This window comes from Symphodus melops, assembly GCF_947650265.1.
Source record: "Symphodus melops genome assembly, chromosome: 3".
NCBI classification, from domain to species: Eukaryota; Metazoa; Chordata; class Actinopteri; order Labriformes; family Labridae; genus Symphodus; species Symphodus melops.
Genome location: NC_136693.1, coordinates 11,197,041 through 11,265,204, shown reverse-complemented (window position 1 = coordinate 11,265,204; position 68,164 = coordinate 11,197,041). Strand labels below are relative to the sequence as shown.

Here is a 68,164-nt window from a genome sequence, read left to right as displayed (position 1 = left end):
ATGGGTATTCTTGTTGGTTCCAATAACTACATACAAATATGTTCATGAAAGCTGCATGGAGTTAAATCTGACTGGGGTTCATTTTTGTCTTTTTGTAGTTCTACAGCACAAATGAGTGTCACTGTGATGAAGAGAAATGACTAAAAGCAGAAGAAATGTTTGTTGTTTCCCACCTTCTCTATTTAGAACACTGGGACTACCACACTCACCCGCACGTCCACCCAGTTGAGTTCGAAAACCTGCAAGAGAGCAACTTCACAGAGCTGCAGAGTGTGCAGACTCTCCACCCGCCCGGCCTTATCCGACACGAGGCCATTCGATACGACACTGAAAGCCTGCTCGATCCAAACCTTGGGGCACATTCACATGTGTTACAACAACCAGTAAGTGTATATCAGAATAGTATAAAAACACTTATTCACTCAAATCAAATAAAGCTACGTATAGAAGGACACACATGGGTGCATGTACCTGCATTAACAAAAAAACGTTTTCAGACAGAGTTATAACTTAAAGGACAGAAGATTGAAAAGTTATACTGTAAATGAAATGTTACCGTTATCAGCTGTCGGTCAGGGGCGTCAATGTGATGCCTGGGGTCAAAGTAAGGATTCCTTGTTTAAGGTGTGGTACTAATCTGACTACATTATTACTGTGAGACATCAAGCTCTCCATATTGTTAGTGCTGAGGAGGTAAAAGACAACTGTTGGTGTATACCACAATACATACAATAACTCAAAATCCTTAAACAAAGAATATCCTTCATGGTCACTGCAAAGGTAACTTGATTCAAAGATACATTTCAAATGAGAAAGGGCATTCAGGAACACAGTCTTTTTGTAATCCTTTGGAATAAAAGAAATAGGAAGTGAATCTTTGAGTTGCAATAAAAAGCTAGACATTTCAGTTTAAATTGGATGTTTTCTTTAAACCGTGTTTGAAGGCTTGACTGTGACTGCACGTTTCATTCTTCAAAGGTTTTTAACCTACAAACAGAAATGTTTGGTGCTGTAGTGTTGTAAAGTTGGTTTGGCTAGTATTTAGGAGTGAGTGAGGAAAAGATACTGCTTCTTTCCAAGACTATTTTTCTCCTTTCTTCTTTTTATTTTTTTTACAAAGCTTCCAAACGTATTAAACTAAGAGTAAAAATATGTATCACCATAAATAATGAGAATATTGAAGCTTCAGAGCCTGGCATACCTAACTTGATTTTTTTTACAATACACATTCACCTTGAACTCCATACTGTACAAAACCATATTCAAATGTTTGATTAGTTTGCAGCCAGGTGTCACTTCAGTGCTTGAACAAGAACAAATCCAAATGACTGAAGTTTTTTTTAAGTGAAAAAAAAAAAGTCTCGTAATTGAAAAGAGATAAAGAGACAAAAAAGCATGTAATGACATGTGTCACATGTGGGAATTAACATTCAGGTTTCTACCGCTGTGTGCTTTTTCTGTTAAGGGTGTTACAAAGACGTTGACTTGTGTTACCCAGCCAGGCATACAGCTGCAGAACAGCAGTGTCCACACATCACAGCTCAAGCAGAGAGATGTGGCCACACTCTTTCACAGTCAGATAATTGTAAATAGTTAATGTAGTGGAGTAGTCATATGAAGAAGCTCTCCAATAAAACATTGTGCTTCCAGTACAGTACTGTTCTTTTATTTCATCCTGAATGTTGAATGTCATTGCATCTAAAGCTCAAGTAAAAAATTGTATTAGCCATATTTGGAGATAAATTTAAATCATGACAAATGCATGTATTAAAGTTAAGAACAGGTTTGCTGTATTTTTCTCGGCAGATACCAGAATTTAGAAACATGTCAAGTCAGAAACTGTCTTTTAATTTCTCTCTTTTTTTTCCTTTTTCTGTTTGTGTATTTTGGCGATGCAATGGGTAACACCACTGACAAGCTCCAGGTTTAAATATTACAAATATATTTGATCCAGGACTTAATCGAGGTTTAACGTGTCTGTTGTAGGTCACATTCTTCCCTCGGACTGTGTATCCTCCTCATGTGTCCCAGCGCAGTACTGATGACGAGGAGCATGGAGGACGAAGTCCCCCGCTGGAGGTTTCTGATGAAGAATGTCTGAGAGATCGAGCCACTTATATCACAGCAGGAGATCTAGGTATGAAAAACAGATCTATATTATTTGATACTGTACTTGGTGTGTAGTGGGGGAGGGGGAGGGGGGGGGAGCTCTTGAGCTCTTAACGTGGATACCTTAAGACTCAACAGTTGTTCTGGCCATGTGCAGATTCTCAGACATCCAGGTCATGGTATATGTAGACGTGATAAGTCACTGGACTGCATGTAAAGTCTTAAATTAAAACAATCTCCAGTAAATCCAGTAGCTGTCAGTATGTGGTTATACAGCCTAACAAGAGGTCATGTGCCGCCTCTGATGTGAGCATTTGAGTTTTATGTTAAGTTGTAGGCTATAGCGTGCTAGGTGGCATTCATAGTTTCCACTCAACCTGTAATAATGAGAGCTGCTGTAATCCTTTCTGGTTCATGGCCACTCCAGTGTTTTTTCACTCACAATATGATGTATAGTTTAGATTGAGGCATGTCAGCTTTGTGTCCTGCTGACAGTTTAAAATTCACTTTTAGGATGAGCTCCTAGTTGCACAATTGCTTCTAAATTGCATACCAAGCATCTACAAAGGAAGTGGTTGTTTCTTTTTGGTCCAAACTTCAATTTCCAAGATACGATTACGAATTAATCCTGTAGGTTCAGGATAATCACTATGCCTAGTAATCATCTGATGGTCCCTCAGATGAGGTTTCCGTTCTTGTCAGATTTTGATCTTTTAGTACGTCCTGTCCACTTTACCCAACTTGGATTCACAGCACCACCAGAGTCACAAGTCTTTGTGCCGCAGGACTTTTAGGTAGTTGTGGTTTGCTGATAAAAATTCCCACTGGTGTTTTATCCCTGAATATAGTGTGTAGATGCAGATATGAATATAAAACAGCCATAATGTACGAGTTTATAAGTTTTACTGTACAGTATGTGAGGTACTTTCTTATTGGTCTTGAAGGGTATTTACAGGACCATTCATAATAATCTTGTCTTGAATAGTATGTACAGTGATGTGAAAAAACATTACTATCGAACTTTAAAACAATCCAATATTTCATCTTGTGTGTTTATCAAAAAGCACAATGACAACATGGAAAACACAATGAGATGACTCATGGTGGAAGTTATCTTCACTTATTTCTGAGAATTTTACAATTTTCTGAGACATGGTTGACCTTCTTCTGTCTTATTGAGTTTTTTCTTTAATTTGAGGTAGTAAAAAAGGTACAGATGTAGCTGTTTTTAAGTCTGAACTGAAAATGTTTATTCCTTGTTTTCATTTACAAGATCTCTGTTACATTAATGATATGGTTAGAGCAGGGGTCTCCAACAGCTACAGTTATTCAGTAGCTCGCCTATAGGTTGACAGACTGTTAAAGAAAAAAAATCTGACGAAAGTAAATGCACCTCTTCCCACTATTCCTATATTTGGCCCATAAAAACAAGCTTGAAGTAGTAATGTTTTTCTGGACATTGATGTGAATTTTCAGTAATATAGCTTACTATGTGACACAATAAGTAGAGTAAAATGTTCATGTTTTTTTCTTGAATCTCGATGAAAATGTAAGATTATTGATAAGCATTGGTTTATTGCAATTTCACACTTGTACAAACAGTAGCTTGATTCAATAAATGCAAGTAATGGGACACAAGTAGCTCTTGGCCACTTTCATTTTGTCAAAGAGCTCTCAGATGAAGAAATATTGGAGACCCCTGGATTAGAGTGTCACTATTCTACTATTTATATTTTATATATATATATATATATATATATATATATATATATATATATATATATATTATCAAAGTAATATTTAATTTGTACAAAATGAGGAGACTCATGGTGCACATACCTTAAATGAGTTGGCAACTCTCTAATGTTTTTAAAGGTAATAAAAAGAAGATTCGTCTGTACCAGTTCCTGTTGGACCTTTTAAGGAACGGCGATATGAAGGACAGCATCTGGTGGGTGGACAGGGACAAAGGGACATTCCAGTTTTCCTCCAAACACAAAGAGGCCCTCGCACACCGCTGGGGAATTCAGAAGGGAAACCGCAAGAAAATGACCTATCAGAAGATGGCACGTGCCTTGCGCAACTACGGTAAAACAGGAGAGGTGAAGAAGATAAAGAAGAAGCTGACGTACCAGTTCAGTGATGAGGTCCTGGGCAAGAGTCATCTGGAGAGAAAACAATTTGTGTAGGTCAGAGCAGGTGCTGAAATGTTGAGATGATTCTGTTGTTTAATGCTTAATGAGCCTGTTCAATCAGGTATCTATGTGAATAGTTCAATTGTTGTTGTGCAGTTAGGTCAGTCCTCTAATGGTACAACAGAATGCAGCATTAATGTATGAAATAAGTGACAGAGTCCTCATGCCCTATCAAGGGTTTTACAGATATATGCAAGTGGCTACTCTGGGCTTTGTGAATTTTGTTCCATTTTGGCTCCCTTAGTTTCTGCTGAGATAAGGTTAACTCTGCTCTGCATCAGATGGGAACCACTGGCTGCCCTATAGCGCAGCAACTTCAGAGTGGCCAAAGTTGGAACTGCAAGTCAACTTCAAAGTTGAGGTTCAGATATACAAAACATACATAATAATAATTCTGAATTGAGTTGTGAAACGTCCTTGCTAGGGTTTAATATCTGAACAAATATTTAACTTTGGTCATTTTCCAGGTCTGGTTGTAACATCTATTTTATCCTATGCCAATTTTCAAATGCTTCCATTTTTTTCTTAGGCCTTTTTGAATTTAACCTTAAAATAAACTTATTTTCAATTTGGAGGTACTTTAACTGGCTTTGCCAACATATTTAAATGAGTTTCCTTCTTGTGTATTTACAGTAAATCTTAAATTATGGCCAGCAGTGGTTTAATTTAGCTTAGCATCAAGACCGGAAAGATAGAGAAACGGCTTGCCCTGCTCTCCCTTTAACTTGTTAAATCAGTCTTCCAGCAACTCTTGAGCTTGCTGAGAAACAGTTTCATGTCTTTTCATTAATCTGTATGAAAAACTTAAATGTAAAAACAACAATTTGCAGTTTTCAGGGGAACTCTATGCTGAGCTACATCTGGTCTTGGAGCAGTGACCTCCTGGAGTTCGTCCCCACTGTGAGGTTTGCAGGACAGCAGCGATGACTTTTCTAACTTTACATTAGGCTTCTACAATAAAAAGTGTTATGAATCATGTCATCAAACCCTTAGCAAACCAATAACCATTTTAGTCATGTGTAGATCCTGGATCATTATGATTAAGTGCACAAGTTAACATGAAGTCTTGTGACTTGCACCATTGTGGTTTTTTGAGACTATATGGTTTGAACTTCACTTCTGTCCCACTATGTCTGATGCTCTTGTGCCAGACAGCCTTAAGTTGTCTTTAATTGTGGGTAATAGTATTAGTGCTTACTGTATGTACATATGTTGCGATTGACTATTTATAACAGGGTGGAGACACAGGGAGGCCTTTAGGAGATCGTTGGGATTATTTACATGCCATGAAAAACTCTGTACATAAATGAAACTCTATGTAGTGATTCATAATTGCTTGTAAATAAATAAATTGTTCATAAATGTACTTTTTTTTTTTTTTTTTTACTTTGTAACTGTAATTTTAGTTATAGTTAGTTTAGTTATATTAAATTTTACAAGACTGAATCAGAACCTATCCGCTGAGCATTTTTCATCTACAGAGATTTATACTGAAAAGGATTTGGACATTAGATGTTTGACAAACAAAGTGGCTAAACTGAAATTATCAAATGTAATAAATTAATCATGTAGGTTGTAAATAATCGTAACTTTGACATCAGAGTGTAAAAACAAGAAGAAGAAGAGGTTAAGTTTGTGGAAACATAAGTATAGTGTTTGGCTAACAGATAAGGGTTGTCACTCTTCATTAGAGGGAACTATGAGGTTAATAGAACGTAGAAGGGGTGAAGTGCGCTGTCACCTACTGCTTACATGTATCTGCTTGTGTATCCTGACACCCTGCAGGCACCAACTCTCTACTTTAGCAAACTACAAACTCACACAGCTAATATCTCTCAGTATGTATGCAATGCAGTTGTGTGTCCAGTTGTTGTTTTTATACTGACACTCTCTTTTTGCATGGTTTGATAATTGAATTGAAAAGTAGCCTGTATTTTTTCATCCTGCTTAACAGAAATATTAAGAGTAAGAGACTGTACTTACTACATTTATTTGACACATTTACTCATACAGCTATGTTCAATAATAAGAGCTATTACACAAAGAAACCTAACAAACTAAATCATGATGAGAAACAGACATATTTAAACCCGGTCAGATGGAGGAGTCTTAACTTGCATGAGACATGAGACATGTTAGAGGTTGATGTCCAAAGAGCCAACAGCTCCCCTCAATGGTCAAGTTGTAATAGAAGTTCTTTTACAGGTGAGAAGTTAAAAACAATTTTAATTAATGGAATCACAAACAATGCAATAAAAAAAAATAACTCTCAAGCAGCTACAACATTCAAGCTCTTCTTCCATTTTTGGCTTCAGTTTATAAAGGTTTATGAATATATAAACACACTGTATTTTTTTTTTTTAAGTTAAGGCAATTTTAACCTTCATTGGATAGGACAGCTGAAGAGAGACAGGAAGTGTTGGGAAGAGAGAGTGGGGCATAATGTCCGTCCCCTTAAAGTACGTTTTTAAATGAATCCCTTTTTTTAGAGGGATGAATAGCTTAAGTGCTGTGGTGTCCATCAGTTTTACACAGATCATGTTTCGACTTAAGTTATTTTCTTTTGTGTTTATCATGAAGAGACAAACTGGCGTGACATCTGTTTAAATGAAGATGTTGGACACTTGCAAATACTCCAATTTCTTATTAGTGTTTGTGCAATACAAATGTCTAACTGAAAAAAAAAGATATCACCTTATTGAATTTTCCAGGCATATACTTTGAGACAGCTTTCCATGTAAAAGGCACAACAATGAGTTGGGATAGTTAATCCAGAAGGGTTTGAGAAGAAAAACAATCTGCAGGTGAAAACCAAAAAAACAATACGTTTAGTGACAGAATGGCTGACATGATCTTGGCTAGAAGACAGCCATTAGCCTACTACCCACTGATCAATGAAAGTGAACAACCTGACCTTTGCTTAATATAGTTTAAATGGATGAGTTACATTTAACTGAATCCCCAATTTATCATGAGTAAAGAAATGAGCTATAGAGACCAGAAGTGTTTTTGTACCAAGAGATAGTTGAAAAGATATTTTTCGTTTTCGGCTTTAAAGAAATAGAATTTCAATATGGGCTCTAATGTGTGTTCATTAACATACTCTAGACTCACTGGATTCAACCTTAACTTCAGCTTGCTAATATTAAATTCGTAACGTTGACTGTCCTTTCATATTCATTCTTGCACTTTCAAAGGGTGACCGGGTGCAGCACAGATGTGTGGAGAGCAAAGAGACTTTTTTTAGGATTCAGGTTTCTAAATTTAATCCCTGCCTTACATCCTTTCCCCTCCCTCTCAAGGCCTATCAGTCAACAGAGGTGTTGGAGGAAAGGATGGGTGAAATATAGCTTGGTGTTTGACGTGACAGGAGGTGGGTGGGCTGGGGGACATGTTGCGGCTGGGATAGGATAAGCTTTTTGTGAGAGGGGGGGGGGTAACAGGAGGGCTGTTGTTTTTTTCTTTTTTGACATTGTGTCGGGCCTTGAAATATAATGGCATGAGGAATGGGATGGTACATGATAGCGAGTGCTGTGTGGGTGGGGGTCCACTATTAAAGGCAGGCGTCTGAGATAGACAGCACACTGACTGCAGTTTAGGATCAGAGAGTCGCACTGAGGAGGAAAGGGGATCATACAGGATGCCTGAGCCAGTCAAAAAAGCAGGTAAGTCTGCGCATTAAACTACTTTATTACAACTCTTGAAAATATCAATTGTTTCTTAAACTGGAAAACATTAAATATTAGCATAATCAAGGTCAGCAAAGAAGCCCAATGAAAAAGCTACACACATAAGACCATTTTTAGTTGTATACTGTTCCTTCTTTTGACATCAACTTCCAATAAGAAACTAGGAAATTAAGGCCTCATTTTCGAGAAAATATCTGACGATGTTTGGTCACATTCCTTTTAAGTTACTTCAAGCCAAAACGACCCGCTCTCTTCAGATATGTACATTGTCTACATATATCTTTTCGTAATCATGATTTCAATCCCCCCCCCCCCCCCCCCCCCCCCCCCCGAGACAAACATCGTTTTTTTTTTATTGAATTCATCAGAATAATACTGTCACTAAATTTGAGAAGATTTTGATTAGAATTTTTCATTAATCACTTGGAAGTATCATTGTTTAAGTCACAATTGTCCCTTTGTCGCCGTTATAAAAGTTGATTCCAGCAAGCCTGATAACACAGCACATATTGTTTGCTGAACTCCAGCTAAATTGTGCATTTACATCAGTGTCTATGTTAATAAATGTGCATTCTCCCTTTATTAATGAAGGATATTCTGAAAAACTAAATATTGGTCAAATTTGTCTAAAACTGGTTAAATCGTTATAATTGATGTGAATGAGGTATGTTAGAAGAATTGAATTGTCTCCGGTGGTGAGATTGTTACTGTGAACTCGCTCAGCCTCGTGAGGAACCGAGTCATCGTCACATGATCTATGTGGAAACGTTGTCTGATGTGAAACACACACGGTCACATTTCTAGCAGCACTGCATTCACAAAATACACCACTGATCCTGACATGCCAGAGAGGATTCCAACTTGACAGATTACTTTCCATCGTTTTTTTTTCCTTCTCTTTGGCCTGAATGGATTTTTGTGTGTGGAGTGTAAAGCTCAACATATCAAATGTCCACTGACACAAAACAGCGTGTGTGGGCAACACTTTTAGTGTCAAGGATTGTTTCAGGACTATGAGCCTGTAGCATAATTATCAATTATAACTAACACCCTGCGATCAACAGGATGTTTATCAGGGTTTAAAAGCATTTGAACAACTGCTGATAATTGCTTTTAAAATGTAAAAGCTCTGACCCAAATTAGTAGAAGACTCTGATGACATCACAGAGAGTTATCACCTAAATCATAAGAGCTCTTTAAGTTTACAGCTACAGGTCATTTTATAGATGCCCTATACATGTTTTCATATGCATTCACCTTTGAAATAACTAAGACTTTATAGGTTTTGTGAGAGAACTTTACACATACTATCTGCACTACCTGCTTAGCACCAATGACCTGGTTCACCTCTTCCTCATACACTGAAGTGAAGCCACGACACTTTTCATGTTGTACATCTTTTTAGGCTTTCTATGATCTATGCATAGACCCAAATAACAACCAGTTGGAGAATATATAGGAGTCATCAGCATCTGAAGATGAGCAAATGAAAAGTGGCTGTATTGAAAAAAAAGAAGCTGTATGGTCGTCTTTACAAGCAGCCTATAGAGATCCTTATACACTAAAAATGTATTTAAATTTATTAACAAAATCTGTTTTTGTATATTGAGGTTACAATAAAACAAACAATTGATAGATCCTATACCCACTGACATGATGGGACCTTATGAACAAAAGCGTCAGCTAAAGTTAAAGCAGCATGAATGATTGACAACCAGAAATGTGTTAACAGTCTGGCTGGCTGCAGACAGACTGCGGGGACGCCATTCTTCCTGTGCCTCCAGAGTCATAAAAATAGAGTTGAGTTAATCCCTAAACTATGATACCTGGGTCACTGTTACAGCTAAAACCTGCCACACTCAGTTATTAGTTCAGAACATACGCATACTATATTTAAATCGATAAGGTCACCTGAAACACAGTGAGTTTTTGTGCTCTGTGTGGTTTTGTGTTGAACTGTTTAGAACTCAGACCTGGCAGGAAAATACATGAGAAATATCTTTCATGACTTCAGACACCTGCTGTTACTGTGAAACGCATATCTGCTTTCATCGGCAGTGGTTTCCCTCACTATTTTAGGCATATTTTTTATATAGGGGTGACAAGTGTTGGAGAATTACACTGCAGTGTACATTTTATAACTTCAATAGAAAACAGCAGGAGAGGCAACAGCTGCTGTTTTACTCAATGATGGTAAAAGTGTCAATGTAGAAAGTCTTCAGAATGACCGTAGATGTTTTGTAATGGTTTTGTTCCCCCAGTTCATCATTATCCTTTAGCCTGTTTGATTGTAACTTTTAATTCAACGTGTTTTTTTAAGCCGTTTACATTAAAATTAGACATCTGCACTTTCTCATGGAACTGTAACCTATATAAATGACTTCCTTGTTTTCACATTTGCACCACATAGATCAGATCTTAAAACTGAAAGACACAGTGCAGTATGTAAACTTAATCAATGGCTGTCTAGGAAAGTGGATAACCATTTAACACAGTTAGTATTTGAATGGACTCCAAAGCCCAAATTATGCACACAAGGACGCCGTTGTTGATCTTCATATGGACACTTTAAAAAGTGTCCTAAACTCTGATGAACGCATGTTGTTGATTGTTGTTAAATACAAATCTGTATAGACAGTAGTCCATAACATTCCAAAAAGAATACACAGATATTGAACTGTATTGAACTGTATTGTAATGTATCCAACAAAAAATTATAAAACAATATAAAATATTATAAAACAATATAAAACTTGTATTATTTTTGTAACGTCTTTGAAACAATTTGTGTACTTTTATTTTACCCCTAATGGGATCTAATAACATCCTAAAAGCAAACAAATATGAAAAAGGCGTATTGTTCTTTTTTAACCAAGCTTCCCTATTCAGTTTCAGCATTCACAAAGAAACCAAAGACTCAGAAAGCAGAGGAGGGGTCCTCTGTGGTCTTTGAAGCAGAGACTGAGAAGCCTGATGCTAAAGTAAAATGGCAATGCAATTGTAAGGACATCACCAGCAGCGACAAATGTGTGATCATAGCGGATGGAAACAAGCACTCACTCACTATAACAAGCCTTACCAAAGAAGATACCAATGCCTATGCAGTGATTGCTGGGGGGTCAAAGGTCAAGTTCGAGCTGAAGGTCATACCAAAGCCAGGTGGGAGTCTTTGATGCTGCAGCTGTGTGTGTGAGGTCTCTGCTTACACACCGGCTGTAGTGGTGGGCACAGAACTAAAAAAAACAGAGTACTCACCGAGAAAGTCACTGAGGCTGTAAAGTCTTAATGCACTGCATGTATTTGATGTTTCTACACCTGAACTCACCTTCTGCACTGTCTGACAGCTGTTTATCTACAGCACATTTCTGACACCCTATTCCATGGTCTACCTTAACAAGTATTTTTTCCCAAAAAGGAATAACCTTATGGAAAATACAATGACTAGCTATTGTCAAGTCTGAAGCTAGCAGATCATCAATGAACAATAAAGAAAGAGAATTGATTAGACTGGGTCTGGCTCTGGACAAAGGACGCACAATCCATCGAGCAGCACTTCCTACAATTTTCGATTCAAAGGCACACATAGCAGTAAATGAACGACAGTACAGCTATACTAAAGATTCAACCACAGATAAAGTGTCAACAAAATAATAAAGGGTCAAGATGCAAGTACCAAGTTAAAATAGAAAATTACAATGTTAGATACAAAAGAAGGTATAGGTGGACCGTGATCGGACTAAAGATGTAAACAGACATATGCAGTAGTGAACAGATAGTAAACAGTAAAGTGCAGTAACTAAAGGAAAATTAGAGGTAAATAGGAAATAAATAAATATTGCTATATGAAAGCAATATCTAGTGCTAAAGAATAAAGTGACTGTAGTGCTATGATGGATAAGATATGAGAACTGATATCAAACAGAATAAAGTGGAGTTTTGCATGAAGACCAATGTGTATAAAACAGAATAAACAGCATTAGGGGGTTAAGGTGCAGGCTTAAAGACAAAAAAACAAACAAAAAGGAGGTAGATACAACATCTCTACAACATCTCAACGTCGTAACTCTGTATCCAAATCCTTGTGCACAGATTCAGATGAGTCTTTGAATGCTCTGTACACAAACTTGGAGGAAACCTGTAAGCGTTCAAACTATGTACCTTATGTGTTTGTTGGATAGAACCTTTCATCGAAAGCAATGACTGCCATGAATATGTCCTGTATACTATACTTAACATTATTTCTTTGACTTAAATCAATATAAAACATTAACTTGGCCTGGATGTACTTAGTAAAGAAGATGTATATTTTCTGTATGAGAGCAGTTTGCATCTTCTTATCTTACTTTCAGCAAAAAATAACACAAAATGAGATGAACATAGGTAATCACTTGTTGGAAGGACACTGTACATGTATAGTGTGTTCTGCTTAGTCTGAGTGCGAAGTGTGTCACAGAACAACATTCTTTGTTTGACATTCTGAGGTCATTTGCTTGGATTTGATGAAGTGGAAATAAATCTGAAAGCAAGGAAGCATACTAAAGGGCCCAGTGCGCTAAACAAGACTGTCTGTGGCTCATATCATGGCAGCCCTTACTCTGTCTGCCCGTCGACCTTGACCCCCACTTGTTCAGCACATAATTTCCTCATGAGTAACCACCACTTGACGGGCTCTTAGGAAAGGCATTACAGCTAGCTGATAACAAATGGAAAACAAGTAAGCCATCCAAAATGATAAGGCATAAGAAATGTTTGTCCGATAAAAGTGTTAAATAGCTGAGTTTTACAGAACATCATTAAGATTAAGTGGTAACTCATTGTATTTACTACAAAAGAAACTTCATGATAGGGGGTTTGCCTAGTCGTTCGCTCAGGCCTCCCATGTACGGATGCTGTTGTCCTCTGAGGAGGTGGTCCAGGTCCGACTTTGACCTCCTCACCTGCATGTCATCACCTCTCTTCCTTTTGTCTTTTCATAAAAGCCCATAAATATGTAAAATGCATTTTTAATCTCTTTCTTTGTGACTTATTATCTCTGTTGTGATGGTGAAACAGACGCTCCAGTTGAGGCCCTCGATAATGGACCAGCGGAGCCCAGTGTAAAACCAGAACAGACACCTTCTGAGCTGCCTAAAGAAGCCCCCACAGGGGACCATGTTGCCACCCCAGCACCTGATGCTCCACCCGCTGAGGGTGAGCTAGTCAGTCCATGTATTTGTTCATTCCCTTTATCCTGTCATATTTCTTTGAGTTAAGTTTGGACATGTCAAACGCATTATAGCTCATAAATACAAAGCTCAGGTGTCAATATGCAGATATATCCCATATTCAATCAGTTCAGCTGTATCCTAATTTTTAAACATCTTTTTACTCTTAACTTTACATTCTAAATTAAAGACAACAGATGTGTTTCCTTTAATTACTTTATTGAAGTTTCATACGTCTTTTTTTTAACCTTGAAAATGCTTTATTGATGGGAGAATGTTTCAATTGAATTTGAACTCCAGCATTCATTTTTCAACACTATCAAGTAAAGACAGATTTAAGATAATTAAATCACAGCCAGTATCTAATGCTAATGTAGCTGGAGTCCACTGACTTTATAAACTGATTCCTTATAATTATATAACATGTTATCCATGTCAATCATTCTAAACAAACATTTCAAAAATGCATGTTTTACCATGTTCAAAAGTTGAAAAGAAGATTGTTTGTATTCTTATTTGTAACTGTCCTTTGTTTTATAAAAATGCACTGCTGAAAATTACATTTTCAGAGGCCCAACTTCCTGACACCAGACAGGACCTGACTGGACTCTTTACAGAGAAACCTCAGAGTGGAGACGTCACTGTAGGTGAGTGGGTGTCAATTCAAACGCAATACATCAACTGAATGATTTGTTGCTGCAACATTTGTGCAATGATTGGTTCAAACCTCTTGGCACAACATTAGTGTGACATAAGTAACACATTAAGAACCATAAAAAGCCACATAAGAGATGGCTATAATGTTCTATTCTGATGTGCAGGTGAAAACATCACTTTTGTCGCTAAAGTGAATGCAGAATCACTACTTAAAAAGCCCACCATCAAATGGATAAAAGGGAAGTGGATGGACCTTGCCAGCAAGTCTGGAAAACACCTGCAGCTGAAGGAAACATATGACCGCAACACCAAGGTAGACCTATTTACTAACAAGGGGAATAGATATAAGCAAAAAAATATAATCATATTATAATGTCTTGAAATATTATGTTTGTGATTGTATCCAATAAATCAATGAGAGAATAAAAACATCCATCACTGATATCTATTTTTTATTACACATTGTAAAAAATTGCAAAATATATGATTTTACTTTGAGGCAACAACAGGCTTTTTCAAACTTCGCCATTCTCGCTGTCAGTTTTGCAAACTCTTGCTCAACCCACTTTGATGAGTCATTATTACCTCCAAGGTAATGTTGAATGGAGGCATATTTACCGCAGTGAAATTGTGAAAGAAGCTCTTACAAAGCAAATAATCAGGGAAAAGCACTGCCACACTCAGTTAAGCTCCCAAATCTGACAATAGAAAATCCCACATATGAAACACATATATCAAAGATGTCAGCCTCACTGTGCACCTCTGCTAACATGTCCCCTCATGTGGTGCAGGTGTATACATTTGAGATGCAAGTTATTGCAGCCAAGCCTAACTTTGCTGGAGCCTACAGGTGTGAGGTCACGTCCAGGGACAAGTTTGACAGCTGTAACTTTGACTTGGCTGTCCATGGTGAGTGGGCTGTTTGTGTTTACTTGTTTTAATATTGGTTTATGTATTTCTGACATTATAGTTTTAGTTAGTGGTATAAATATTGTGTTCTAAAATGGCTTTGGACACTGCTCTGCTTTTCAGAGGCTTGTGCTGCTGAAGGTCTGGACATAAGAGCAGCTTTCAGGCGCACGTAAGTTGGTGATGCATTTCCGTAAAAAAAATACTTTAAGTTGCATTCAAATGAATGATATGCTCAAATAGTTTACTTCTCTTGATACTATTCTCTGATTAGTTGGTTAAGTGCTGGTCATCAGTAGTGTCTCACAGATTTATTTTAAAACCATGATAGTGTTCTTTTTTAATCACTCACAAGTTTTATCATCCTGGCTGCCTGGTGAATTAATTACTGAAAACTGTTTGGTAATGTCAAAAAAGTCGTCAAAGTGGGTGGTCCAGGTTTAAATCCCACCTATGAATCCTTTCCCTCATGTCATTTTCTACTCTCTCGCTCCCCGATTTCTGACTCTATCCGCTGTCCTATCTCTAAATAAATGCATAACAAGCGGCAAAAAATAAATAAATCTGAAATTGAAACAGTAATGCACATGCAAGTCAAACAGTCACCCTATAAATGGTAATTCCTTATTAATGTAAAGTAACACAAACACTAAACTCTGTTTGGCATTAGTTTGTGTACATTTTTAATATCAATTTGATGAGGAGAAAAAAAGTAGCATAATTTTTGTTAGATTTGTTATTTCATTTTAATGTTATGTTAACCGTTATCTTTTGCTTGTCATGATTTAAGATATAAAAACAAGGGGGAAAGTATCGACACATTTGAACAAGGTCTGAGTTTAGTAACTTTCAATAACTGTGGAAATGCTAACCTATCAGGAATGAAGCCAGTAAGAAGAAAGGTGGACAACAATCAAGGTAGTAAAGGGGTTTGTTGCAACAATGGAGGCTCAGATTCAAACTCTGAGGACTTCTGGTTGTTATTGAACAGAGAAAGCAGGGTGGCCTGTTTCTTCTCTGTCTTCATATCAAACAGAACCAGTGTTGTGGATGTGAAGCCTCCAATCTGCTGAATTTTGAGAGAATGACTCAGGAACAAAGACCAGAAGAGAGTGGATCAACCCAGAGTCACAATCCTGGATGTACTGTAGTCTCTTACTCCAGTAGTATTCATTATGTTAACCTTTGACTCAGGCAAATCTTGAGTTGTTGAGATGTATTAAACTGTTAAGTGTGATGTTCTGGCTGCAGGCTTCAGCTCTCTCTGATCTCCTCCTGGGTCTCAATCAAAACAGCAAAGCCAGCTGCACAAACAGCTCTCCGGCAGAGTGAGCTTTGACGGTGGTTTGATCATACTGAAAGTGCAGGATGTGCTAAGACACACAGGCTTTTCAGTTGTCGAGTTCTTCCACAGGGTTGCTACAGAGAGGAAGCACAGCTTTGGTGTGTTGTAACTTCACCACATAAACCAAAGACTGAGCTTCTAATCCTGTTTTTGGATCAGAGACAGGAGACAAGCACACAGTCAAACCTATGCCCTTGTCTTTTTCTTTCATCCCACTGATTAGAGTCAAGCAGACCCTTTGGTTACTGTTTTTTTTTTCTTTAACCTTGAGTGTTTTGTGTTCTTGCTCTGGTGACTGCTGCTGCTCATGGCTCAAAGGAATAGTTTGCTATTTTTAGGAATAATTTGTATTTGCTTTATTTTCATTGCTCAAATGATGAGATTGAGGTCACTTTTAGCTTAGCAAAACAGGACTAGCGCCTTACCTGGCTCTCTTTGAACTTAGAATAACAGGTGGCTCACACCTTAATGGCTCAGGTGAAAATCAACCCCTCCTCCGACTTTCCATCATACCTAAAGCATTTGAAATTGATATCATGAAAAAAATAGCAAGTTTGGTTTTAAACAAAGTAATGCATTTTCAGTCAGGCTGACTAAAGTAGTTAGCTGTTGTTAGACTACATATACACCTAGCCTACATCCTGCATGACAACAAGTTATCTTTTGTATCCTTTTATGTCAGTTTGTATTCAAAATACACACAGTATATAATTAAGAGTTCCTGGATGGCAATTTATTTATGTATTACTTTGAGAGAGCCAGTCTTATTCAGTTTGCCTGTGTTATGCTAAACTTACTGACCCCAGCTTTGGTTCCATATAGCAAATAAAATTAAGGCAGTATTGATAAGTATATTTCTTATATGTAACTGTTCCTTTGAGCATGGCAACACCTGTCTCTCCAGTACAACATCTGTCTGATGATTCACAACTTTTATCATGAGTTAACTATTTCCCCTCAATCTTTAAAAGTTGTTGTTATTCTATCACTACTACCTCTGTTTAATCCAAGCCTGTATTTTCTTCCTGAATATTTGTGTTGCACACGTAGCGACGCTGTTATGTGGTTTTATTGTGAACAAGCATTTTGGAGCAAGAGTTTACGTCTTCCTCATCGTCTTGAAATATTGACTTTTATTTTATTCTAAACAAGCAACTCCTGTATTTTTCACTACTCTTTTTTTATTGGAAAGTCAGCCATCCCACTGTGATGTGTCTCATGTTTTGCTGCCGATTGATGATATTTTTGCAGTAGTACAGATGGAAAAGAAGATTCTGGAGAGCTGGATTTCAGTACCTTATTAAAAAAGAGGTGAGCAATCATGGAAGATTTGGAATGATTTATAGGCTTTCATGAAATATTAACTTCCTGTAGTTATGCCAACTCTGTCTCACTCTTTTTTTTCCTGAACTGTCCTGCGTCTTCAGAGAGTAAGTTACCTTTTCAAAACGAAACACTGGAATGATCAGTTTTTACCCAAAGGCTTGCAGCAGACTAATTCACTCATAACACACAATGTTAAGCCAGCACAACATGATTGGTCTATTCTATCGAATGTCTTTAAATCTTCTTCAAACTTCAAAAAATGTCATTTTTACACCAATAAAAATACAGTGTGCTTTTAACTAAGCAGTTTTGATTACAAATAAATCAGTTGATTATAACATTAAAATTTACAAAATTTTATTTTACTAAAATTCCTTTCCCCTTATCTAATTGTACTTAACTATCAAAATAATTTCATGTAGATGCTCCTCTAATCACTGGGGGCAAACACACTTCAAAATCAATTATGTGCATGTACTTGAGATGTAACAAATGAATGATGTCAGCATGGTTTTCATTGACCTGTTAATAAAGGCTTAAGAAGTCAAGACTTGCCAGTCTGCTGTTTAACCACTTGAAGTTGAAGGATATTGAAATGCTTGTTTCTAATATGCTGTTTGCTTTGCTGTTAAATTGTGGTGTTGTAACTTGTCTGGTTTGTTGTGCCTCGTGGGTTCTTCCTCTGATTGAGCAGCAGTTTCTTAAAATCCTCAAATCGGTAAGAAACTGCTGACATGCTCTCGAAGTATTGCAGTGAACACATCTTTGCATGTCCCCTTGTTAAATTTATAAATAGGATACAGCACTTTCTACATAATATATGCTGCACAATAAGTTTGAATGAATAGCGAAATTAGTTAATTTCATTCAGTTCAGTTTCAAACAGTCCTTTTTGTAATGAAGTAAGAAAATATGCAGCTAGCTATGATGGACTTTTATCTCGAGAATTAATTCATTAATTATTTACAATTTAAATACAAATATCAGATAATGTATTTCACATTGGTTCAGATTTATATTTCACATTATTTGGGTGTTTTGAGACTTTTCTGCTTTCACTTGAATTCAATAGGTGTTCTCAGATTCAAAGGCAGCAAGTCACAAAATTAGCTACACATGAACAACAGATATCACTTACACACAATGTACTTTTGAACTCATGATTGAGCTGAGATAGCTGTCAGGTGATTGGCTGGGATAAAAGAGTTACTGAGGGCACCTAGAGGACAGGTGTGGTAAGACACAGACCAATGAGAGTGTGACAGAAGATGGAGACAGCCATAGTGACTAAATTCAAGCAATAATATTAGGCCACACAAAATGATGGCACTTATTAAACACCTTTAGTATGAATGGATTAGAAAATCAATAGTAAAATGAGTAAACAATATGTCAACTTCTATAACCTACCATCTTTAACCCATAATGTAAAGTGCACTGTGTGCACTGTGACTGGTCTTAACTATAGACTGTATGGTTGAAACATCTCGTAGAGCCGTGCAGGTGAGCTCAGAGCCCGACGTGGACGTGTGGGACATTCTCAGCCGAGCTCCTTCATCAGAATTTGAGAAGATTGCTTTTCAGCATGGCATTACTGACCTGCGAGGCATGCTGAAGAGACTGAAGAAGATGAAGAAAGAAGAGAAGAAAAGTGAAGGTTGGAGCAACTTTCACAAGTGACTGCACTTGATCTAATGCTGACAACATTTTAATTATGGGTCTGATATGATTGATTATTCTGAATCTTCTTTGTAACTTAGCTTTCCTCAAAAAGTTGGATCCTGCTTACCAAGTGTCAAAGGGAAATAAAATTAAACTGGCCATTGAAGTAGCAAATCCCGACGTAGAGGTAAAATGGCTGAAGAACGGACAAGAAATTCAACCAACAGGAAGGTCAGAACAAACATGCTGGTCATTACACCATGAAGAATTCAGCATATAGTACCACTTCTTTAAGTATTGATGTTTTTCTCTCTTGTGCCTCTCTTATTTCATCAATATATGGATTAACTACCTCGTCATTTCACAACATTGTTAGCAAGTAAGTGTTCAACAGCAACGATAGATTGTTGATTCCTCTCATCTTTTACTAAATTACATGAGTAATTGAATTTTCTTTTGTCATTTAAAGTCTTAGTATATGAGAAGCTTGCCTTGGTCTCTTTTAAAGGTATATCTTCGAAAGTGTTGGAAACATGCGTTATCTGACCATCAACCACTGCTCCTTGGCTGATGATGCAGCTTATTGCTGTGTGGTGGGAGAGGAGAAATGCACCACTGAGCTCTTTGTCAAAGGTATGCAAGGTTTCCAGGACAACATAGTGTAGAACATTAATTGGTAGGGTTATGAGATGCAGTTCAACCACTCACTGTTATTGTTATTATTGTTTGTTTTGTTTAGAGCCTCCTGTCCAGATTGTGAAGAATCTGGAGGATCAGATGGTGATGAAAGGGGAGCGGGTGGAGCTAGAGTGTGAAGTATCAGAGGAAGGGGCCAATGTGAAATGGTTAGATATTCCTTTTTATTAAACAATGATCTGTTTGGATATACATATATAATATATGCACTCTAATCATATCCTAAAAGTAAAAAAAGGTTATTAGGCACTGTTCCAAACTTACTAATACATCAAAACAAAGGTCAAGTTTTGTATGATGTCACAGTATGAAAAGAAGCTCAGTGATAGCTTCAATAAACCATGGCTGGCTTTACAAAAGTGAAATGTGACTACATCAAATCAAGACATGAACAATTCAAGTGCCCTTCAGTCAGAGATTTCTAATATCTTTTTTTTTTCAATTTGAGAAAAAAAAAAATCATTCTGTTGGATTCTGTTGATAATCCAATTTATTCGATGCAACTTGGCAATCAAATACTGTAGCCATTCACGCAAACAGCCACTCCAACATAAATTGCGGTGGCGAGTTTTTACAACACTCAGGTGAATTTCTTGCCTGTTTTGGCTTCCTGCAATCCCGGTGTGATGTAATCTTCTCTATTAGAAGCCAGAGTCCTGCTCTGACCTACTGTAAATAACTGAACAAGTAAACAATCTGCCTGTCCTGAAAGTCATAACTCACTGATCGCTCAAGCAGAGGATAAAGAGACATCAAGGAGAAAATCAGTAAAACTATTTTTTACTTTTCACACAATGTTTTATGTAATCAAGTCTATATACTGTTATCGGTGAGGCCCATCCCCCAAATATTCCTATCAGCTTTACACTATTAAATTTATGTATGACCTCAAAATGATGGCTTGATCATGTATGACACTCCGCTTTAAAGTTTAATATAGCTATAGAAACAGTTTAAACTTTTATTAACGTGAAGCATTAGATTAAATTAGATGTTGATTAATTTCCCCCCCATCACTTTCAGGTGATGTGTGATTGGTGTAAAAAAGTATATAAAACTCAAAGTGGGACTTTAAGTCTTTTGTATTTTAAGCTTACTTGACGTCACTCTTACACAGTGTTCATTACTCACACACCCAGCAGATGGCATTTGAGTTTGTCATGTCCACACACCAAGCACTGTCTCTGTGACAGACAGAAGCTGTAAATTATCACCTCAAAGAAAAGGTCAAATCAGCATTTCACCAAGTCCCGTTTGACCTTTTATCTAAAGGGGAAGATTGCTGCAAAAGCTCATGCACAAAACAATTTTCTTGAAACTGAGGTGTTTAATTTCCATGCAGGGAGAAGGATGGTGTTGAATTAACTAGAGATGAATCGTTCAAGTATCGCTTCAAAAAAGATGGCTGCAAACACATTCTGATCATCAACGAGGCCACGAAGGAGGACTGTGGTCACTACAAGGTCAAAACGAACGGCGGTGAATCAATGGCTGAGCTCCTGGTGCAGGGTGAGTGTCATTTGGGCATGTGCTTAATACAGTATGAAACATTTTTATCATTGATATACACTCCAAGCACACATTCTCATGCCAAACCAGCCGCCATGTGGCCTTGTCTCTCTTGGCATGCTATCTATCTTTGGGATCTCTTGCCCACATCATTCTGCCAAGGTTGCCTTTGCTACACAAGTCGACATGCCAGCTAAAGTTAGAAGATGTGGACCATATTTCACCTGAAGGGCACGAGTGTCCCTGTTTCTGTCTGTGGTGTTTGTTTCTGTCTTTGTTTTCTTTGTTGATGTTTTGTTGTGATGATTGAATGCTTATTTGTCAAGGTTTTGAATTTGATGCTTGCTATTGCATCACCTGTAATCAAAAGGAGAACAAGTTTTGTTAGCGTGAGATAAGTTCGATGTGTTCACACCATATTTACTTTTAAGATTTTGAACATATCACGACGGTTACTACCATTTTTCTAAAGTTCAGTTTTTGTTTCAAATCCTGTACGACTTATGTACCATAATATATAGTTATTTTCTCTTTCTTCAAAATGTCCCTTTGCTGTCCCTGTAGCACATATGTACATGTAAGTACAGAATGTGGTTTCTGATTTAAACAGTGAAATAGATAGCACTGTAGGAGACTATAAGAACCCTCTCTATATTGACCTTTGAACTATATTTGCCTGAAACTCGTAACACAACTTCCCTCACATATTATTATATAATATTTCCATTATCCCAAAGGTTAAAAGAATGATCTTCTGTCTAAATGAGAGATCTTCTACCTAAAGATGTGACATATGCCCCTCAGTATTTTGGTGTCAGTAAATTTAACATGTGGCATGTTTTGCAGGTGAAAGTTAAGAACTCTTGTAATTTCGATTCACAGGTGTTCTAGAAATGATGGACGGGGACGATTCAAACTCTTTGGCACATGGACGTAGGCAAAAACAAATAGATCAATAAAAAACCCAACTAGTTCTATCCCCCTTCTTTCATTCCCCTTTTTTTTATGCCACCCAGTAACCATTTCATCATATCAGCTCACAGAGCAGAAGTATTCATGATGAACATAAACAAACTTCATCAACGTGTGTTTCTAATGAAACCTTTTCTGTGTTCTGTTGTGTAAACAATAATTTAGTTGTCTTGTTATTGTTTGTGAAATTTAATCACATTTATGTAAATATACATATGTCCTCACTTTTACATGTTATCTTCAACTGTGTATCGTATGTGTGTGTGTGTGTGTGTGTGTGTGTGTGTGTGTGTGTGTGTCTCAGGGTCGGTTGTGTAAATTTAAACCTCGTCTTGGCTCTTTCTCTCCGTCCAGTGTAGTTTATCAGGCTGTTAATCGAACCCACAGCCTGCCAAGAAAACCAGCTGTCGCGTGCAGCAGAGATCAACACCTCACTCCACAGCAGAACCCCCATTATAATACCATTCCCACCTTACTGGCCCACCCAATGAGCTGAGATAAAAATCTCCTGTAACCTTTACAGGGAGTGTGGTCTGAGTTATCTTCTCTGGATTACAGGGTTTTTTTTTTTAGATAACTTTAACAACGCCCCCTGTACATTATGTCTGGTTATTTACATGTACAGTTCCAGCTTGAAGCTCCTGCATCTTTTTTTCATATCCTCGCATTTTATTTCCTACTATACATATAACTCAATTAGTTAATCATCTTGCACCTGTGGCTAAAATACAAAACACAAAGGCCGCCCAAATATAATAATCATCTCATGCCCCAACATATCAGTACCATATTATCCTTGTATACAAAAGCTGCATCTCATTTTTTTAAATCATATTATTCTCCCGATCATCATCATCATCTTATTCCCTCCCCTTTAATTGAAGTCTGAAGACCTTTGGTTTTCCTCATCTGCTCTCTGACTCTTTGTTTTTCTCACCGCTAGAGAAAGAGCTGGAGGTGTTCCAGAGCATCGCAGACCTCACTGTAAAGGCAAAGGATCAGGCCGTCTTTAAGTGTGAGGTGTCAGATGAGAACGTGAGGGGGACATGGTACAAGAATGGTGTGGAAGTAAAGCCAGACGCCAGAGTTAATATCACACATATTGGCAGGTGAGGGCAACGTTCATGCTTGTTCGACACGTGCATGTATTCAATTACAGCATGAAGTCAACTTTTAAAAAATGTCCTCCTCTGCAGAATCCACAAACTGACCATCGATGAGGTCAAACCAGAGGACGAGGGAGACTACACTTTTGTGCCTGATGGCCACGCGTTCAACCTTTCGGCTAAACTCAATTTCTTGGGTATCTTTTCATGTTTTTACACTTTACACATAAAAATGAAAAATCATTCAATTCTCAGCTACTGAAGAAACCTGTCATTTTTTCCTAGAGGTGAAGATTGATTACGTCCCGCGCCAAGGTACCAACAACCAAACTCTCCTGTAGCACACAGAATGAACCATTGAAACCATTGCTCAGTTTAACCATGTCTGTCACTGTCTAAGATCCACCAAAAATCCACCTGGACTGTATGGGTCGCACTGCTGAGTCAACCATCGTGGTGGTGGCTGGCAACAAACTGCGCTTGGACGTCCCGATTACTGGAGACCCAGCTCCCACAGTGGTCTGGACCAAAGCAGAGAAGGTAAAACAGATCAATACCCTTCTGTTGTCAATCAGGCTTCACATCCATCTTCTGATCATTGACAACCATCCAGAGTACAGTCGGTAAGGTCTGACATCTAAGGCTGATTCACTATTTAAAAAAAGATTGAAAGCTTTACTAATGCAGTAAAATTCTAGAAAATGTGTGTAGCTTAATCATACAAGCTGAGAAGATTTTGCCCTTCTCAACTAGCATTTGAAAATGAAAAGCATCTTTCAGTGGCATAGGTGTGGCTTGGATACTTCGATGTTTTAACCACATCTTGCAGGTACAATAGGTACACTATTATCTAATTTCTTGCGTCTTATAGGTGTGCTGATATTGAAGTTGAGAAGACAGAGAGGTCAAATGTTGGCCTCTCTTTTCTCTTCGGCTTTTACCGCTTTGCTCTGCTCAAATGTAGGCTAGTTCTGTAAAACCTGACGGAGAGGAGAGAGGAGGGTCGACTTCCTCTTGGACCCTGAACGATGGGGACGTAAGTGTGCATGCCTCATGCAAAATGCTGTATGGCAGTGGCATCATGCTTTTTAACTTCTCTCCGTTTAGCAATCCATCACCTCTTTGCACTTGACATCAACAAAAGCAAAAGAATCACCTGAAGAGTAGACTGGAGAGGCCAGTGGAGAAGCTGTCATCTTCACACATTTACCCCTTTCATATAAATTGGATTACTGCACAAATGATCAGAAGACAATTCTCACAAGCCATTGAAAAACAAAATAACCGATTTTGCCACTCAAGACTGCACAGGTTGAGCTTCTGTATTGCTTTACAGCCCTTCAAGAAAAACAGGTTGCAGCAGTTACAATTACAAACACATGCAAACGAATAAATGCAAAGCAGCTTCACCAGCGGTTATCCCTGTATGTTTGTTTTGCTGTCACCATATGTTAGAACCTCTAAGAGCTAGTTAGGAACTGCATGTGTTGTTTGTCAGCATTGGGCAGTATCAACAAGGTAAGAGCATGTTCTGAATCCTCTTGTACACAGAAGCAGCTCAGACAAAACTGGGAGGTAAGTATATCTTTGGATGGTAACTCATGATGTAATGGGTGATATTATCCTTGGAAACAATCAACAGGCATGTTTGGTTTGGGTACAGGTAGGTGTCTTCCCTTAGGTCCAGCCACTGTAAATGTTTAAATACATTTTTCTTGCTGACTGTTTTGCTTGAGGTTGTTCGAGTCATATATATCTAGTCATACAATTTAAACAAAAATGTTTACATGCATAATCATCTGATGAAATGTACATACAGAAAACTGCATTTGTAAGCAACTCCTGAAAACTTCATTTCAGTCTCCAGCACTAACCCTCCTTTTTGCATGATGACATCTGAAGTTGAGTGTTCAAATATTGTTGGCTTGAACAGCAGAACTTGCATAGTTTTCTCCCTATCAACTCTCAGTATGCCGACAAATTGCTATAGTTGCAATTTTTGTAAAATGCTGTTGCTCTGGAATCATGGATGAATTATTTTTTGTCTTGAGATCAAGAAAAACACATTTTCCTGTTGCAGTTGTTCAATCTTGAGTGTCATTGGAAAACATTTGTTTTCTTGAAAATCTTAAAAACAGATTTCCATTTTATTTAGCACGTTGAATACCATCCTTCATGATCACCATCAATCATCAGTCTAATGCGTCTATTCGGGTATTCCTTGATCTCGTATTTTCACCTTCAATCATTTGCTTAAGTTTTTTAAGACACTATCTGCATGCTGGCATGACACTCCTAATCTCTTACACACTGTATGATGAGACAGAACAATTGTTTTTATTTCTCCTAATAATGAGAAGAATTGATGATTATCAGAAGACATTTAAAAAATAACTGACAAACAAGGCTACTCACAGCGTTCTTCTCCTCCACGATTTAAATGGGATTTTTTTTTTACATGAACTGCATCAGCGCCTCCACTGACAACACGTCAGTCAGTTTAGAAGTTAGCTGACTTGGCAGAGGATACTTGACTCAGGAGTAATCCAGTTACCTGATTCTAGTTTTTCGTTGAACAGGTGGTCACAGACGGAGATGGGAGGGTCCATGTTGAAACCACCAAAGGACACTGCATCTTCACCATTGAGGGGGCCGAGAGGCAGGATGAGGGGATGTACTCTGTCGTGGTTCGAAACCCTGCTGGAGAGGACACCGCAGATATCAATGTGAAAGTTGTTGGTAAGTCAAAATGAAAAGACAAAGCTGCAACTGAAAAGGAAAACATCCCTTCATGAATGTACTCATTTTTAAGGCAAATTGATTATTTCCTTGCAGACGTTCCTGATCCTCCACAAGCTGTGAAAATCCTCAGTGTAGGAGAGGACTCCTGTATAGTTCAGTGGGACCCCCCTCTGTTTGATGGAGGCAAGCCAATTATTGGTAAGAAAGACCAAAAAAAACTACTTACAATTCCTATTGAGTTTAAAATGTGAAGAATTCTTGTAGGTGTTCATCCGTATTGTTCTGATAAATTAAACAACGTTATCCTCTCAGGTTATGTGCTGGAGCGAAAGAAGACAAAGAGCTACAGGTGGATGAGACTTAACTTTGACCCTTATCCTGAAACGACCTTTGAAGCTAAGAGGATGATCGAAGGAGTGCAATACGAGATGCGAGTCTATGCTGTGAACGGTATCGGCATGTCTCGTCACAGTCCGGCCTCGCAGCCTTTCGTGCCAGTTGGTGAGTGTGAAAGCAGCACCCATCCAACTCACTGCAATATAGAATCATTTACTCTGCTGCATGTTTGATGAAAGCAGCTGTTTCCATTCAGGAGATCATGAGCGTATCATTAGATTGAAAGGCAAACGTGGATGCAGCTTGGTACACTCCAGTTTTATCATGTCGATGAATAGGTCAGTGTTTGTTATTACTCTGGGGTCGTTTCATGCCTGGTCTTGAAAGTTTCACTCAGGTCTTGTTGCCTGGTTGGCTCATGTTCCTGACAGGTCTGGCATCATGTTTGCGTGTTGAAATCTGAGAAGTATTTGTATTAAACATGGAATAAACATTCAGATACAGATCATCTCTTAATATTGTCAGGCTTTAAAGTGCAGTGATTGTGTGTGTGTGTGTGTGTGTGTGTGTGTGTGTGTGTGTGTGTGTGTGTGTGTGTGTGTAGGGGTGTGTGTGTGTATGTGCACCTGATTGTCCAGAAAGAATTTTTTGTACAGGACAATAACAGATTACTTACGCTTAGCTCTGCTTGGAGCTGAGGCACTTTGACCACGGTCTTTCAGAGTTGTCTGTCCTGAGCGTTCTTTTGCAGTTGTTTCCATATCAGTTCGCTCTGTTTGATCTCAGTCTCGAAAGAAATATCCTCAAACAGGCCAAAACATCGACTTGAACCCAAGCATGAACAGATCAGAACTGGCTGTGAGGCTTCTAAAAACTGTATTTAAACACACATCTAACAGGATAAAACAAAAACAAAAAAAAAACTCACGTGATAATAATATTCAAAATGATCCCTGTCTCGTTCTTGTGAATGTGACGTGCTTATGTGTATTGTTGCAGTACCACAGTTTACATTTTTTTAAATTCAAATCTCCATTTTGTTCCGCCCCTAAAAAAATCCGCCCCAAAATCCGAGATCTGCTACTGCACCGCGCTGACAGCATAACATAAGTCAGAGGCTCAGGTTCATATTGTTACTTAGTTGGTTGCTGATATTTTAACTCCCCTCTCATTCTCCACTTGTTGATTTAAGAGGGAGCATCATTGTGTCCAGATGGCCAAAAGCTTGTAAGGCAGCTGATTAGGAAACAATCTGTGGCATCCCTCTCTATAAATAATGGCCCAGGAGCGCTTGGCTCTGCTGGGACCAGCTGCTGGACACAGGGGGGTTCATGCTCCTGTTGAGGCTGCTGCAGAGGAAGCATTGTTGACACTTCAGCAAAGACAAGTAGTCAAGAGAACAAGAGCCTGTAAGTGTGTTCAAAGAGAGAATGAGAGGTTAGAGCAGAGTTTGGAAGAAGAGAGGGACACAAACAAAGATCGGCTTCAATTAGCACCAGGATAGAGAAACACCGAGGGAGAATGACGAAGCCTAAACTTCCCAAGACGGCGGAGAAGAAACCAGCGGAGGAGACGCCAGCTGATGCTCCAGTGGAGGTGGAAACTAGCAAGACTGAAGCAGAGGCGCCTCTTTCTCCTCCTGAGTCAGAATCAAGCAGTGAACCAGCTCCAGAAGTCCCTACAGATGTCGCCCCATGCAGGGATGATGGAGCTCCAGCTGGGAATGATACACCACCCGCAGAAGAAGGTGTCCCACCAACAGAAAATGTCGCCCCAGCAGAGGAGACCCCTGTTGAGCCTGTTTCTGCTGCTGAACCAGAGCCTGAGCCTGAACCACCTGCTAGTAGGCATTTTCTTTGAGGGATTTTTACAATGATGTAGGTTTTGAACTCAGAAAAGGTTAAATTGGCTTCTTATTTCTGCCCCCTGATTGTTATTATGTATGTTGGAAATACATTGCTGTATGCTTTTTAAAACACATCTAATTGGGTATATATTTTTCAGTTTGCTTAGGAAGGGGACAGTGCAAATTAATAAAACATATAAAACGCTACTTTTCATCTGTAGTCCTCTGGCCTAGATGTTAAAATGGCTTTTTAAAATACAAACAAAGAAGGAGATAAAGGAAAAAGGAGAACAACACACGCAGAACTCTGAGTGTCTTTTAAAACAATATCTGCTGCTGTGACTTCATCAGCAAGAGGAAACCCTTGACCTCTGACCAGTGTTCCTGTCATTTTTCCTGCGCCGTATACTTAGCCGTGTCCTGTGACCTGGAGCCCTGTGGCCTCAGTGACGATGGGGCAACAACTAGAATACAACACCTCTCAGTTTGTCCTCATAATGCCAGCAGGTTGTTGAAACAACATGACCGTTTATGGTTGATCCAATATTTTTCTCCGAGCAGTCACATGAGAATCTCTGATGTCATTTGAAGAACTCCTCATTGGTACACTTCACCATGCACAATCAGTGGTACAGTGCTATATAAGGTAAACAGAGGTTAACCTGAGAAAGATGACTTTAGGTGTTTTATACACTTCTATCAGTCACTAGCTGCCTGTTATTTTTAATAAGTTATCTTTGTGGAAAAATATTTCATGCTGAACTGCTTGACCATTAAAATTCAAATTGAGCCAATAACTTTGCGGCAGGACTAGACATAAGACCTTAAGTAGTCATTTAATTATTTCATCTAACTGACTCATATTTACTGAGTTTGTCCGGGTGACTCATTTCTGACATTGTCATCCAAAATAATTTCTTGTAGTTTAAAGTTTAATGAAACTAAATTGATGGTGAAGTCAACCCCACATGGGAGTGTAGTCATCCCTCCTACCATCCCTGTTTTAAAAAGACACCAATGGGCTCCGAGATAAGGGAAGGAGAGCTCCCTAATCCCAAAGCTGAATGCATTACTAAAACATGTTTTCATCATTTTCCATTACACTTAAAAAAAAACCCCATCCTTTTAGTTTCACAAAGATAAAACGTGTTTTGAGATTAATAGTTTGCTTTTGGACTTTCTGTGGTAAAAACAATATGTGGGAAGCAGCTGATGAGATTGAATCACGTCATTTTATTCGTGAGACATAAACAGCACAGCAGACACAGACTTCCTCCCAGCAGCAGGTTAGACAGACAGCTCATGTTTCCCAGGATGACATCAGCAGGCTTACAGACTGATAGACCGCTTTGATAAGTGACAACACAAACACAACTATTTGATGTTGAAATAAAGTCCATGTTTTTATTACAAAGGGACCAGGACGTCTTTTGTTTGCATTATATTCTCATTAACATTACCATAAGTAATCAAAGTGATCACCTTAATATGTCTCTCAATGTTAAACATTTATGTAGTTCACTGTGTTAATTCCAATTCCTAAACCAAAGTGTTTCCTGTAGGCCACTACAGTACAAAATAATGTGGACAGAATCAGTCAGGCCCTTAAAGGAGCAAGCACAAACATTATTTCCAGTTTCTAGATCAAGCTTCAAACTTGCTAAATCGAAAACATTTCTGTCCCTCTGAGGCATGTAAAAGTTAAAAGTCTGTTTTCATGCTGCTCCTTGTGCTCAGTGGTTCCTTACAAGAGATGAATACTGTACTCATCAATGTTTCCTTTCTGAGACCGTAATGTCAAATTTGTTTGGCTGTGCAGAGCGGAGGATCGAAGAATTGAACCATCTTGTGGGATCGTGCACCGGTTCTATATCTGAGCCGCTGCCCACCCCTGTTTGCTTCTGGGTGACTTTTTTTGTTCAACGCTAAAATGATCAGTTGATTAATCATTTAGTGGAGAGACGGAAGCGTCATTGGCTCGTTAGTCAAGTTAGTCACTGAGTTTTTGTTCCTCTTCATCTTTTATTATTTGCAAATCAGGTTCATCCACCTGTTCAGTCCCTCATTGTACATGTAATTGCATTAATGCTCTAACTGACTAACAAGCTCACTTACGTGCTCTCTGGCTCACCCTCAGCTCCTACAAGTGAGCCCATCGGACTGAGCGTGGAAGACATCAGCGACACCTCCATCTCTCTGAAGTGGCGTCCGCCTGAGAGGATCGGCTCATCTGAACTCGAGGGTTATGGGGTCGAGTACTGCAAGGAGGGCAGTAAGTGCTGAAGCTACTGACCTGCATGCTATGATAAGGAGAGGTTTTTTTATAGCCTACATTGTTAAAGTTTGTAACCATCAATCATGATGAATCACAGTGTTGTTTCCTGGTCACAGCCGATGAGTGGATTCCAGCCATTCAGGGTCTGACTGATAGGACATCCATGATCGTCAGAGGCCTCAATACTGGAGACAAGCTGCAGTTCCGTGTGCGGGCCTACAACATGGCGGGACCCAGTGCTCCCACAACCTTAGCTCAACCTGTTACCATCAGAGAGATAATGCGTCCGTTTTTATTCATTTTATGTTTTGATGCTGCTCTTCATCTGCTCCATAATGAGACATAACAACCCATACTGTATATCTCATTCATCCAAATATAGAAACCCCCTTTTTAAGTTGCTTCTTTTTGTAGGTCCCTATCATGCTTCTTTTGTTCGTGTCTCGTTTTTTACAGAACGTCCTAAAATTTGGCTTCCCAGAAACCTCCGCCAGACGCTCATCAAGAAAGTCGGCGACACTGTGAACCTCGTGATACCTTTCCAGGTGCAGAACACACAAAGCTAAATCAATCAGACTCCAAATGATATTCAAATAATCAGAATGCTCCGCTTACATCTTGATGCAGAATACACTTAAGAGTTGGATATGAACTACCCACAAAACCCAAGCTTCTCTTTACTTGCAAATTATTTTTTTAAAAAACTAGTAATTTTGTGAAGAAGTGCATATGAGAAAGGCTCCGCTTGTTAATTATATTCTCTACCCTTATCACACATTGGCATGTTTTAATCATACAACTGTCAAAAATGTATTATTATCAAAACAGTGTCAGAGAAAAGGCAACACTCATACCTTGCGTGCTAAGATAGAAATATATATTGTGGCAAGCTGGCATGTTAACAGTAACTCAGAGGCAGATATCATGTTTTGACAAGCAGCTAATGTCCAAACCACAGCATGAGCACTGTTTTATTCACCCCACACAGGCGTTACACCAGCCAGAGGTCTCCAACTGAAACAGCTCACACATGGGTGTCACAACCGTCAACTGAATTCACACTCTGTATCAGCTACTGTAAATAGCAACAGCAATACTTTCATGCTATGAACACCTTTTTTTAATGTGGACATAAACAGTCCCATGAGGTTTTTCGCTGCATGTCTGTCCAAACTTAGAGTGACTGTCCCTTTTGGGTCTCTACAATAGTATTACAATTTTAGAGCCGGGTCAGAAGATAGTCGAGTCTTGGAGATTTCTCTGGGCCCAAGTATTGTATTGACAGACTGAAGAGAATGATGATGTTAGGGGGTGTTCCCTTGAAGTTGAGCTTTATTGGATTACGACAAAAAGCCTTTCAAACTGAAGCATCTTCCTTTGTCTTTTCCGGTCTGCAGGGTAAACCCCGGCCAAAGGTCACATGGAGCAAAGACGGGGAGCCTCTCAGCCCAACATTCGCCAGTGTGAGAAACAGCGAGGTGGATACAATCCTCTTCATCCGTAGGACAGACAGGCAACACTCGGGGAAGTACGACCTCCATGTGGAGATTGAGAATGTGGAAGACACAGCAAGTATCACGCTGCAGATTGTTGGTAAGCAGGACTGAACACGAGCAGAGCTTCTGTGGGTATTAACAAGAATGAATATAATCACAGTAAACAGCAAACCTCCTATTCACTCTTACCTAAGAGAACTTCCTGCAGAGAACTAATCATATTTGTCCTCTTTAGATCTTCCTGGGCCGCCTGAGGGCCTAAAGATTGTGGATGTCTGGGGCTTTAATGTGGCACTCGAGTGGAAGCCGCCTAAGGACAAGGGAAACTGTGAAATAACTGGATACTGCATTCAGAAAGCTGACAAGAAGACCATGGTGAGAATCTACTGAATTAGAGTCTGACATACATACATATAAATACATCTGAATGAGACCAAGAGACTGAGGATGTGAGTGTTTGCATGTTGCAACATTGCGTAGATAATTGACTGTGAGTTTGTCACTCTCCGTGTCGCCCTTTATTAAGCCATACATGTGCCACTGCCTTCTGGTATAACACATATTTAGTCAGAGACCCAAGATCTACAGATCAGTCAGGTCAAGATCCCAATACAAAGAGACACTTAACAACATTTACAAAATATCTCTGATCCGTCAGAGGAAGACTGTATCTCCATGTCATCATCAGCTCATAACTAAGCTGATCTGTGGTCTACATTTTCAAACCTTTATCTTAAGTTATGATGAACGGCGGGTGTCTGAAAATGTTTGAGGATAAATGCTGCATGGACACGGAGGAATGTTTTAGCCTCCCCTTGCAACAAAAGCGATGCATTATGGGCCGGTTGGCAAAAGCTCCAACTGGCACCATCGTCCAGCTCGAGCTTCCAGGAACAAATTTGAGCAGGAATGTCCTAATCTTATCCTTACAGCCGTGACCCGATGCGGACTGTCTGTGCTGTGACGCAGGGCCATTGTTCTGCTGATGGCTCACGTTTCACTGTGGTCATTATTAGATCAAATTCATTTAACTTGCATCTCTATATAGAGAGTGCAGAGATGTTGATTATCATGTTACCAATAACATTGCTCTGTGTACCTGTGAGACGTCAGACAGCAGATGAGAGATATAACTGTGGCAGGGGTACATAATGCTTGAGTCTGTACACATCCTATTTGATTATTCTTTACCTGCACGTAACATGTTGGTGATAAAATCAAAAAGGAATATTTCTACGTTATTATTGTAAAAATGTATTTGTCCGATTTCCTTCTAATATTTCACCGACCTGTAAACATCAACCTTTGTTTCATTTTAAAACTGAGTCTGACACGTTTTTGTATTCATCTGTTCATCTGAAGGAGTGGTACACAGTCTACGATCAGTACAGGCGAACTAACTGTGTGGCGTCTGACCTCATCATGGGAAATGAGTACGTCTTCAGAGCCTACGCCATCAACCTGGTGGGTCTCAGCCCTGACCCCTGCCACACTAAGGACAGCGCCTACATCCAGAAAACAGGTGAGCTCTGACTGCACATTTATAATTGATCAAAGCTGTCGTTCTGATTTTGTGTCTGGTTTTGTGTCTGGTTTTGTTTGGGAATCATTTGCTATTAATGCAGAATAGCAGAACTGACAAATGAGATGAATATGGTGCGTCTCCTCAGGTATCGCCTACAAGCCGCCATCTCACAAAGATCTCGACTTCTCAGAGGCTCCAAAGTTCACACATCCTCTGGTGAGCCGGTCCGTCATCGCAGGATACAACGCCACACTCAGCTGCTCAGTCAGAGGCATACCAAAGGTCAGTGAGGTGTAACATTAGAGTGAGTAAAAGATATTTGAGTTTGATAAGTTAGATATAGTTTGTCTCAAATACATGTAATAGCTTAGTAAAAATACTTATTTGATATTGTGTTAGCCTAAAGTGACCTGGTACAAGAACAAGATGGACATCTCGAATGAAGCCAAGTACCGGATGCTCAGTAAGCAGGGGGTCCTGACGCTGGAGATCCGTAAGCCGTGTCTGTTCGATGGAGGCGTTTACATGTGCAAAGCTGTGAACGACAGCGGGGAAGACGTAGTGGAGTGTAAACTGGAGGTCCGCCGTAAGTACTGTTTTCTCTTTTCATAACCTGCTCAGGCACTCCACCATCATGTATTTTATTTTTTTTAAATTAACACATTGTATCACGAGTCCACATCGAACTGTTTCAAAGATATCTATTGATCAACAAATTTACAGTTTTACTGTTTTCCAAGATTTCCACAGATAGATGCTTGAAACATGCATTATTTATTTTACATATAGAGACCCAGTGGTTAGTGTGTGCACAGAGATGCTAAAGCTGGCGACCTGGATTCAACTCTGTCCTGTGGTTTACGCATGTCATTCCCCCCCCCCCCCCTCTCTCCCTCTCTCTCTCTCTCTCTCTCTCTCTCTCTCTCTCTCTCTCTCTCTCTCTCTCTCTCTCTCTCTCTCTCTCTCTCTCTCTCTCTCTCTCTCTCTCTCTCTCTCTCTCTCTCTCTCTCTCTCTCTCTCTCCCAGAAAGCATCTAGACAAACATGCATGCAAATTTTCAGGCAAGAAATATCCTGAATTCAACTGATTTTACATTGAACGCATAAAAAACGTTGTCAACAAATGAACTGAACACAGGTTTTCTTTCACCATTATTTGTGCCAAAATACAGTCAAAGTTTCCTGGGGATAACTAAGAAATTGTGTTATGTTGAAGAAATACTTCACCTTTTAAAGATGGAGAATCGACATTATCTTAATGTTACAGCTGTAAGCGTAACTACAAGATGTATAGAAACAACAAACACATACATGAGAGCATATCGTCATGGAGTTAAAATCACTGCATTCTTAACGTGTTCATGAATATGTTCGTAAGGTTTAAATAGATCTTAAGTCCCGATACTGTGTGTCTCCCTCCCTCTTTTATCTGTTAACCTTTACTGAAGATGTTTTGTCTCGTCATGCTTCAAACCAGCCTCTGATCCCAAGCTAACACCCAACTCCACCTCACACACTGATAAATGCTTCACACGGATTCATCAAATCACCTGAGCTTAAAGACAATTATCCGATGTACACATTTACCACATCTTTTTTTTCCCTCGACATTTTGTCTCTAGGTCAAATTCTTGGTGCTTAAATGTATGACATTTTAAGAGCTTTAATAGCAGCTTTAATCAATATGTCAAAATCAACAATGGATAACATAAATAGGAGTTGACTATTAGAGGTGTCAATCATAGTCATGAACCCACACACGATGTGCTGTATACCTGACACCCATATGCTGTTTCCATCGGAGTGACTGTTCATCACCTTTCAGCTCTTTGTTTTCTTTATATCTGATCACTAAACTGTTTGGACCCTGACAGATATCTTAAACTTCCCAAACCAATCGAACACTGAGCCAGAGAGTAAAGGTTGGTGTATTTAGTGTAGTTGTGTTTTAGGAGCTCATCAGACTTTGGCCCGGGAGTTGGTGGAGAGCAAAATTAGAGGCAAAAAGCAGAACAAATACTGCTTCATGTCTTCTGTATTTAAGAATAGTTTTGTTTAAACTTAAAGGTCCCATATTCTGCTTTTTCTGGTTTTATATGCTCTTTAGTGTGTTTTCCAGTTGTCTTGTGCATCTATAGGCACATCTATACGTGCAAAAATTCAAAGTCCGTGGAAAAGCGGCTGCAAGTAGCAGTAGCAATAGTACTGCTCGGTCCCTAGCCCCCTCGTTTACAATGGATTTGTGACATCACAAACCCATACATCACTGATCCAAGCACATTGAGCGAGCACAAGCTCCCCTCAGACTGACTTTAGCATTCCCAATATGGTAAAAGAGGCTGGAAATATCCAACACAGCCCAACGACTGACCAATTAGGAGAAAGCAAATCAGCCGACCAATCAGATCAGACTTGTGGAGCCTGCTTCTTCTTTTTTTTCTCTTCAAGGGGGATTGTGAGTGTTAGAAATACAGGCAGAGAGCCTGCATGGAGCAGCAGTACATGAAAACAGACAGATATATGAACCCCCAAAAGGGCCTTTAATAAATCTAAATATGTCAATCTGCTGCCTGTAAGTGAGTTGGAGGTTATTTTTACTAAGGGAGACATCTCCTCAAAGTGATGAACTGCTGAATAGGATCAGGTGTTTTTTGTACATTGTGCCTACTGAGAGGGATTGATGAGAGTTTGTGTTTGATCTTGTGTTTCTGACTTGCAGCTCAAATTGCAAAAGAAGAAAATAAAGAGGATAAGAAGTAAGAGGTTGGAGCTGCAGACTGAAGAGAAGATGAATCGTCTCGTGCATGTTTACTATTTGTAGTCATAAGAAACTCCTCACCTGCATCACAAACTGTTTAGCCCACATCATTTTTCTTTTCTTCGTCCTGCACCATTGTCCTCTTCTCTCTTCAATTATTTTACCTCTTGTAAACCTCACTTTTATGTCAGTATCATGTTGGGGACTGGATTACTGGATATGTTATCATGCTTGAGACTCTTTTTCATTAGAAGGGAAACATTTATATGTGATATAAAGATAATGGTTATTGTTGTGCCTTAAATTCATCAAAGAAAGTCATACTATTTCTGAAAGTAATGTCTGTTTGCTCTGACTGAATGTTGATTCTTCTGTGTGTATAAAAAGTGCTTAAAAACATCATATACAGAGTTTGTTTCATTCTGTCTGTATTTAATATGTTTTGGTGTTACCATGCAGTAGGTTATAAATGTGCAGGTTGACTGCAGAGTCTCAAAGTGGCATCATGATTGATGTAGCACACGGTATTCTGAATACGCAGAAAGCGTGTGGACTTCTGATGCTCAGAAGTCGAGAGGAATGGACGAGAGTTGTCGAGGGATTAGTTACATTGAAACAAAGCCCCACTAAAGCTAGAGGTGTGAAGCATGCACCTAATGTGTACACCACAAGGGGATGTGTGTGAGGTGCTGGAATAGCTGGGATGTCCTTTTTTTTTTTTTTTTTTTTTTTTTAACCACAGAGTACATGTGTCAGTGAAGAGAAACACATGGAGCTGCTGTAACATCACACTACAGTAATGTCTTTGATGCCTGTAATGTAAATATTTCCTCTGCTCTCTCAACGTCCAGCTGCAAAAGATCTAGGCGAGCCTTGTTCTTGTTACTGCACCACGATTAACACACATGACGAATATCTCACGCCTCCTTCATTTTAGTCAAGTGTTTTGACACTGGGTTTTCACCAAAATCCACAAATTACACATGGAGAGGCACCAGGGTTCAAACCAGAGAGCCCTATCAGATTTCATGTGTCTTTCTTTATGCACTTACAAGTTCTTTTTCACTCACCACTGAGATAATGCTCTGAACCTGTGATGGGAGTCAGCAGTAGTAACATGACTAATGGTTCAAGATGAAGGAAATGCAACCAAATGGCACTGGTAGGTTCATTTAAAACAAAAAGTTAAACTTAGAAGGAGGCTTCCACGGGCAGATTGTAATAAAAATAGTCTATAATGTATGGTGGCTGGTAGTGGTCAAATGCTTGGCAGCTGATGAAACAACAATTAGAAAAATGTTCAGCATATTCAGAAATGTTGTGCATTCAAAAGCATACTCTCAAAACAAATGCACAAACGCTGAAAAAAACACAAATGTTCCGAAAAGCAAAAATTGCAAAACAACTGTAAATACTGCATGAATAAAATGAGCTACAAAAACAGAAAATGAAATGTAAATAATATATGTATATATAAAAATCATTGGTATATCTGCATCTGTACATAAACTTAATAATTGTAATTATAATTATTTTTTTCCCCGTTTATTTGTTGTAATAAATAATGGGTATAATTATAAATTTTAATCATGCTACATCATCGATTACTGTTCATGTTGTTTTGTATTGACGCTTTGGCATCTTGTTAAAATTACATTCATGCCAATAAAGCTTTCTAAACTGGAAAGTGGTCCAGGGTTCTGTCCCTGGCTCGTGAAGCCAGGGACAGTTTGTGTGGTAGGTAGGTTATCTCCCTTCTTTTTTTTTTATTTATTTGATTTTTTAACCGTTTATTTCTTTACGTATTTCGTCCCAGTCTCATTTTTTGAACCTGACTGCCTCGCACACGCCTTCCGGGGAGCGAAACGTCACGCCACCTCTCCCTTAGCCAACTCCCTCTTTTGCTCAAATAAAAAAAACCATTTCAATCTATAAAAATGTAGATTTCTTATAAATCTGATACAAAAAATCTGCACCTGAAAAAATAAATATGAAAAAAATGATTTGAAATATGAATTAAAAAAGTCCCAACGATGAGGGAAAATTAAAAAATACAGTGAATTAATGTACAGTAAAATAAATGAAGTGCAACAACATGTACAGTGCAGGCCTGCAGAAAATGTAAAAATGAATGGAATTATCAAACCACATACCGATTAAAACCAGCAGCGTTTCTGTCAATTGTGCACAAACGACTTTATAACATATTGAATAAATAAATATATATATATATATATAAGATCAGAGGTCAGGTTGACAGGTAGCTTTGTTAAACTGGCTGCAGCCACTGTTGTACAGCTTGAGCAGAGAACTTAAGTCCTCCAGGATTTTAAACTCGTCAGGCTTGTCATTATTTGAGGACAGGGAGTTAGGTCAAACTAGGTTAGGTCAAGAAATAAGCAGCCAGTTCAACCTGGATGGACGTTTACCAACGTTATTCTGTGAAACAAATTTCTTTACCTCCATCTCTTTTACACTCTCCTGTAAATAAACATCCACAGAGCCCCTCTATAGGCCTGAAGGCCAGAAGAACACCAAAGTCACAAGATGCACTTTCAGAAAGTTAACCTCACTGTGACACCAAAGGATCAACAAAGTAAAAGGACTCATCCTCTGTACTACTTCTCCTAAGAAGGATAAGACCTCATTATGTTCAGATTAATATAAATCTTATGAAGGACATTGATCTGATTTACATGTTTATATTCACAAGTGTGCTCTGTTCCAATTTTAAATAGTCAATAAAAGCAGCACATTGTTACACAGATGTTAATCAAAAAGGTTGTGTTCTTCCAACTTTATTCATTCACAATAAACAGATTTATTTCTAACAGAATAGACCACCTTGGAAAGATCTCACATGAAAACCTAGAAATAAACATTTAATTTGCAGTGAGATTCGGTTTATAATCTGGATTATTCTTAAAGTTTGCATCTATAAAAAAATAAAATAAAATTTAATAGTTTTCTTGTTTGGTTTTTTAAAAAAACAAATCACAGTATACAGTACATAGATTCCTCCCATATTTTGTACTTTTCTTAAATGATGGTGTACAACACATAACATAGAGCCCAAAAGCAAAAAAAAATAAAATAATTAAAAATAAAATTATAAAGATAAAAGAAAGACGGACTTTTCTTTTACAAAGCACTGCTGGCGACCACTACAGTAGAGGAGGTAGCTTCCTTAGTTAGCATCCCATTCTTGATTATTTTATTCTTTTCAAATAATTTACATGACAATACAAGAAGTAACAACCAAACTTGTAGGAAAAAAAACAAAAAAAAACAAAACGTTTTGGACATTTTCACCAGTTGGGACATCTCAAAACAATCAACAGACATTTTGGTTGGTGCAAACGTTTACACACCCAGTTGAGACAATTCCTAAAATAGGAAAAGATAACATTTTGATGTCGCATTATAAGGAGACGTTCCCCATGTTGGCTAAATTCCTGAGCTCTCACATGACATGCACTTGTGGATACATGCTCTGAGGGTGTATCCAGCTCAATGTGTACAGTCATGCTCCATTACACCAAACATCAGTCAATCTCCCGTCACACACAGCTCCGCTTAGGATGAAAACACATCTACATTAAATTAGAATAGTGTTGCGAGTAATACAGACTAGAAGGAGCAGACAGTAAGTGTTTGAAAGAGGCAGGGAATTAAAAAGAGGCCTTATTTTCTGTTTTTGTACCACCACGCTGAATGACTCATTTTATAGCACACGACCATGTGCTTACAAACTTCAACAAAGAATCCTTAAAATGAAAATACACACTACAAGTTCTTCTCGTTGTGTACACAGGACAATACTAATCAGCCTGTTTTCATTGAAAACGGTCCATTTCATGTCTTTTTGGCAAAGCTTGCTTACTTTCGTGTTGACTCAGCTGGCTGCCAGTCGTGTGCTGCGTTCAAATCTTGTTGGAAAAAAGGTAATGGGAAAGTGGGATTACATTCAGGTGTTTAACTTGGACGGTATGTGTGTGTTTAACTTGTTGCTCATGAGCTAAATTATGTCCAAAGTGGTGAATTGACTGTAAACATACAGCAGCCATTCCTCTTCCATGTCTCACTGAAGTGAAACCGTTGCTTTAGATAAATGTATTTGTTTAGGTTTGTTGTGTGTTGGTCATCAAAGAGATAACAATATTATTATTTGGACATTTTGAGAAATATCAGATCCAGAGTAAAGACCGGGATTGGTCAACTGAGATTATTTAGGATTGAAAATCGTTTGGAAACACTGACTGAAGAGTAATCCAGACTGTATCTTACAAACTAAAACCTTACATTTTGCATCTTTAACTACCATTCATTTAGCAGACGCTTTAACTCAAAGCAACGTAATTTACTTTTGAAAAGATTAAATAAATGAGCAGTTTCCATCTGCTTCCACACTTTGTGTCTAACTTGGCTAAGCTAAGATAACCAGTGTTAAGAGTTATTATGAAGCTTAATAACGAATGATCCTGTAAAAAAAAAAAAAAAAAGATTCAAATCAGAATGATGACCTTGGACCTGTATGTTTTTATATTTGAGGGTTACACAACGCGAGCTGTGGTTGTTTAGGTTGTATTGTGTATTCATTATTCTTTCATACACCTGAAATAGTCGCTGCTACTCATACAATAAATAACGTCTTTCACCACCACCGAGCACAGCTGTTGAAAAAACAGTGATATCTGCTACTTTGATCACATTCTTATTCTTAAAGCAAAGAAGTGTTTCCAAGAGACTGGCGTTTACTCGAACCATTCTCAGACGGTAGGTTACACAGGCAGGGAAAAAGTCATTGCTCATATTAGAATATCCCTCTTCCACCTAAAGTTACATTCATACAGAACAGTCTGGGATGATTATTACATGTGCTACATTTATGTTAAAAAAAAAAAAAAAAAAAAAAAAAAAAATCAGAATATAAAATCAACAGTTGCTGTGAAGTAAAAAAAAAAAAAAAAAAAAGAAAATATGTAAAACGATTAAAAATTAAAAGCTTATGAGATCAGGTCAAACTGATGAATCTTAAAATCGTTGACACGCATTGAGGCTTGCAACATCGTTATCTCGACTCTAAAGCAAGAGGCAGGCACTGGTGGCAAGATTCTTCTTCGCAAGATCCTCGGTAGACCAGTTTGTGTCGTGAAGTGCTCAGTTCAGATCATTTACTGAGTTCCCTTTAATGAGACATTGCATCTCTGTTTACACAGTAAATACAAACATAAGTGCTCTTGGAGTAGTTTAGCAGGGTGATTGGCACATTTTGTCTGATATAAAAATGTTGACATATCCTTGTAGCGTCTAAATTCACTTGTGGTGCTCTGAAGCATCCTTAGTCTTTGACTCGAGGTATGTTGTATGAGTAGTGTACCAGAGGGAGTCCTCTGCTCTGACAAAAGCACGCTCTGCCACAGGCCTGGACCTGGTCCGAGCTGTCCGACACAAATGAGTCCCCCTCGTCTGCGTACTCAGACTGAGCAGAGGGTGTGCCGCTGTCTGCCCAAAACCCCTCAGCGCGCTGGCAGAGTGCCGCTCCTGCCAGGAGGGTGGGACAGCTGTGAGACTTCACCAAGTGTCTACAGACGGAGGGGGAAGAGCAGGCCCTGGCATGCAGTGCTGCCTCGCACTGCTCGCACACAACCGTCTCTCCGCAGAGCTGTGTGTACATCCCGCAGTCAAATCCAAGGTGGCTAGATGAGCCCCCGTCTGTGAGCTCCGACCCTCCGCTGCCATCATCTCCGTGACTCTCGGCACTAGCCTTGAACTCCCTGCTCAAACCTCTGGGTCCACGTAGTCTCAGCCAGTCCTCCCTGAAGGCCGGGCTGAAGAACACGTACAGTACCGGGTTTAGACACGCAGGCAATGGGAAGAAAATGAGGGTGACGGACTTGCCGATCTCCGGGCCCCCGGCCGTGTAGCCAGTCAGGAGAGGGGCAAAGGAGAAAACTGCTACAGGACAGAAGAAGATGCAGTTGGTGAAGATGAGCCAGGCGACATGTCGCAGGGCTCCTGTCTGCTCTGGATCGACCAGCTCTATCCTGCCCAGATGGCAGTACAGCTGTGTGTACACAGCCGCAGTGAACAGGTAAGCCAGCGCGTTGAGCAGCACGAGAGCGACCGTGGTGCTCAAGGCTGGACTCTCGCCACCAGCTAGCGGCAGGCAGAGGGGAGAGGTTGAGTGCTCACTGGAGGTGAGGACTGTTAGGCAGGCTCCAGCAGCAGCCACCAGCCCCAGCAGTCCTGCAGCCAAGCTGAAGCGTCCGTCTCCTCTCCAGCATCCTCGATGGCTGCTGGCATTCCTTCTGGGGGACATCACTTTCCTGAGTATTGTCCGCACTGCCACACTGCGCTCCACTGCAGCCAGTGACAGCAACAAAACTGCCCATTCTGAGGAGAAGACTGCCAGAGCTCCTGTGATCTGACAGCCGGGCCCCATCTCCCACCACACACCAAACTCTGCAAAAGAGCCCCAGGTAGCAAAGTCAAGGACGGTCAGCACGCCAACATAAAGACCTGTGAGCAGGTTGGCCAGAGCCAGAAGGCCCATCAGCAACCTGGCTGGAGAGAGGGGTGGGTAGAAGGAGTGGGTGTGGCCTGCAGCTCGATGAGGAGGGGCAAAGGTTACCACCAGCACCAGGCTGTTAAAGACCAGAGACACCAGACAGATGAACCAGACGGTCAGACGGATCATCCAGTTACCCAGCAGGTGCTCACACGGCTTGAAGGCTCCTGAAGGCAGAAACGGTGCGTTAGCTCAAAAGTAATTACTGGAGTTAAAAACTGACTTTATTATTATTATTATTATTGTTTCAAAACTAATTATTTCAAATTTTTTACAGACACATTTTGAAGAGGTGAAAATGTGTGATGCTCACCTGGTAAAGGAGAGCAATGCACAATCATGGAGATTCTATCAACATCGTCCCCGCCTAAAATTTAAAAAAAGAAAAGACATGCCAATGAAAGCAGTAACGCAACACATCCAATGAATTCTCAAATTCCTGTGCCTGCCTTTTTTTTTTGTTATGTCCAAAAATGTTGGCATACTGTCACTCTGAAACTCATGTTCTGTTATTATGGTACTGGCTTCAACATATGATTGATTAGTATGATAACTGTCTTATACAAAAAAATGAAAGAATATATATATAAATATCAAGATACCAATAGCTACCCACCATATTGGACTGAAGTGTGTTTTTTTAAAAGCTGGAATAATTGTCGGACATTATAAAAACATGCAACCTTCACAAGCGTGTGCCAACATTTCATCCATCAACTTTCCACTTTTCAATAAAAGAAGGAAATGTTCCAGAGAGAAGTCATACCAGAGATATGAAATGCAGGAAAAGACATAATCATCACTATCCAATCAGTGAAGCCTGGTAAAAAAAAATGAAGCCAACGTGTCAACTGTTCAGGGGAAACAATGCAGCATTCCCACCTGTAGCTTTCTTGACGTCACTCGACTCGGAGGAACTCATCACTGAGTCACACCCGACAAACGCACAGCACTGGTATGCATACGGGACAGAGATGGACCTGAAAACAAACAAACTGTTTAGAAAGCTTGTGTGAACATCCTGCTGAAGTCCTGCCTTCATAACACAGATGTCCCATGATTTCAAACTGGGAAAGGCTCTGTCTGAAATACGAGGCCTTTGGGATTTTTTCCCCCAATAATATTTGGATGTTTCCATAGTGTACCTTCAATTTAGGAAAAAAAACAGATTAACCTGGTTTTGTCATTATACTGACAGAGTGATGAGGTTTGTGTTCGTAATTCTGCCAGTCAACAGTACACACACAATCACACCTGTCACAACAAGGGATGTTTAGTGAAATGGACAATATTTGATTTTGTTTGCAAATTCAGCTGCTTCCCCCCCAACAGCTGCAGTTATATAGCAGGTGTGTTTCAGATTCATAAACAGCACAATCAAACATTGTTTTGCCTGAATTTTTTGCCTGAAGTTATGTATTTGGCTGTTTAAAATCTGGATCTGTTTGAACTATCCGAGACATTTACAGCAGAGAGCTGACAGACGGACATTCTATCCCTGCCACTTCAGTTCACATAACATGCCAGCAGATCACAAAGTTCTTCCATACCTGAGTTTGGGCAGGTTCTTTCCACTCAGCACATTTTTCATTTGTGGGTTTCCTGAGAGTTTCAGCTGACTGAGTGCGCTCAGTCCAGTGGTTGGAATCACAGTCAAAGAGTTCATACTCAGGTCTCTGGAGAAAAAGAAGACCTTTAATTCTGCAAACCCGCCTGACATGTAACTGGAGGTCTGTGCTGTTAATGGAGAAAGGTGGTGCAAATATCACGCAGGTCATACTCACAGGTTGGTGAGCGTGCTGAGAGTGAGGAAGGCCTCTCTGTGGATAACTCGGATTTGATTTCTACTCAGGTCTCTGTGGAGAATCACGGAGAACTGAGTTTACAATCTCCGCATCAAACATTCAAGTTTGAAGCATCCAAAGTTAGTGTGTCACAGTATGTGTATGTGTGTGTGTGTGTGTGTGTGTGTGTGTCTGTGTGCGTTCACTTACAGTAAACGGAGAACAGAGAGGCCTTGGAAAGTCTCCCTGTCAATCTGTTGAATTTGGTTGTGCTGAAAGCTTCTGCAGATTACAATAAACATGTTTAACAAACAAGTCAAGAAGAAAACTGTTCAATTAATTATTTATAAATGCCGACGGTCTTTTTTCGTGTCTAAATGGATTGGTGAACAGTCTTTAAGAGGCTTCATACTCACATCTCCTGCAGACGAGAACAGCCGTGGAGAGATGGTAGCTCTTTGATTTCATTGTAGGACAGATCTCTGATGGGTGAGATGAACATCCTTAGCAAAATCTCAACAAAGACATTTTAGAATGAAACTGGCCTACAAACATTTTCTCTCCTTCTTGAACAATGTATCCATCTTCAGCAGTCAAAAAAATCTATGTGAACCATCAGGCTAAATTTGCACTATTTGTCCTGTTCCTGTTATTTTTAATTCACTTAAAAAGTAGTAAAGTGGTCATATCGTGCACCCCATTGAGGCTGTAGCCAATGAGTTGAGCAGCCTTGCTTTGACTTCGACATGTCAATGCACCCTCTGTCATCCTAGTTTTAAACTCCATAATCTCACTAAATGAAGCATAAAACACCTCCCAAAACATTCAAAACTAAAAATATTCAAGGAGGACTACTTTTCTGGGGCGTTTTCAGCACTTCTTTGGACGATAGGAAATGTTTCTTACAGCGTCCGGAGCAACTTGAGATCCTCACAGAGATCAGCAGGAATGGATGATATCTTGGTTCCTGAAAGGGTCCTGAAATGAAAATCATAATCTTTCAGTTCTGAGATGAAGAAGAAGGAAAAATTAAGTTTCAGCAGGATTATTATGCTGCGTCCACGTTCACTCACAGGCTCTCGAGGTTATTAGTGAAGGTAAGAATGGGGAAGTCCTGCATCATGCTGGCCCCTCTCACCACCCTGAAACACACGTGGTGATGAAACGTCAAATCATTGTCATGAACATCAACGATGGTTTTTAAAAAAAAAAATTTAAACAGCTAGGACTTACAGGGAGTGCAGGTCAGACAGATTCTTGAAAGCTGACGCACCCACGAAGGACAGAGGGTTGTCATAGAGATGTCTGTGAGGGGAAGAGTTGAAACCGGCATCAATTACTATGCGAGAATGGCACCATCTCCTGGACATTCATCTACTGAAGCCTCACACTCACATTGTAAAAAGACTGACAGTACGTTACACATGGGAGCATTTTCAAACAGTTTTAATTGTCAGTGTCTTATTTATTGTTTCTGAGTGACTCAGTTGGGAGGTTTGACCTTACATGGTTCTCAGAAACGGGTTGTAATGGAAGGCTCCTTCAGGTATGGACGCAATATCATTGCTGTGAAACCCACTGCAGGAAACAGATTAAGGAGACAAGAGTACGGACACTTCACTTGACATGTTTGATCAATAACTCATACTCACAAATAATGACTCAATGCTACAAGTACTGTGTGATTTGAATGGGTTCTAAAGTTCTCTGAATATTTATTTAATGCTACAAGGCGACATAAGCAATGTTTTCACATGCTGTGCAAATGTGGTTTTACCCGTTTAGGGTACTTTTAGTGAGTCTGAGTGTGAATGTTTGTTTTTATGTTTTATTTTCTGTCACTATGTGATAGACAAAGGGTTTTGAATGTTGAATCTCTATAGCGTGTTTCTCTGATCAATATTTTATTGGAATCACAAAATATAAACAATAAAGTCCTCCATGCTGTGAGTTCACTTGTCCCTGAACTTAGTGTCAGTGTAAAACGTTTCCCACAGTGGTGGACAAACACAACATACTCACAGTTCCTTGAGTTTGGGCAGGGCCTGAATTGCTTTAGGAAAAACCATCAGGTTGTTGAAGTTAAGATCTCTAGGATGAGACAGAGAGACAAACAGGAAGTTAAGGCTTTTTCTTGCATTCTGATTCCTAAAATGAGTTATTAATGACTCATTTGATCCAAAGAATGATAAGCATTTCAGTCAAACCCTCTTCATAAGTAACTGAAAATATGATATATGCATACTTAACATCAATACGTAATCACAATATCAGATTTTCAATTTTTCAATCTTGACCAGTATGAGACCAGTCAAAAGGCCTATTTGAACCATTTTAATTCATGAATAAAAAATAACCAATCACTGCTGTTCATACTTTTATGGACAGCATTGGATTCAATTTGTTTGGCTGTTAAATAAAAAAAATAAAAAAGTGAAACAATTGGGGGCCATCGTTGCATTTCTGCGTCAGTGTAACATTTGTGAGTATTACAAATAAGGACGAATGTTTTCCATTCTGACATGAATCATATTCCATCAGGGATGTAACGTGCTAAACAATACTGGGTTCATGACACTGTTTTTATAAAGAAGTCAACTTGTGAATAAACGACTTTCATTTAAAAATGCAAACATCCCCTCTCCTAACTTTCCTATATAAATATAAGTTACACTTTTAGATTTGGAGGTTTTTTTCTTTAGAAGAAGGGACACTAGAAGCCGATAGGGCCTCCTGCTGGTAAGAACATTGCGGTATATATTTTTTGTCAAATCGATTTAAATTGTCCATATTTCGATTGATTTTTAACTGTATTGAAAGTATTGTTACACACCTATATGCTATTAAATAGATGTAATATAACATTCTGTTCATTGAACAGTAAATGAATGAGAGCCATTTCAGCACAAACTAAACAAATAAATCATATGATTGGATAACTACCTACTTGTGGCTACTTGTCCACTGTGCTGTGTTGTAATGTTGGATATTTAAACACTGAATAAGTCAAAGTATGTGCAGGCAAATCATTTTCATTTTAACAGGTTGGGAAATTGAGTTAGGGAGTTTTGATATTTAAAAATCTGTGTATTGTGCAGTAACTGTTTGCCATTAGGAACTGATGTGTCACTAAAAGAGTTTTCATGGCTGTGTGGCAGGAGGAAGTGAACAGTGGGAGGGCAGATTTGATAAGCATCGTGTACTTTGCTCTATTTATCCTAGAGCAATTAAAGGCGGAAGTGGACACAATGATGTCTGGAAGACTGTAGCAGAGGTGGGTGGGGAACTGTTAGTACACACACACACATAAAGACACACACACACACACATAAAGACACACACACACACATAAAGACACACATAAAGACACACACACACACACACACACACACACACACACACACGATTGTGAACTTACAAAGTCTCCAGGTTAATGAGACCAGCAAAGCAGTTCTCTCCTATCTCCTTAATTCTGTTATTATGGAGATGCCTGGGAAAGCAAACACACGGTAAGATTTCATACCATGACTGATTAAAAATAAGCTTTTTTTAATTCATCACACACTGCAGTACTGTAAAAGGTCTGAAAGTAGTTCTTTAAACCAGACAAAGATCTGTGAATCAGCAGTCTGTGTTATGTGTGCATGTACGTAGAAGGCCTCCTAGTCTAATAGATTTCAGGTCTTTTCTTCCTGTTTATTCGTATATGTTTATACTTACCCTGCAGAAATACTACTCTACGTGTGGTTGTTTATGAGAGCAGGGAAAACAAAAATCTAAGTTTGGAACAATCCTCCAGATTTGTAATGCGCCACATATTTGTAAAGTTCCTCTTGTGGAACATTTTAGCATTTCCCATCATGCATAAAACAACAAGATGATCTTGATTTCACATTAGTACTCTCCAAGTGTCATTAACGTTCAAATTCAAAACCCAATGGCAATTTGCAGCACTGAAGTGCCTGCGTGCAAAAGCTCCGTGGGATATGAGCAACATCCTGACTTGTTGACTTATTAACAGTAAGTTGTGGAAATAAAAACTACAGTATGTTTGTGTTTGGAAACCGATTTGTAGTCTCAGCGGATACAGAGAAGAGCCTGAGGAGAGGTGCTTTGCGTTGAGTTGTGGTGACAGAAAAGTGTTGTTGATACTGTATATGACTGACAAAAAATGAACCCTTTTTTATTTCAAGGGCATCTGCAGCGATCCTAACATATTTTACTGACTGCAGAAAAATCAATGCAGCAGGTTAAGGGGATTTCAAATCTTGTTGATCAGACTCAGAAGGCACATTAAAGTGACACTGCAGAGTCTTCCTAACACTCTGTGACTTTCACTTCTTCCTCTCCCCCCTCAGGTCATTTCAGTAAACCAGAATGTTGTCAGTCAGTCAGCAGCCTGGTTAATTAAGCTTTTAAAAAAGTATACCAGCAGGTTGTTCCTGCTGACATCTTCAGTAGATCTCTACGATGAATGTATGTTAAATTAGCCCGACTATTCAGGGAGTTTCGCTGGAAGGACTCAGACATTATTTATTTATGTCTCATCAAAAGTGTTTTAAAACAGAGAAGGGGTAAAACGTCACAGAAACAGATCAACTGTAAACATTTGTAGTTCAAAAACACAGAGGTTCATATTAAAACTAAAGATAGAGCAGAAGTTAAATATATCTTACAGCACAACTAGACTGGTGAGGTTTGCAAAGGAGTTGTCTGGTATGTACGAGATGCGGTTGAGCGCCAACGTAAGAGCCTGGAGGTTTGCTTGGTGTCTCAGAGAACTGATGGGGACCTCAGTCAGGTTGTTATCATCCAACCAGAGGTGGCGCAGCTGCTGAAGGCCTTCAAAACTGTCATCTGGGACTGTGGTTATATGGTTTGCATCCAGGCGACTGCAGAGGAGAGAAAGGTAGAACAGGTGTTGGACAATGAAATTATTCTGATCTAATCTCATAATTACAATAACTTTTGAGCAAGCAATAATAGCCTGAACCAAAAAAGTTTAACTGTTTAAAAATCTTTAACAACCGTCAGATTTTTTCACATAAAAGACTTTCAATTTCCTCCAGATACACTTCTGAAGTTTTTGGTTAAAATTGTCTTTATGTGCTCTGAAAAACGAACGAAGAAAATCCATCATCTGTAGCAGCAGCCTGTAAAAACTCCGACCAATGTCGGATGATGGTTCGGTTTTTTATAAGCCAATGAAGCCTCTCTACCTCATCCACGCACGAGCCCACACTCAAAGCATGAGCTGAAATCCTCTTCTGGACCAAGAAAATGACCAACCCTGCCTTTAATTCTGTATTCTATTGCCGGTATCTAAAAAGCAGAATTCAGCTGAGGGCTGACTTTTCTCATCTTCAGTTCTGAGAATCGTTGAGAGACTTGGCTTCTTTCACTTTGGCAGACTCTTTATTCTTCCCATAGACTACACACGTCACTGCTTCAACTGACATAATGAGGATGACATAAATATTCATGTCAGTGGTTGGTTGCTATGGTAATCTAATAAACAAAGTTAGTTGCAAACCAAACTAAAATAGAACAAGACCTTCAGGTTTTTCTGTTTTTAGTCTTCTTGAAATGACTCAAGAGCAGCAACACGACAAAATGATGCCATCGTGATCAAAGCTCAGTGTGATGGTAAAAAAGGGAAATGTGTGCCATATTATGAATGCACAAGTGTTCTTTTCACCATCACCACACTGTTTTCTCCCACTATCTTCCCTCACCGAGTGTCTCGCCCTCCCTCAAAATTCCTCAAGTGTCTGGGCTGGAAGAAAAACAGTCTTGATTGACATTTAGCTCTCTAAGGCTTTATGCTAACCAAGTCCCTGCTCTGCCAAAGCATATTACTTCAGCTACAGGCCTAAAATCCTCACAGAGAAAAGACATCTGTTAAAAAAGAAAGAAGAGCAGCAGAAAAAAAAGAGGGGAAACAAGGGGCAAGGGGAGGGGTATGAAGGGGTGATAATAGCGGAAAGCTGGATTTTCAGCACGTCTCTGCAGCTGGAATTATTCCTTTATTAGTCCCTGTCAAACTCTAAAGCAGCATGCTGGAGGACGGTGGCACAGATAGAGACATGTACATGTAATGGTCTCATGAAACTGACATCCAGCAATCTGGGGGAAAAAAAATACTGAAGCAGAGGGTAAGTGATGCAGGAAATTGTGCGAGGACAAGGGTAATGTGTAAACATGCAGAAACACAAAAATAAAATGCATAAAGAGAAACGAGCTGCAGATCTGAGCCACACTGACCTAGATTTGCACTGTGCTCGGCGCACAACAGATACACTGCAGCAGGAGTATCATACGTGATTTAAACAGGAGACGCACCTAGCGCCTGCCTTTTATTAGAAAGAATTATTTGCCTGAATTTGGCCTTTTAAAGTATTCTAAAACAATATGACCAGTAACAGCCCCCGAACGGTGCTGCATGATGATGATGAGCCAACATATATAGTTTTACAAACACTAGAGGTAGAGTTCATGCTATAAACATACAGGCATGTCAGAGATGTAAAGACTCAGATTGTAACAGCAAAAAATAACTGATTTGATTATCACGTTTTTTTTATGCAAATGTAAGTTTCTAATCTTGGCTAAGCATCCACAGTCATCCTAGGAGCTCTGTGAGGTATTGCTTTGAGCTAATACCTAAACTAACATGGCAACAGCCCAGGAGGGTATTTATCTCAATCCTACAAAAACCTGAGCGCTCCTCATCGCTCCTTCACACTGAGAACGCCGCCGCTGACACTGAACTGAGCTCCCTATCTGCTGCTGCTTCTTTTCCTGTCATCTTTGCCACTACTTGCTTACAGTTTGGTTTAGTTTTACACATATTAAATTACGTCCGATGATTTGAGATAGTGGGCTGTGTAAGTTTACCGCATGGTTTCTATGGCAGCGTCACTTAAAACAGCAGTGTACCTTTCCCTCTTGGAAATCAGGAGAAAAAGTGTTCATATCAACTAAAGATGGATTATTACATAAACAATGACTGTTTGTTTATTTGAGCAGCTCATAGTCAGTCTTCCCTGTGAGGCTGTTTTTACAGTTAACAACAGATATAAACTAAATCGATCCTTGACGGTATCTGACCTGTAGGATGTCTTGGACTAACAATGATCACAATCTGCAATGTTATCCAATATGTTTCTTTCAAAATAAAATGAATGCAGAAAAAAAAAAAGGGTCAACTCAAAAATGAACAGAAAATCCCCAACACATGCATTGGTGTTTATACGAGTGTTCTCATGTGACTTACAGAGACTGAAGTGATTGAAGGTTTTTCAGGGCTGCACTGGGAACCGTCTTCAGCTGATTGTTCTGGAGCATCCTGAGTGTAAAATTGAATGTTTATTTCAAGTTCATAAACTTCCTTGTCCTATCAATAAAAAAGATCTTAATGTACAGCTTCATGTCTCCTCTGTGAGGTGGTGATGTTGAAGTCAATCTACCCTCGCTACACTTTTTGTCTTTATTGCAGGCTTCATGGATTCTTCCTGTCACACAGAGACACACCTCTGCCAAGCTTGTGGGGACATTTTAAACACTGAATTTATACAAAGAAGTAATGGCAGCGGACAAGGACTATAGTTACTGTATATGGGGCGTCGGCCTTATATAAGTAACTGAACTGTGTAATTGAAGTGGAAAAGACGAAGAGGTTGTCTTTTTGGTTTGTGTGCGAGTACATTTTTTTTTTTTTGTCAAATCATCAACACTTTATGTCATGATTTTTATTTTGTTCGAGGCATGTAAAAACTGTGTATGCTTCCACAGAATGTATTTAGAATAATAAAATGACCTTAATCTGGACTAATTAAGTCCATTTGATGTGCATTTAGTTAAAATACTTCAACTTGTTTTCACCGTAGCAGTTGTAACAAGTAAAATGTGACTGTCACTTCATTTTCAGTCCTTGAACAAACACCACACCTGTAGATCAACTGGACTTTTGACCCAGTACATAATCTACTAGGGAGCATTCAGCATGCTGCTCAATGTGTTGTCATCTGTTTATTTTTGCAGTAGTCATTTTACACACCGATACTTATTCGGGTTCGGCGTTTTCACAGCTGCTGATATAACTTGTGAAGGGGTAGAAAAATGTAGTCTGTTTTTTTGACTGAATTTGAGCAGTAAAGAATGACAGCCCCACAATGTCCCCGCTCACTGTAACATTTACTTTCTCCCCCAGTGTGTGGAAGAGTTCACACCGTCACAGCCATGAGTGGGTGTGTATGTGTTGATGGTGGTGGTGGTGGTGGCGGTAGGGAGGGTATATACTTACAGGACTTTGAGTTGATGCAGTCCAGACAGGGCTTCCGGGTGGATGAATGACAGGTCATTCCCTGCAAGTCGTCTGTGGCAAGAGAAAAAGTCACATATATTTTGGAAATTTCTCAGACGTTTGAAAAGTTGAAGGACACATTCTCTGCATTTAAAGAAAAAAAACACTGGTACAGGAGAGTATTTTTCTTTTCCGATAGAGGAATGCATGGTGTTGAGAACTCCTTCACACCCAGTGTCTCGGTAGATGAGATTCCAGGACTGAGGCTGAACATGCGGCCGGGGGTGTCAAAGATACGCGTCTATGCCATGGCCTGTTGTCACTTTGTCTGACACCCACAAGAGATTAGAGCTGTTCCTGGATATCCCCTCCTTACGCCACTTTCTGAGCCTCCCAACCAAGTAAAGTAAAAGACTAATTCACCCCTCTGAGGCCGACAGAAGCACTATAGCCTTGTAACATTAATGGAACATTTATTAGCAGAGAGCTACATCAGTCCATCCATAGAGTATTGAAGGCTGAGGGGTTACCTCCCTTTCCTGTTGGGAACAGGAAGTGGAGGAATCAGGGGTGTAAATAAGCACGGGACATGCTGACTGCAACACAGTGCGAGTATACTATATGGCCTGAGAGATTAGCGACAGATTTATCACTCTGCAACTTGAGGCAGGCAATGCAGAGTTCCCTGCAACAAGAGCTGTTGGGTGTGAGCCTGGGAATGGAGGCTGACTTCATGTAGATTCAAAACTGCTCTTTCATTAGAAGCTCCAATAAATCAAGGAGGTAGTCCATGATGCTAAACTGTACGATGAGAGGTATAAAGTACTGTGAGCACGATTACTCAGTAATCTGTATACAGTCTGCCAATGGTATGCAAACAGTGGTCAGTTGGCAAAGTCCAGCACACCAACAAACATATTTACACGCCCACTTACTTGATAGTATAAGTTTCCCCTTCACAGATTCTATCATAATGGGGTTTTTTTTTAAATCTACTTCTGATAAGGATAAAAACAAAAAGCTTCTTAAACGTGACTCAAGTCATAGACCCAACAAAAAGAAGATGAAAAGAAGAAAGTCACTATTTGTTCAAATGTAATCAGTTACTTGCTGGAAGTTTACATTTTCAATTGACATCAATTTCAACAAAGAAATAAAAGTTTGGTGGTCAAACGCAAAGCATACAATTACATTTCACTGTAGTTTTTTTAATTAAATGAAGCAACAATTCAATGTGCAAAATAATCATATTATTATTATTATTATTATATAATTAATGTCCACCGTCAACATCACACCCACTTCACTAAAAAAAAGAAAACAAAACTGGCCAATCACAGGGCTGTTTAACAGTTCGATGTGATGTGGTGAACTAAAGCTGGCAGATTGTGATTAGCAGCTTCTTAATAAGGCTGCTATTTCAGGTTGAATTGGCTTTGAGACAAACCCAATAAATAACTTCAAGAGCTCCTTTCACAACAACCGCTCACCGACTCATCAATGTGCTAAAAAAGTGTCTCTATTGAGCCACAATTTGACAGCAAGATATCTCGACTTTAATTCCTAATCTGGAATGACAGTCATGACAACACTACAAGCTGTCACACGCATACGGAAGCCCTCTAATTAAAAATGGCACGAATCCTGTGAGTCATACTTGCTGATTTCCAACAGATATTGACCAATAGGACTTCCAGTTTCACTGAACCCTTAGAGAACTCACAACCTGCAGACACTGTCAAGCTGCTTAAATCAGATCCTCACATGGTTTGACGACTCCTTCAGATATTCTTTACCTGACATGAAGAGTTTCTCCTCCTCCATCCTTTAGCCAATTCAATATATGTCCTCCCCAGGCTTTAACTGTGTATGATGAATGTGTTGAATCTCAATGAGAAAAGGCTAAATCCTCTTCTTGTGCAACACCACTCCCACAGGTTTACCTTTGTCAACAACACATTTACAGACAGCCCTGACAACAGAATGGCTGGAGAAGTGATTTGTGAAGTTCATTGAGAAAAAAAGGGGAAAAAAACAACAACCTTTTGGGCCTCAAATTTTGCCACAACTGCTTGATTTGAAAAGATGAAAATGAGGAAAAAACAAGCATCCCCTCTGTGTCATACTTCCACATTTAAAATGCCATGCACACCTTTCAGTGACCTGGCAGGTATAGGTAGCCATCACAAGCCTGGGACTTCAATTCTTTCATTCATTTTTGCAGCATATCGATGCATTGAATGAAGCTGGGACTTGGGAGGGATACAGCTACACTTCAGCTTGGGCAGCAGTGAGAAGATTAACAAACCAAAAGCTTGAATTTACAATAAACAGTTGATTAAAAATGAACAGGAAGATATGAGCCTGTTTTTACATAAACATTAGGCAGGAACTTTACAATGAATCTCAAAGAGCATTTGAACAGGAAGCACCCAATGACCAAGTAGGAAGCGACGGAGCAATTGAAAAATTGTGCTATTGAGGACACATTTTACATTCTGCACTTTAAATGCTGGCTCAGCTGATCCCATCTCGCCTCTCTGAAGACACAGCGACTTCATACTGAAGATAAAACATCACAGGATGTAAATATTCCACCTTGAAGAGGCAGTCTAAACTGAACGGAGCTCAATAAGCTGGAGACAGGTGGTTTACTACCCAAACTGAAAAAGATGCCACATACTATAGCCAACTAATATTAACAAATATATGTTTTCAAATCAACAGGTGTTTATTAACATTAGCTTTATCAAAACTATACACATTTAAGATAAAAAGAATTAAGTCAGACTCAGCCAGCTGTAAAAACCAGAACTAAGTGTTGAACTTAAGAGTGCCTATCGGTCACAGCTTATTTTCAGGTATAAAAACAAACTGCAAGGAAGACAGAAAGGACCTGTCATCACCTCTGCTGAGCTTTGTGGCGCTTTTGGCAGGAGAGAAAAGTGAGCAGAGGAGATTGCGTGACTATGAAGAAGGGAATATTCCTCGCTCGGCTTTGCTCCTGTCCTGCATGAAGATGGCCTGCTCTCTTGTCTCTCCCTGATCTCTTCTTCTGTCAACTCTTCCTGTCTTTGCCCTGAGGGCCCACGCTCCCCTTCACTGACAACGCTGCAGCCCTACAGCACAAAAAAAGTCATCCACCAAAGTTCACTGAAGACAAGCCTGCAGATTTGTTCCCTGAGAAAAAAAAAGGTTAAGCAAACACACATGAACTATGAGTGTATGTCAATCAAAGCACCTTCTGTCAAGAAAAACCTGACACCCCAAGGACAGTCCATCCATTATGAAGATTTAAGATCTCGCGGTTAGACTGGGTGGGTGTCTCAGCCTTGTTACCATAGAGACTATTGTTTTGCCCTCTTCCTTCCTGCCTTGCATTCCTCCACACAACGTGATGAAAAGTAAATGGCCTTTTTTTTCTCGACAAAGCAGATTGGAGTGGTGTAGGGAAAAGAAGGGGCCGAGGATGCGGCCGGCTGAAAGATGTCTCCAGAACTCAAACCGCTGGAGTGTGTTCACTCACTGGTCATTTTGTTTTCTCAGGGCTGCACGTTACCTGATATAAGGTAGACAGATTTTTATCTTTTACTCCCCTGCAGTGCTGAGGCAGGCAGCAGAGTATTTAAAGAGTGAAGAAATAACAAACACCCACTGAGATTAGATGTACGCCACTCAACAAAAGCCCCAGAGCAGAGATGTGCTGTTGCCACCCTGATAATCCCTTAAAAGCAAAAATCCTCACAGGATGTCACATGACTGTAGCTTCAATACAAGTTGTCTCACCTCACCTTTTTAATTTAGCTTTACTGCACCTTTCATAACTGCCCTAGTTCAATTCATGAATGGTGAGTGATTCGTGACCTCATGTAATGCTGAGCTTATCTTCTTCAGCGAAGGAGAAGGGCCTGTTGTGTGCACCTATGCTGTGTGTTTTGCAGTACAAACTTAAACACCCAGGTGCATATCATGAAGCCCGGCCCTCATGTCAACATCGCACAGAGTAAATACATCATTAACGAGAAGAAGAAGAAGAAGAAAAAAAAAAAAAGAAGCTGGGCATGTACTCACAGTTCCTCCAGATAGTGGAAGTTCTTGAAGACATATGCTGGAAGCTCGGTGATGTTGTTCATGCTCAAGTCACTGTGAAAAGCAAAACATTCAGCTTAGTTAGGGGCAAACTGTTTCATGTGCAATGATTATTAGACTGATCACATTATATTTGTTTGAGACATTTTGAAAAAGTGGCCTGTGAACACCTCGATTTATGACAGATCACACTTACAGTACACTTTGCGGTGAGGCCTTTTTGGAACAACTTAACTACTCAATCAACAAAAATAATAATAATAAAAGGTAATAACACTTATTCTATTTTTCATACACAAACAGTCATGTAGTTATAACTCCCGTCATGTAGTCCATCGGGCCTGCGTAAGTGTGAGCTCAACAAAAAAAAAAAAAGCCTTGGAAAAAGCCCTCTTCTTTAGCCCCAGGGATCTTCATTTTTCAAACCAACTACAAGTAAAGATAGGCGTGTAGCAGCACGACAAATATGCACACAGTACTTGATCTGCTTCCCCACAAATGCTAATATGAGTTAATGTGTTTACACCTTCATCATGTTAATCAAAAAATAACACACTGACATGGTTATGCAAACTACTCAAAGTGTTTTTAACATTTCATGCTTGAGGAAAGCATGAAATGTTTTTTTTCTTTTTTTCTTTTTAAACTGACAAAAAATAAGGGACTGTCACAGTTCGAGGGGACAAAGAGTACCTGCTGAATAGAGCTTAACAACTCTAATCAAGATAAGGAATCTACCAAGATGCTTCAAAGAAAAGCCCGGTAGATGCTCAAATCAAGATTGAAAAAACATCCCCGATTCACAAATGAAGCGACCCCTTCGCCCCCCCCCCTTTTCACTCTCCAAAAGGCCATCTTGAATTTCACTGCCAGATCTCTGTCGGACCTTGTGTGTGGGCCCCCGAATCCTACAAGGATCATATTGCCCTTCCTCTGCAGTCCCAAATACACACACAGACACTCATACAAACACACAGATGCACAGAGGCCTTAAAAGGGCCCTGACAGAACCCTCATCATCCCCGAGACCTGCGTCTCATCTCCCCTTACCTGCTTATCCAATTACCATATCCACTGTGCAACTACAACAGAACTCCCCTCAACACCCACCCGCTCAAAGGCACACAAACATCTCAGCTGGAGTTCTGATCTTCCACCCCAGGTTGGCAGATGGATGCATCCCTAACCACACTTTGACTGACTCTGACGCAGCCTGTTGACTGCTCTAAAGCACATGCAAGGCGTATGGGAGGCATGCGTGACTCTATCACACTTTGCTCCCTCCCTCTGTGCTGGCTGCTTTACTCATCAAGGTCCTGTCCTGTCCTTGCTAAGATAAATTGAAGGAGACACTAAAAATGCAGCTGTGATAAATGGTGACAAGCCTAAACGCTTCTACAAGCAGGTATCAGTACATTTCTATCCCATGTGTTATTTGGCTTATTTTTTTAGCAGAAAGGAAGCAAAGAATTGGAGACAAGCAGCAGGCTTCTTTAAGAAAAGGAAAAGGTTAAGGTATAGTATATTGTTTTCAAATGTAACCAAAAGCTTACAATATTTTTTTTTTTTGAGGTCAAATAGTTTTGTTATGACTGAAAATCGGATGAAATGATAAATGGACTTTGCTTCCATGCTGAAAGCGCTTTTCACACTACACGCTGATTAGTAAAAACTAATCATACACAGTCACACACTGGGTGCACTTAGGGGTTCAGCGTCTCTCCCAAAGACACTTCGACATGCAAGAGCTGTGAGCGAACAGAAACAAAGTCAGGTCCGAGTCAAGTCCGCATGGGCCACGTTCCAAATGTCACACAGGCCTGCTGCGTAACGGAAACATGTACGTGAGAAACGACGTCAACGCGAACAACGGTTTGTGAGATTAAAATATGATGACGTTAAATGAAACGTTTCTTTCCTCCACGAGCAAACAAATGCATACGTTTCTGTTCGGCAGGGGTTTGAGTTTCGCGACGAGAGGGAGAGAGATGGAGCAGGCTGAAGACGGACAGACGCAGGGAAGAGAAAGAGGAACAGTCAAACTGACGGCATCACGGAAGAAACCATGCTTTCACGCAACGGCAATTATCGATCAAATCGAGCCGGGATTGCAGAGTGGACAAAGCACACTCACTCTTCAGAATGCCACTAATATCCTCCATTTAACCATATTTCAAAGCACAATGCCAAGAGTGGACACTGATACTGTATTGATTCATCTCACACATCCATCATTTCAGAAGTGTACGTCATCTTTTTGACCGAGTGAAAGACACAATATCAGTTCTACATTTAACTGCGGCTGAAAAACCCATCACATGCATCACTATTCACTCCAGTGCTGTTAAAGAGGAGAAATGACTCCTGACAGAAACCAGCACTTTAGTTGCTTTCTGAGCATTCAGCTGGTTTACAGATGATGTTCTTGTCGTCGAACTGGCACTGAAGCATACAGGACATGTTGCCTTCAATGTCCACACCGAAGTCTGTGGACCGTTTCTACTGGTGGCGTTAAGAGGAATTTAACGCTCGGCTGTTCGGGTGGAAATCTTTGGATGTCTCACGATTCAATTCGATTTTGATTTTTGGGATAATGATTTGATTCAGAATGGATTGCATGCATGGATTTAAACATACTTCAGGATCTATTCCAGTCATCTGTGAGACTGGCTGAATTTCTTGTTGCTCTATTTGGCATTCTACTGATTTAAAGAGCAGGGAGTGACTGGCTAGACTTTTCTGAAGCGTCGCACCATCATTTGTAAACATCGTAATTCTCCTGAGCTGCCATAAACCCACCAACATTGATCTATGTTCAGAGTCCCTGCAGTTATCACAGTCTTAGCTTTTCAGAAATAGAATGAATGTGAAGCAAACCAATTCTAATTAACACAGAAAATCATTTTCTAACTATTTACCTCAACACATTGCATTTGAATCGTGAATATATTCAATATTTCAGCATGTAGGTAGTGTGTTAAGGGGATGGGAATAGTAGACGAAGTGAAGGTTGGGATGAAGGAGGGACAGAAAGTGTTAATATTCTACCATCCACAAGTCATCCTGTTTGGCCCCAAGAACCACTGACTGCTTCCTTTCACCTCTGCTGACCAAGAACAAAAGTATCATTCAGTTAAAAATGGATTGAGGGCACCAATGCTGAAACCGGTGAGCTCCACCAGCAGAGTGCAAGACCCCTGACGCCCCCCCCTTCTCTTCCCTAAGTCTCAACCTTGTTCACGCTATGAAAGAACCAAACTAAACTGAGATGTAGGCTGTAAAAACCCCCCTTCTTGAACCCTTAAAATGCACAAGAGTTCATACATAAACTATATGAAACACCTACGCACGGCTCGGTGGCAGGTAAACTACATACCCTCTGAAGGAGTATTTGCTTTGTTACTGGCTGAGGGGCCTCATCTGTTTTTCTGTGACAGGGCTGTTTCCACTACAGACGCCAAAACTCGAGCCCCTGTGGGCTGTAGGTAAGAGATCACTCCAATGTTGTCATGTGATTTACTGCAAAACGTGTGGTCTTCCAGTAAAATAAGTTACTTCTTACGTAAATCAAGAGTGGACAGATAACAACAAGAAAACGATTGTAGCGAGATTCTCCTGACCTCTGGGCACCACTAAACCCAGAAACAGTCCCCTTAAATGTGTCTTTTCCCCGAGCTCGCGCTGAAGGTTCGACTCCCAGCCTCGACGCTTCCTCACATTCTCAGTCTCTCTTCGGCTGTGCTGTCAATTAAATTCAAAATAAGCGTGAAAGAAAAAATGTGCCTTTTTCCGCTCCTACCTGAGTACATGCCTGTTTGAATCTTTCAAATGTTTCCACCTACCTGTTGCTAATGATTGACCTCAGTTCTTTTTCTCCGCGTCTCCATCTTGAGACATGATTTTCTGAGATATGATTGAACGCAAACAAAATTGTACAAGTGCCGTACAAACACAGCAATAACAAAACACTCGTATGTGACATTTTTTCCTTCACACATCAGCGGTCTATTGTGTATGCATTAGTCCTGAGAAGAGGGAGCCCTTGCAGCTGCAATATGTCTCACTAATCCATCATGATCCCTAACCCCAGTGCTCCACATACAAAAGACGGAGGGAGTGGGAGAGGACAACTTAAGTTCAAGAGACCAGGAGAACAAATGAGAGCAGGACAGAGAGAGGGACAAGCAACCTTTCACATACTTTTAAGAGTTTGAAGAGAATGCATTAGGGCAGTTTAGTGTTTAAAGGCTGTCACAGTGGATTTAGATAAGTATGTGCAGAACAGGCAGCGAGACAAGTAGATAGCACAATCTGGAGAACAACGGTTTTTCAATTTTTTGCATTAAAAGGGAAAAGAGAGTGGCAGTGCTATGATGTGGTATTACTTTCTCAAAACACTGCTTCATGAGACCGAGGTGAGAGACAGCCTGTCATGGATTTTACTGGATTTTTAATTTTTTTTTTTAACCACAATTTAAAAAAGGTATACTTAAAGAGTTTCAGCTGTGAGCAATCTGTCTCGTGTGACATGTCTTGACAGCTTGGTATACGAGTCTACTTCCTCTGTTTATCTTATCCAACACTTTCTTAACAATAGGGATTTCAGGAGGCACCACATTGGTTCTTGTACAAGTAGGCTCTGGTCACAACTCCCCAAAGTGGCAACCCAACACAAATGATTCCACAGACAGCAGCATTGATTTTCACTTTTAGTAAGTCGACACATTATTTTTCAAGTGCCAGTGAAAAGCCACATGCGTTTCTTTTTTTTCTTCCCTTTTCTAAAAAGGTGCACTTAATACAAAAAAAACCCCTCACTATTAATTGCCGTTTTCAAAGCTGTTGCAGAGGTGGTTACATAAGTTTATGATTAACCTGGAGGTTGTGAAACAAACTGAGGAGTTTCTTCATAGGGCAATCATCAACTGTAAATGAACCAACGTGTGAAGATCTAACCTAACTTGGTGCCCTCACCTAAAGCAGTAACACTCTGAAGGAGACTTGTAATGAAAACAGGATAACACGCTTAATGGCTCCACTCCTGGTTATTCTGTATTTAGCGTACAGCTCTGGGAACAAAGCACCGCTGGCTACAACCCATGGAGCATACCTTAATTAAATCAGGCACAATTTGTGACCTCTGCAGCACTGTGGGCATAACTTTGTTTGCAGTAACATCGAAGGTGATACTGAACTCCAAGGGGGAAAAAAATCAAAGGTATTTTTGTGATAAAAGAATCAAGCTCCATTTGACCGTTTAAAAAAATGTCATGTTATCAGGGGCTACATGTTTGTTTTGGATCCAGTAATCACACTGAATACTCTTTGGCCATGGAAGCAGCTAGTACATGACTATAGGGATGGGAGAACTGATTTACTTAGTATCAGGATATTCTATTAGACTATTTTAAAATTAGATTTTTTTCCCCCTGTGAGCCATAATTGTGACTTATCGACAACGTATCTTACAAAAACACTGCAAACATGAGCCAAGATCGGCCAAAAGACAAATAAAAATCAGACAATGTACTTGTCTGAAATGCGATGAGTCTTTCAGGAAAAGCTGGAACTCTGTCCCTCTTACTAAAGTGGCAAATACATAGATGTATTAATTAAGAAATAAGCTGTCTCTTGTTTCGTCCTAACTGAAAGAAGATGTAATGTTTGTATGGACTCAGGTTTATACAACTGTCTACCATTTGTAAAGGCGTAAACAAAGCTAGCTAACTAGCTAATAAAATCAACAATGAGTCAGCTTTAAAAAATGAGGATTGCAGTGTTGCTTTACATCGACCCCTAGCAAGTGCTTGTGGGCCGAACGCAGGAGGATATTATCTGGAGAATCCGCCTCGGGCTAGCTGGGGGGAGAGTTGATGGATATAACCAGCAACTAGAGACTGTGGGCACGCTATGATGTTTGTTGTAAAAAAAAAACAATTAAAAAAAAAAGCTGAATTACATTTTCTGATTGCCAGTACGGTCTTCTCAGCTCTACTGTTTATATTTTGAGTCTGTCAAACTACTCGCAGCACGATGATACAAAGGCAAATATTCTCACAATAGATTTGTCCAGTGGACTCTGTTGCCTTGTCCGCTACTTGTGCTTACGTCCCTTCGTACCTCAGGAACCACCCCCCCCCCCCAGTCGCCTTCTTTGAGGTGAAATGATTGAAAATGAATTTCCCTCGGGATCAATGAAGTATCCATCTATATATTTTCAGTAGTGCGTGTTAACGTCGGCTTATGATTTCCAATACAAATCAAATTGCCCCCCCCCCCCAGAATTGTGCTAAAATGTAATTGGTACAAAGGTGCATCAACTCAGTCCAAAAGGGCAGTCAGAAATATCACATTTTAATACACTTATATCCAAATGAAGTGACACATTCTATAATTATTCTCATTTAATATAATTCTTCAGTTTAAATTTGACATTGCTTCCATCAAGCTAGGTCGAAGACAAAACAGTCAAATTCAATCCACGAAGGACGCACAATCAAAACCCCAAAACTTCCACTTAACCATCATCCACAGCAAAGAGCTTGCCCTTAGAAGCAAAGTAGCTATAAGGGTCTATCAGATGGATGAGGATGATTACAACAGAAATGCAAGCACTAATGTATTCCCACAATCATACATTACTATTAAAAATTTAGTGAAAACCCTGAGTTGTTATTTTTCCAGGCAGAATGTTTGAATCACCAACTACACTGATAATGAATAAATCAGTGAGTCAATTTACTGAGAAAATAAATCCAGATTGTCTGGCAACTTTAACAAGTCCATAACAGTAAAACGGAATATTTTTGTGTTGGCAACAAATGTAGAAATTTGTAAACATCATCTTGCGAATACAGAATTTGACATTATCAGTTAGATCATTTTCTGACACAGTTTAAGTAAACCAGGGGTAGAAACAGTAGAAACAAACTCTTGTTGGTGATAAGTTGTTGTCAAGCTGTTACTGAACACCTTGACAGTTCTGACAAGAAAGTAAGACTTACTGACACTCATTTGGATATCTATCTTGATTTAGTAATTGGTAAAAAGTTTGCCCCATCATTTTTATATCCCCTAAAGATGTAAAGACAGCAATGCCCACCACTTATAGGCCTTTGCAGGGAACCATCTGGAAGTAAATAAGCATGTCTGGTTGTGTGTCACTTTGGATGTTACTTACAGGTAGGTGAAATCACTGAGCCCGGCTGGGACTTTGGTCAGCCCTCTCCCGGAGCAGTCTGCACCCCCATCTTCATCGCAGCTGCATGAGGGTACACACACCGTCGACTGCCCTTGACCGGTGGAACCAGGGCGAAGGAAACACCACAAACACATCCAAAACAAGTCCACACGCATTTTCGTCCTCTTCGGTTCAGGTGTAAGCGATAAAAACGAGCCGGGGGTGGTGGGGAGGGGGGGGCCTTGTTTTGCGGTTGAACCTATTCCGGACGTCGACTTCTCATGTGGTTGGTCAGTAGAGGCATGAAGAAATTGAGCCTTACTTTTCGTGATTTGATGTTACGTTCATTCACGCATCAAATATATCAATGCTAACGCGCGGCTAATGTCAAAAAACTAACATTATCTTCCACGACGAGCGGATAACCTTCCCGTGAAACATTTCTCAGCCCTCCTGTGTGTCGTATTAGTCCATGAAAATAAAGTAGCAGGTCTGGCGGCGACAAGAGCAGTAGCCTACCTTGCGGGGTTTTTTGCGTTTTCGGTGTCCCATTAAATAACCACGTACACAAAAAACGGTGCCTGTATGTTAATGTGTCCGCTTACCGACTGATACCGAGATGGTAAAGTCTCCGGTTTAAAAGTACGCTGTGGTTTGTTTCCTACAACAGGATATCACCGTCAGTTTTCAGCCATTCCTCACGTTCCCCTCCTCTCGCTCTCCTTCTCTCAGTCTCTCTCTCTCTCTCTCTCTCTCTCTCTCTCTGCTCCTGACATCAACAGCATGCTGCTTGTAGCTCGGCAGGCACCCTACCGGACAACCTGCGGCACTGGGCCCGGCCTGTGCAACACTGAAACCTGCACCACAAGAGCCAACACACCAGAGAGTGACTTACAAAACCAGTCAGGGGAAAAGTGTTTACACAAGTACGGAGGCCCAGTATGGATCATTATTACCTAACTCCATAAACAACAACTATTCACTATCATGTTTTATAATTGCTGTGGTGAAATGTAGCTGATTCAAGTGGGGTTTCAGCTCAAATCTGACACATTGTAGACTATGCCAGAGGTTCCTGAACTTTTTTTTTTTCATAAGGGTGTTTTTAACGGAAGTAAGTAAATGGCAACACAAACGCATAATTCAAGACATCTAGTGAAATAAAAAGGCAGGTAAGGGTCAGTATGTGTTGGTATGAAGTTTTAAAAAAAAGATGAAATACCTACATCAAGTGCAGTATAAGTCACGTTATAGAACCTCTGATGGAATCATTCCATTGAGTTCAGTGGATTACATCCTTACATTCCTTAATATTCACAATTTAAAAATGTCTTTCTGTCATAGCTGTGAGAAAAGTGCACAGGATCTGTTTCACTTTTAGAAAGGCGATTAAGGTCAAAGGTATTGAAGAATGCAAAGAATAACAAAACGCACAAGAGGACTCTGTGTTGTTGTTTTTATAGGGTTACACATTACCTTCTTGTCTGTTAAACAGACAATTGGCAGTAAAAGCTGAATGCAGCCACAGTCAAAGACCAGTAATCTGTTCCCATGTGTGTTAAAGTTCAGTGTTTGTCTTTTTTTAATCAGGGGGCAACTCACCATAAACTTGCTGTGAAAACAAGCAGCCAACAGCAGTGGAAGCCGAGTCAGGGTATTTCTCATTTTAAAATATATGTCCATGTACATAATTTAAAAAGAAATAGGGAAATGTATAACTGCACTATGATAAATATAAATGACATTGTCCAAACGTTAACAAAGTCAGATCATCAATAAACACTAAAATGATAATTAGAGAAGACCATCTAGGTCTTTTGAGAATTAGATCTGTGTGTGGGTCATATGCTTTGACAGCTGCTTTTGTTGGATAAAATCTGAGCTAGTCTCAAAAAAGATAAACACCTCCACCAGAGAGCACTTGAAGCAGGGTCCGTCCTGGAGTGAGTAAATCCTAACTGAGCCTATTGTTAAAATGTTTAGCCTTACAGCAGAGATAAAAGGGTTTTCAGTCTAAAGTAAAATAAGAAATGAGCTTTTGGTCTAAAATGACTCAATTTCCAACATGTGACATGGATATGATTTTTAAACTAAACAATTAGAAATGTGAAATAATAAAGTTATGCAAAGTTAAGGTCATTATAGATAGGCCAACTGTCTAATAAATATATAAATCCTTACTTTAGTGGAGGGGGAATATAGCTTCTTATAGCTTATCTTATAGCTTTTTTGAATCTATCATTTTGACAACTTAAACTTTATAACCCTCGTTTTCTAGTTTTTGTTTAAAGTGATACCTCAGAATTACTGTACTGTTAGCCACATATTAAACTATTGCATATTTAAAAGTGGTTCTTCATTTTAAAGGTCACATATTATACAAGTTTTTTTACGAGTTTAATAATTCTCAGAGATAACCAAAACATGTCTGTGAAGTTTTTTGCTTAAGATCCACTCTGATCCTGTATTTGCTCATGCCTATAAATCTCTTTATTTCAGCCCTGCTGAGAACAGGCTGTTTCTGTCTGTAGCTTTAAAGGGATACTTCACCCATTTACATGAAGCTGTGTATCATTAGAAACATGGTAGTAGTGTTGAATGGTCATGAATCCAGCCCTCATTTTGCCCTGAGACGAGAAAAATTTGTTTTTCTTTGCTTGAAAGTTTTCTTCATTTGATGCAAAAAGCATCATATTACATCACATGAAGAAAACTTCCAGGCAAAGAAAAACATATTTTTCTCGTCTCAGGGCAAAATGAGGGACAGATTCACGACCATTCAACACTACTACCATGTTTCTAATGATGCAAAGCTTCATGCAAATTGGTGAAGTATCCCTTTAAATAAGAGTTCGCTGTGTCTGAACGCGCCCCTCTATTTTTATTTATTTTTTGGTGTTTTGCACCATACCCTACTATGGCTTTCTTTGGAAAAGTCGACTGATGGCAGAACAAACATCTAGCTGTGGAAGTGTCACAAACAGGGGGAGGGGTTACTGCCCTTTGTGATGTCATGAAGGGACAGTCTTCAAACAGCAGTTTCACAGTCTGAAAAGTGGAGCAAGCAAAAGACAAAGAGAGGAGAGACTCTTCTCATAACTGGAGGGTTTGTTGACAGTATAGGAACACATATTAGTGTTACCAAACCATGGTAACATGTATTTTAACTGGCAAACAAATGACAGTAAACTCACATGTTTGCAGATACCTTTGGTTGATGGTTCTTTCACACTACCTGCCTAAACAGCATGCGACAGTAGCTCTTGCGAAAGTTCAGTCAGGAAAAGTTTATCTCTAGCTTATTCCCATTATGCTACATGCACATCTCCACACATGGTCACTTTTCCACTCCCTCATTGTTAGCCAATCAAACTGGTGATGTCTTTTTTCAATATAGCTTTCTCTTCCACTAGTTCAACAATGCAATTGTGACGTGCAACCCTCGACTTCCCCATCAGCCTCAAATTTTCACCATTTCATTGCCTTCTTCATCCCATTAGGTTTAGATCACATCATCAGCCATCATCAAGGCGACCCAAGTCTTTTAAGTTTGGTCAGTCTCTTTATGCCTTTAGCCTCTGATGGCATCTTCAGCCATTTCTGTCAACCCCATTCAGCGAGATCAGCTTTTTCATCATCCACCATCCTCAGATCACATCATCAACCAACACCTCCACTACAGGGAATAGATCTTGCTGCCACTCAGGGCAGACATCTTGGATCAGACTTTCTCTTTGTAGATGTCAAGCGCTTACAAATTTCGGACAATAATTCAATATCACAAATAAATATTTAATATACAATAAATTAAAAAAAAGCCAAAGGTGGCACATTGAAATTAACATTACAATATTTAACTTTACTATATGTGCATTCTAA

The 68,164-nt window shown here is 39.6% G+C and overlaps 3 protein-coding genes across 3 annotated transcripts in view; 2 read left to right on the top strand and 1 right to left on the bottom strand.

The window, feature by feature from the left end:
- The window catches only part of spi1b (Spi-1 proto-oncogene b), a 7,580-nt gene extending 1,910 nt beyond the window's left edge, over positions 1-5,670 (top strand). Inside the window, exons 3-5 of the mRNA XM_079340436.1 lie at positions 187-383; positions 1,987-2,137; positions 3,985-5,670. Of these exons, the coding sequence (XP_079196562.1) occupies positions 187-383; positions 1,987-2,137; positions 3,985-4,298 (662 nt within the window). The 3' untranslated portion in view covers positions 4,299-5,670. The remainder of the gene's footprint in view (positions 1-186; positions 384-1,986; positions 2,138-3,984) is intronic.
- Positions 5,671-7,914: 2,244 nt separating this feature from the next.
- Positions 7,915-36,781, top strand: mybpc3 (myosin binding protein C3). Its single transcript, XM_079340355.1, has 32 exons — positions 7,915-7,969; positions 10,883-11,152; positions 12,083-12,130; positions 13,046-13,183; positions 13,767-13,844; positions 14,019-14,167; positions 14,646-14,763; positions 14,887-14,935; positions 17,360-17,419; positions 18,126-18,152; positions 18,928-19,091; positions 19,195-19,327; positions 19,605-19,729; positions 19,836-19,941; positions 21,135-21,301; positions 23,217-23,382; positions 23,470-23,576; positions 23,665-23,694; positions 23,780-23,919; positions 24,344-24,415; positions 25,959-26,118; positions 26,215-26,319; positions 26,434-26,622; positions 30,441-30,575; positions 30,695-30,862; positions 31,035-31,123; positions 31,976-32,171; positions 32,310-32,449; positions 33,437-33,596; positions 33,745-33,881; positions 33,999-34,185; positions 36,318-36,781. Exons 1-32 carry the CDS (start codon positions 7,945-7,947, stop codon positions 36,356-36,358), a joined length of 3,879 nt encoding a protein of 1,292 aa, XP_079196481.1. The 5' UTR covers positions 7,915-7,944; the 3' UTR covers positions 36,359-36,781.
- A 4,053-nt stretch (positions 36,782-40,834) lies between these two features.
- lgr4 (leucine-rich repeat containing G protein-coupled receptor 4) lies at positions 40,835-65,208 on the bottom strand. The gene is made up of 18 exons (XM_079338932.1): positions 64,286-65,208; positions 57,088-57,159; positions 53,017-53,088; positions 51,988-52,059; positions 49,388-49,603; positions 48,130-48,201; positions 46,734-46,802; positions 46,218-46,289; positions 45,945-46,016; positions 45,785-45,853; positions 45,618-45,689; positions 45,128-45,193; positions 44,922-44,993; positions 44,712-44,783; positions 44,478-44,603; positions 43,810-43,907; positions 43,241-43,294; positions 40,835-43,094 (listed from the first exon to the last, which is right to left on the bottom strand). The coding sequence occupies exons 1-18, from the start codon at positions 64,459-64,461 to the stop codon at positions 41,698-41,700; spliced, it is 2,919 nt and encodes a 972-aa protein (XP_079195058.1). The 5' UTR covers positions 64,462-65,208; the 3' UTR covers positions 40,835-41,697.
- Positions 65,209-68,164: the final 2,956 nt, after the last annotated feature.

What these genes read in the sequence shown, in the direction of transcription:
- mybpc3 (XM_079340355.1), top strand. Translation starts at nt 7,945, where the DNA reads ATGCCTGAGCCAGTCAAAAAAGCAG. An exon ending in AAGCTGACAAGAAGACCATG is followed by an intron (nt 32,450 to 33,436) that starts GTGAGAATCTAC and finishes GTTCATCTGAAG; the next exon opens with GAGTGGTACACAGTCTACGA. An exon ending in CAGTCAGAGGCATACCAAAG is followed by an intron (nt 33,882 to 33,998) that starts GTCAGTGAGGTG and finishes ATATTGTGTTAG; the next exon opens with CCTAAAGTGACCTGGTACAA.
- lgr4 (XM_079338932.1), bottom strand. Translation starts at nt 64,461, where the DNA reads ATGCGTGTGGACTTGTTTTGGATGTGTTTGTGGTGTTTCCTTCGCCCT. An exon ending in CTGCATCAACTCAAAGTCCT is followed by an intron (nt 52,060 to 53,016) that starts GTAAGTATATAC and finishes TTTTACACTCAG; the next exon opens with GATGCTCCAGAACAATCAGC. An exon ending in ACTAATAACCTCGAGAGCCT is followed by an intron (nt 45,690 to 45,784) that starts GTGAGTGAACGT and finishes TTTTCATTTCAG; the next exon opens with GACCCTTTCAGGAACCAAGA.